The sequence below is a fragment of the Marmota flaviventris genome, chromosome 11, assembly GCF_047511675.1.
Source record: "Marmota flaviventris isolate mMarFla1 chromosome 11, mMarFla1.hap1, whole genome shotgun sequence".
Taxonomy (NCBI): domain Eukaryota; kingdom Metazoa; phylum Chordata; class Mammalia; order Rodentia; family Sciuridae; genus Marmota; species Marmota flaviventris.
In genome coordinates this window covers 118,545,213-118,617,301 of record NC_092508.1, presented here as the reverse complement: position 1 = coordinate 118,617,301, position 72,089 = coordinate 118,545,213, and the positions used below count along the sequence as shown (strand labels likewise).

At 37.1% G+C, this 72,089-nt stretch overlaps 2 pseudogenes; both read right to left on the bottom strand.

The window, feature by feature from the left end:
* Positions 1–20,480: 20,480 nt before the first annotated feature.
* On the bottom strand, positions 20,481–29,750 carry LOC114084639 (2-aminoethanethiol dioxygenase-like; annotated as a pseudogene).
* Positions 29,751–37,417: 7,667 nt separating this feature from the next.
* Positions 37,418–41,891, bottom strand: LOC114084640 (E3 SUMO-protein ligase ZBED1-like; annotated as a pseudogene).
* Between the last annotated feature and the right edge of the window lie 30,198 nt (positions 41,892–72,089).

Genomic DNA, 72,089 nt, shown 5'->3' with positions numbered 1-72,089 from the left:
GGCTGAGTAATATTCCATTGTGTATGTATACAACATAATTTCTTCATTTATTCATCTCTTAAAGGGTAGGTAGGTTGTTCCAACAATGTGAATTGTTAATATTATTCTATTACACACTTAAAATGTCTGAGATCTTATTTTAAAGGAATTATTATTTGATTTTTCTTAAATGTAATTTAAATTAATTCAATCTTACATGAAAATTATAGATTTAAAATGCCAGCATATTTTAATACAAAATAACTATGTACATATCTAACTTAAGAATGTTCAAATGGCATTACAAAATGGGGTATTTAACAGTGCTTGGGCTTGTAAAATAAAACATACAATAAACCTGTTATTCTTTTGTTTATTTTAAATTATAATTTGAACAAAATTAATCTGTGAGTTAAAAAAAATGGCCAAGATAGTAAAATCCAATAGGTTTATATCACACACAGTAAAGATGAGGGAATTAATGTTGCCCCTTAACCAATATGCTTGAAGGACTATATATAATAAGATAATAGGAAGGGAGGGACCTGTGAGAACAGAAGCAGATTGGAATGATGCAGCTGCAGGCTGACAAAAATAAGGAGGATTAAAGGTTATCACCAAAACTAGGAAGAGGAAAGGATGGATTTTATCCAGAGTCTCAGAAGGAGCACAGCCTTATTCACACCTTGATTTCCGATTCTGACTGCTAGAATTTTGAGAGAATAAATTTATGTTGTTAGCTACACAGTTTGTGGTATTTTGTTATGTAACTCCCAGGAAATTTACATAGCCCCATTCAGGGCTGCCCTATCACATATCACTTAACCACACGTGGGCAGAAATAATAAACAAACCATAAAGAGATTACAAATTGAAAACATAATTTTGGTAGTTAAAAACACTAACATTTACCTACTGTTACTATTACTACTACTACTAGAAAAACTTCTAGTCATTTCCAGGAGTTACCATGGAATAGGGATAGAATAGGTATGCAATTAGTTATTGTGGAGATTTGGTCTCTTAGGGTGTGGATTTAGATATTTTCATTGTTATTTTGGACTCATGTACAAAAATGAAAACAGCTCAAATATTTGAAAATATATACAGATTTGAATTTGTATTCTAATTTTAGGACTTCACTATCTTTTAACACAACAGGTAGTTGTTAAATTAATTTAAAAATCATAGTTTTCTTTATTTCTATTAGTTTATGTTGTATTGAGAGAAATATATCCATTCCAGCTAGCCAGTTTAGAATTTAGTGTAATGGAATCTGAAAGAATAATAAAAATATTCCAATTTTTATTATTCCAATACTTCTGTGCTAGAACATCAAAACACTGCATTATGTTGCATACATGTGCATATGTATATACAAAAATATTTACATATATGCTTAAATTTTTTAACGTGTACATACTTCACAGTGTTCTTAGAAAATTGTATAATATACATTGTAGCTAACCAAAAAGTAATTTTAATTACTATTCACAAAAATCCGCTTTTCTTATAGATGCACATCTGAAAATAAAACTGAAGTATCTATAAATATGCAATTTTTGTTTAAAATGCCATTTTTAGGAAAGAGTATAAACTAGACTGATCTCTATTAATAATGAATTAACATAATATTTATAATAAATATTTTAAGGACTATACTAAATTTATTAAAGTTTTCACTGTGATGAGACAGGAACCATATTTCTGCAAAATAGTTGAAATGCTAATATTATGTTTATTGTAGGCAAATTATATATTAATTACGTTTCTAAAGATGGTAGATAAAAAATTACATAAAAATTACTGGCAGCCTTCATTAATTGTGTATTGATTCTAAACTGTATTGAAATGCTTATGCAGTTCTATTAAAGATACAGGTGATAATGTCACTGAGAAGAATTTACCTACAACTTGTTCTTCTGCTGCAAAGTGCTTAATGTCATGCCTGTAAGTACTTGAACACACAATGTGTTCTACTGCTTAATTTATAATATATGTGCTCATTATAAAATGTCACACTTTTTTAATGTAATTTCAGGCAAGATTTCTAGAAATGAACTTAATACTAAAAAAAAATTTCAAGTTCTACAATTAATTTATCAAATTCATTTTCAAAAGAATTAGAAAATTTCTAGTTCTCCGTTGTTATTCTCATATAATAGATCTGCTAGCTTGTGTCCACACTATAATGGTTTTATACTATCATGATACAGTTAAATATTTGGTAGAACTACTCACTTTTATTTTCCAGATATCTCTATTAAGATTAGTTATGCTTGATCATACTTATGCATCCTATACAAATTTTTTCATTAAATTTAAACTATTTAAGTATATCCTTTATAGCTTAACCTTAAAAATTATTTTTAATTCACAATATCCTGATATTTTGATTTCCTCAAAAACAATAACAGTGCTATTTATTTCAGTGAAGTGTTATAGCTTTTTTTCAAATACCTTAGATCACTTTTTCAAATTATTTCCAGAAATATTGATGCAGATATTAAAAAGAATTTTTTTACCTTATATCAGTCTGCTGATACATAGGGTTTTTATTATACTATTACCTTAACAAAAATGTTTAACATGGCATTTTGTTTGTTTTTAGTATTTATTTTCAGTGCATAAAAGCATGTTAAGTTCTAAGTTTCAAGGAGCAGAAATCACTGATAGATTCTGCATTAAGTCTCAGTAAGAAAGAGAAGATGATGCTTTTAGAACATAACTCATCTTACTTCTGCCAGTCTCCTCAGCATTTAAAATTGGGAAAAACAATCACTTCTATTGAAGAATCACTGGAAGAACTAAATTAGGAAACTTCTATAGTATGTTTAGATATTGACTAACAAAAGAAATTCATTATATTTATGTTAGTTTCTTTTTTGTTTTTATTTTTATCTTAAAGGTACATCTGAAGTAATGTGACAATAGTAAATTTATTTTTAGAAGGAAATTTCTGATGTAACTGAAAATAATAGGAAAAGCTTCAGAAGATAGGTGTCATGAAGACAATTCGGGAGGCTATTAGTAATAACATTTAAAATAACTGCAGCTGAATGCATTCTAAGAATGTCACCCAACAGTGTACAGACAATGAATAAATTTTTTCAAACATCTGTTCAGGAAATGAACCATTCATCACCAACTGATTTATGACAAACCAAACCCAGAAAGATTAGCTGTCACAATTTAGATCACAGGGAGTCAATGACACTGTCAGGGACTAAATCTCCATGATCCTCCAGCACTGTTGTAATATGACAACAAAGGACCATGAGATGAATGACAGTGACAAGAGTCGCTGCTATTTTTCTTGGGCACTGTATACATATGTCTACAGCTGTCTCCACATCATTTATTTAAAACTATTGGAAAATATTATAAACAAGCTGCTATATTTATTGCTACCTTTCAGATAGAGAAATAGGAACAGAAAGAAAATAAGTAAATTCCCTCAGCTCCCAAATAGCAAATGGTTCAGATCTTGATGACATGACATGAAAGAAAACACATCTTCTGGTCCTTCATAGAGGACAAGGGGACTGTTTCTTCTCTTGTCATATAAAAACCAATAATATCAAGTTGACTTTTCAATATCCAATCAAACCTGTTTCTAAATAAATGGATAGACATATAGATAGATTCCCACATTAATCAGAGAAAGAGAGAGAAAAAATAAACATTTTCCAAAGTCCTTGTTCTTATTTTCATATTAAATATTTGTCACTAATACCACAGCCTCAGTGAGCCTCCTAAGATTAGTATTCTTAAGCCATATTTATGATTAAATAATTGATATTATCAAAGAATGGTTCAGAACCATGCTCACTATACAGTAGATATAATTAGCTGGAAACTAGTTATCATTATGATTAAATAATTGATATTATCAAAGAATGGTGGCACAACCATGCCCACTATACACTACATATAACTAGCTGGCAACTAGTTATTAACACACAGAAATATAAATAAAGTAATATTCCAATTTTTCAGTAATATAAAAATTATCAAAATAAGTCCTATGAGTTTTATAATATTATGATTAGGACAAAATAGCCTCATTCTTTTATTTGTTCCACCTAAATAAAAAAACAACCTTTAATAGGTTACCTTAGAAAATACAGGTTTATTTCATGAAACTGTTATCAACTAATTGGTTCTTTTTTCATTTATTCTTATTCATTTCTTCTCTAACACTGGACACTGAACCCAGGGGACCTATACCACTGGCTAGATCCACAACATTTTATTTCAGTGATACAGATGGAACAATTTTTGATAAAGGGTCTCACAAAATTTCTGAGGCTGCCCTTGAACTTGCAATCTTCCTGTGTAATTGTCATTATGTTCTATCTTTTCAAATTAATATTATTATTTGGTATGAATATATCTCTGTAATAAAACAAGTACTATGATTAAGACCTTTAAAATTTTCAACATTGAAATATTACCTCCCATTACATGTGTTCTAACTAAAAATGAAAAAAATCAAAGAAATGTAAATAACATAAAACAGTTGAAAACATTTTTCTCAAACGTTTAAGATCATGTAACCTATTGAAGAATACATTATGAATTTTCTAAACAAATTATTTAGGTAGCTATAGTAGATGAGAAAAGGAGGTTGTGATAGTTTATACTTTGCAAAGGGTGAAAAAAACTAAGATTAAAAGAATAAAGGAAAAACAAAAAGAAAAACATAACTGATAATCTGAACTTCTCAAATACATTTCATAGTGATGGTCTTGCCCACATCATCAGGCTCACTATTATTACTGATATTATCTGATCAATATTTGATATTCAAATTTCAGTTACAGAATAATGAGTGTAGCAGAAGACCACACATTCCCAACTTTCATTTTTTGGTTTATTGTCAGATATTTCATTTTTCTGTTTATTAACTATTTAATATCAGATACTTCATTTTTAAGTTCAAATTTTATAGCAAAAATACACCAGAGTACCCATACAAATACATATTAATTTACCTAATATAAAAATAGTCTTTCTGTCCTTCTCTCTCTCTCTAAATATTTATATATATACATAATGCATATATATATATATATATATATATATATATATATATATATACACACACACACACACATAGTCATACATTTGTACATATACAAACACACAAAGAGAGAAATATTCAGGAAATTCCGCTTTTACTGGAAAACATGACAAATGATGAAGTGAAAAAATAAAAAAAAAAACAACTTTTTCTGACTATAACTGGTTGTATGAACAAAAAATTGACATGAAATATGTGTTATTACAAAGACATGCTATTATAAATGCATGTCTCAACAGAGCAAAATGTCATCAGAAGACATCAGACAAATGCCTTAAAAACTTGACTATTTCAGCTACACAGTTTATTTTCCATTTTAAGACAAAACCAACTGACAATCAAGTTTCCATGAGGCATGAGTACAACACACTGGACAACATAAACCTCAAAGCATTTCACCAAGCTCCTATCCGACTCAGCTATGGTCCCCCAATGCCTGTCCAGTCAGGGCTTCACCCCCATAGGCCTCAGTACAAGCATCCACTCTAGGCATTGCCTCACAGGGAAAGGTACAGTGTGCGCCCTCCTCTTGCAGTACCCCCTCCAGCACCTGGTGCCGACACCTCTCCAGTGAGGGCTTTGCACCCCCAGGCCTTAGCAAGAGCATTCTCTCCAAGCATCTCCTCACAGGTACAAGCACAGTGAAGCCCCTTCCCACAAACTACCCTACCCAGCTCCTACCCCACCTTGAATCTCCAGTCCCCTGAAGCCTATTCAGCCAGGGCAGTGCCCCCACAGGCCTCAGTATGAGCACCCTCTCCAGGCACCACTTCACAGCAACTGGCAAAGTGTGCCCCCTCCTCACACACTACCTCACCTAGCACCTACCCCATCCAGTTCGGTTCCCCAACACATCTCCAACCAGGGCCATATGTCACATACCACTGAGGACACTGAAGCCCTCCCTACCTGAGGCTCTCCTCCTGGGTCCAGCAGGAAGGATCTCCAGGACTTGAAGGAACATGCTTCTTCATGGTCTGCTGGTCACTTCTGCATACCTGGAAACACATGGCGCAGAAGCAGTTTGCGATATGCTCACCCAAGGTTGTGTGAGTCATGCATGCACCTGTGCGTGAGGGCAGTGCTTTGCACAGAGATATTAGTAGGCAATGCTAAGCAGCAACAGGCACAGTGCACCTCCTTCTAAGGCACTACCCCACCCAGCTCAGGTCCCCTAATATCTCCAGCAAGGACCCTTCCCCCACAAGCCTCAGCATGGTCACCACTTTAGTCACTGCCTCCCAGGGACAGGCACAGTGTGTCCCCTCCCCTGCACTACCCTACCAAGCTCCTACCCCATGGGGTTCCTACCTCAATCACCTCCTTCCCCATGAGTTCCTACCCAACTCTTCTCCTGGTTCCCTAAGAACTCTTCAGCCAGGGTCCCACCCCCCACTGGCCTACGCAGGTCACCCCTCCATGAACGGCCTTACAGGGAGAGACACAGTGTGCCTCCTCCCCATGCACTACCCCACCCAGCTCTGGTCCCAGGATGCCACTCCAGCTGGGGTTGCACCCCACGAGCTGCTGAACACACTGGCACTCTCCTTACTTGAGGCTCTCCTCCTGGATCCATGATGGCCAACAGGAGTGCAGTGGTGAGCACCAGGATGCCCCTATGGGAGGCCCCACATCCTCATTAGGAACTGGGATGTAAAAAGGATGGCAGGGACATCTTCTCAGATGGCGACAAAGCTGCATGGCCAGGAGCAGAGCAGCCCAAGCATCCTTCAGCAGGAAGGACCTCACCAAATTGAAGACATGTGTTTCTCCACCATCTGCCAGACACTTCTAGGCCAGGGGAAACCCACTCTGCAGAAGCACTTTGTGGTGCATCTGTGCGTGTGTGGTTGTGTGCTTGTGTCTGTGTGTATGTGCTGCGTGCAACTGTGAGTCGAGGGTGGGGCTGTGCTCAGCGATATTGGGGCTGGGCCATGTAGTGGGTAGTGTGGCAGAGCAGAAAACAGAGCACCCTGGAGATGGAAGGATGGCTCGTGTTGCAGGAGCTGCTTCCACTGCAGGGAGGCGCCGCAGAACTTGCCCAGGTGGTGGTGCTGTTGGAAGCATTCCCTGTCTCGACCAGAGCGCAGGAGGCAGCCCTGGAGTCCCCTGGAGTTAGCGGTTGGGGTTGATGCACACCTTTTGCTGTTTGGAGCCTAGGGAGTGCTCACAGTCCTCCTTGCTTCAACTCGTGGGAGGACTGCAGTTCTGGCCAATGTGTTGCTGGGCACTAAATAACTCGTGCCAAACTTGGCAGGGGCAAAGCTGCAGGCTTTGTCTTTTTAACTAGTTGTCATTTCTTATTTAGTTCCCTTACCTATTACTGGCATGTTATATTTCTTCATACTAGAGTATTGGTAAGTTGTATGTTTTTAAAAATTTGACATTTTCTTCTAGGTCATCTGTTTTGTTGCATAATTTTCCATAATCTGGTTGTGGCGACGTGATCGTTTGGCTGCCCATGACTGATGAGGTCCCCTGCCATTTACAATTATACGAATGAACTTGGAAGATATTTTGCTAAGTGAAAGAAGCCAGGTCACCACTTAGCAATTAAGTCTATATATATATATATATATATATATATATATATATATATATATATATATATATATATATTATCCTTTCAACAAACTTGGAGTTCAGTTATAGTTTTGACTGTCAAATAATGTTTCTTGTGGTGAAAATAACCACTCTATCTGCTCTTGTGACAAGGTTTATACAACAAAATTCAAGAAACTTAATGAGGTATTAGTTTCAAGTTCGTTTCATTTCTTCCCATGCTTTAATTCTCACCCTGACCCTTAGAATATTGCAAGCCTGCACAAGTTAGCCTATGGAAGGATGAGAACATGTGAAGCTCAAGCAATCTAAATTGAAGTTATCCTCAAGAATATTCTAAAAATCTTAAGCAAAAAAAAAAATATCCTGGAGGAATCCCAATACTCATTTCAAATTACACTGAAGAGACATAAAACAACAACAACAATAAGAAGCATGGTAATCATGTAAAGTTTACACAGAAATCAATGTACTAGAATTCAAGACACAGAGAAAAACCAACATGTATATATTCATTTGATTCTTGACAAAGGGGCCAAAAGCATAGTTTGGAGAAAAAAGAGCTTGGCACATGTTTTTATTGAGTAGCTGTTATTCTTATTGTAGAATACTTAAATATATATTTTAGATGTTAATCCTTTATTGGGTATGTGTTTTGAAGTTATTTTCTTTAATTTTGTAATTGCATTTTCATTGTTTTGATTGTTTCCTCTGCTGTGTAGAAGCTTTTTAGTTTCACTTCTCCATTTTAGTTATTGTTGACTGTGGTTTTGGTTTTATAACCAAGAAATCATATCCAAGAAAAGTTACTGATAAAAAGCTCCTAATTTCTACAGTGGTTAATTTTTGGTGTCCTTCAGTGCAGGTATTATATTTAAGTCTTTAATATCTATTGATGTTGTTTTTTGGTATGATGTAATTCAAAAATTTACTTTTATTATTTTACTGGTGTATATTCAATTTCCTTATTAGCATTTGTTACAAATATTGTCCTTTCCCCATTGTGTCTCTTTGAAAACTTTGCTGAAGTTCACTTGGCATATATGTGTGTTTTATTTCTAAGTTCTCTGTTTCAATGTTCCATATTAATGCCACTATGTAAGAAAAATAACATTTTAATAAACTATGTAGTATATTTTGAAATCAAGAATTGTGATGCCTCCTTCAACATTACTCACAGTCAAAATTAAATTGGCTACTTGTAGCTTTTGTGGTTTCATATGGATTAATGTAAAAATAAATATTGTCTTTGCTTGCTATGTCTGTAGCAAAGGTCATTGGCGGAGGATACTATTGAATTTAAAAACTACTTTGGGTGTTAGAGATATTTTAACCATATCAACTCTTAACACATAATCACAGGATGTTTATTTTTTGTACCTGCTTTAATTTCTTTTATCTATATTTCATAGTTTTCAGTGTACAATTTTCACCTTTTAAGTAAGTTGTCTCTGAGTTATCTTACTGTTTTTGATGCTATTGTAAATGATATTTAATTTTTTTGCTTTTAAAGTTTATTGTTAGCATATGAAATGTAACTGAATTTTGTTTGTTGATTTCATATCTTGTAAACTTACTGGATTTACTTATTTTGACAAAATTATTTGTAGACTCTTTAGGAGGAATCTACATGTAAGATTAAGTCATATGAAAACAGAGATATTTTCAATTCTTTGCAATGCAGATATTTTTATTCCTTTTCATCCACTATTTCTCTGAATCATACTACCAGATTTATATGGAAGAAAAGTGATAAAGGTGGGCCTCATTGTCTTGCTCCTGATATTAAAATAAAAGGTTTATATTTTTTTATTGTTGATTATAATGTTAGCTGTGGGCTTTTCATATATTGATTTGATTATATTGAATTGAAATCCTGCTTACTAAGTTTATTATGAGATTTTTGCCATGAAAATATGCTAATTTTGTAAATTTTTTTCTCTACATTTATTTAGATTCTTTCTTAATCATGTATTTATTTAAATGTGATATATCATGTGAATTGATTTGAGCATTTGTGTGATCTTTTAATATACTATTAGATGACTTGCTGTTGTTATTCTTTGAGAGATTCACATCTATTTTAATCAGGGATATTAACCTGTAATTTAATATTGTTTTAATACAATTGTCTAATAATAGTATCAGGATAATGTTGTACTCATAAAATTAATTGTGATATCTTATTTCCACTTTTCAAGAAGAGTTTAAATTAAAGAATTGGCATATTTTAAGAAATCAGGAGAATTTACCTGTTAATCGGTCTGGTCTTGGGATTTGTGTTTATAACTGGTTGCCATTTCTTATTTAGATCCCTTACCTATTACAGCCGTGTTCTATTTCTTAATACTTCAATATTGGTAAGTTTTATGTTTTTAGAAGTTTATCATTTTCTTCTGGGTCATCTGTTTTGTTGCATATTTTCCATAACCTCATAGTAATCTCTGCTGCATGATTTTTCCCTTGTGGAATCAATTAGAATGTTTTCTTGTTCATTTCTGATTTAATTTGTTTGAGTATTCTCTTTTCTGATTTTTATTTTAATCTAAGTATTTTTATTAGTTTGGCTTAATTTTCTAAGAAAAAAAAATCTCACTGATTGTTGACTTTTTCTCTATTATTTTATAATTCTCCCTTTTATTTATTAGTGCTTGATTGTATTTATTCTGTATTTTAATGACTTTGTGCTTATTTTTCTGGTATGTTGCTCAGTATAGAGTGGTTTTCCAGAATATGTGAGGCTCTCGGGTCTATCACCAGCACTGCAAAAAAAAAAAAAAAAACAAACAAAACAAAACAAAACAAAAAGATCATAATAGTAACGTTAGGTAGGCTGTGTAAGCTCTCCTTTCTTTTTGTAAATTTATTGAATTTACTTATTCTGACAAAAATTGCTATAAACTTCCTGGTTTTTCTACTTCTCTTAAGTTTCTGAGTTGGGTTTTTATTTTCATTTCTCTCAAGATACATTCTACTACACATTCTGATTTCTTATTTGCTTCATTTTTTTGTTCAGGAGTATGTTGTTTAATTTCTACATACTTATAAATTTTCCCATTTTTCCTTTCTTTATTAATTTCTAGTTTCATTCATCTGTAGTCAAAAAACATACTCTATATACAGTGTCAATATTCTTAATTTTCTTTACATTTTGGGGGGAACCTAACACACAACCTGCCCTAAAAACATATTTTTGTACACTTGAGGGAAAATGTGATTTATTTCTTTGTTGATTGGGTATATTAGTGTATATATTTCTATAAATTTAATGTATTACTAATTGTTATAATATCTAATAATTTATATAATTTATTATATAATGATATGTTTTTTTGGACAGTACATGTACTTATTTCCTGTTATCCTAAAAACAATACAACTTTTTTTTTAATAATTTTTTATTGTTGGCTGTTCAAAACATTACATAGTTCTTGATATATCATATTTCACACTTTGATTCAAGTGGGTTATGAGCTCCCATTTTTACCCCATATACAGATTGCAGAATCACATCAGTTACACATCCATTGATTTACATATTGCCATACTAGTGTCTGTTGTGTTCTGCTGTCTTTCCTATCCTCTACTATCCCCCCTCCCCTCCCCTCCCCTCCCCTCTTCTCTCTCTGCCCCCTCTACTGACATTCATTTGTCCCCCTTGTATTATTTATCCCTTTCCCCTCACTTCCTCTTGTATGTACTTTTGTATAACTCTGAGGGTCTCCTTCCATTTCCATGCAATTTCCTTTCACTCTCCCTTTCCCTCCCACCTCTCATCCCTGTTTAATGTTAATCTTCTTCTCATGCTCTTCGACCCTACTCTGTTCTTAGTTACTCTCCTTATATCAAAGAAGACATTTGGCATTTGATTTTAGGGATTGGCTAGCTTCACTTAGCATAATCTGTTCTAATGCCATCCATTTCCCTGTAAATTCGATGATTTTGTCATTTTTTAATGCAGAGTAATACTCCATTGTGTATAAATGCCACATTTTTATTTTTATCCATTCGTCTATTGAAGGGCATCTAGGTTGGTTCCACAGTCTTGCTATTGTGAATTGTGCTGCTATGAACATCGATGTAGCAGTGTCCCTGTAGCATGCTCTTTTTAGGTCTTTAGGGAATAGACCGAGAAGGGGAATAGCTGGGTCAAATGGTGGCTCCATTCCCAGCTTTCCAAGAAATCTCCATACTGCTTTCCAAATTGGCTGCACCAATTTGCAGTCCCACCAGCAATGTTCAAGTGTACCCTTTTCCCCACATCCTCGCCAGCACTTGTTGTTGTTTGACTTCATAATGGCTGCCAATCTAACTGGAGTGAGATGGTATCTTAGGGTGGTTTTGATTTGCATTTCTCTGACTGCTAGAGATGGTGAGCATTTTTTCATGTACTTGTTGATTGATTGTATGTCCTCCTCTGAGAAGTGTCTGTTCAGGTCCTTGGCCCATTTGTTGATTGGGTTGTTTGTTCTCTTATTGTCTAATATTTTTAGTTCTTTGTATACTCTGGATATTAGGGCTCTATCTGAAGTGTGAGGAGTAAAGATTTGTTCCCAGGATGTAGGCTCTCTATTTACCTTTCTTATTGTTTCTTTTGCTGTGAAAAAATCTTTTTAGTTTGAGTAAGTCCCATTTGTTGATTCTAGTTATTAAATTTTGTGCTATGGGTGTCCTATTGAGGAATTTGGAGCCTGACCCCACAGTATGTAGATCGTAGCCAACTTTTTCTTCTATTGGACGGCGTGTCTCTGATTTGATATCAAGCTCCTTGATCCATTTTGAATTAACTTTTGTGCAATGTGAGAGAAAGGGATTCAGTTTCATTTTGTTGCATATGGATTTCTAGTTTTCCCAGGACCATTTGTTGAAGATGCTATCCTTCCTCCATTGCATGCTTTTAGCCCCTTTATCAAATATAAGAAAGTTGTAATTTTGTGGATTGGTCTCTGTGTCCTCTATTCTGTAACAAATGTCCACCCGCCTGTTTTGGTACCAGTACCATGCTGTTTTTGTTACTATTGCTCTGTAGTATAGTTTGAAGTCTGGTATCGCTATACCGCCTGATTCACACTTCCTGCTTAGCATTGTTTTTGCTATTCTGGGTCTTTTATTTTTCCATATGAATTTCATGATTGCTTTCTCTATTTCTACAAGAAATGCCGTTGGGATTTTGATTGGCATTGCATTAAACCTATAGAGAACTTTTGGTAATATCGCCATTTTGATGATGTTAGTTCTGCCTTTCCATGAACAGGGTATATTTTTCCATCTTCTAAGATCTTCTTCTATTTCTCTCTTTAGGTTTCTGTAGTTTTCATTGTATAAGTCTTTCACCTCTTTTGTTATGTTGATTCCCATGTATTTTATTATTTTTTTTGAGGATATTGTGAATGGAATGGTTGTCCTCATTTCCATTTCAGAGGATTTGTCACTGATATACAGGAATGCCTTTGATTTATGCATGTTGATTTTATATCCTGCCACTTTGCTGAAATCATTTATTAGCTCTAATAGATTCTTTGTAGACCCTTTTGGGTGTGCTAGGTATAGAATCATGTCAACTGCAAATAGTGATAGTGATAATTTAAGTTCTTCTTTTCCTATTTTTATGCCTTTGATTTATTTCATCTGGCCAGTGTTTCGAGAACTATGTTGAACAGAAGAGGTGATAGAGGGCATCCCTGTGTTGTTCCAGATTTTAGAGGGAATGCCTTCAAGTTTTCTCCATTCAAAATGATGCTAGCCTGAGGCTTAGCATAGAGTGCTTTTACAATATAGAGGTATGTTCCTGTTATCCCTAGTTTTTCTAGAGTTTTGAACATAAAGGGATGCTGTACTTTGTCGAATGCTTTTTCCGCATCTATCGAGATGATCATATGGTTCTTATTTTTAAGTCTATTGATGTGGTGAATAACATTTATTGATTTCCGTCTATTGAACCAGCCTTGCATCCTAGGGATGAATCCTACTTGATCATGGTGCACAATTTTTTTGATATGTTTTTGTATCCGATTCGCCAGAATTTTATTAAGGATTTTTGCATATAGGTTCATTAGAGATATTGGTCTGTAGTTTTCTTTCTTTGAAGTGTCTTTGTCTGGTTTAGGGATCAGGGTGATTTTGGCATCGTAGAATGAATTTGGAAGTTCTCCCTCTTTTTCTATTTCCTGAAATAGCTTGAAAAATATTGGTATTAGTTCCTCTTTAAAGGTTTTGTAAAACTCTGCTGTATACCCATCCGGTCCTGGGCTTTTCTTAGTTGGTAGTCTTTTGAAGGTTTCTTCTATTTCCTCCATTGATATTGGTCTGTTTAGGTTGTCTATATCCTCCTGACTCAATCTGGGCAGATCATATGACTTAAGAAATTTATCTATGCCTTCACTATCTTCTATTTTATTGGAGTATAAGGATTCAAAATAATTTCTGATTATCTTCTGTATTTCTGAGGTGTCTGTTGTGATATTGCCTTTTTCATCCTGTATGCTAGTAATTTGAGTTCTCTCTCTTCTTCTCTTCGTTAGCATGGCTAAGGGTCTGTTGATCTTATTTATTTTTTCAAAGAACCACCTTTTAGTTTTATCAATTTTTTCAATTGTTTCTTTTGTTTCAATTTCATTAATTTCAGCTCTGATTTTAATTATTTCTTGCCTTCTACTTCTTTTGCTGTTGTTTTGCTCTTCTTTTTCTAGGATTTTGAGACGAAGTTGTTGTTTTTTTTTTCTTTTTTTAAGGAATGAACTCCAAGCAATGAATTTTCCTCTTAGAACTGCTTTCAATGTGTCCCATAGATTCTGATATGTTGTGTCTGTGTTTTCATTTATCTCTAAGAATTTTTTAATTTCCTCCTTTATGTCTTCTATAACCTATTGATCATTCAGTAACCTATTGTTCATTCTCCAAGTGATGTATTCTTTTTCCTTCCTTCTTTTATCATTGATTTTCAGTTCCATTCCATTATGATCAGATAGGATGCATGGTATTATCTCTACTCCTTTATATTGTCTAAGAGTTTCCCTGTGACATAATATATGATCTATTTTTGAGAAGGATCCATGTGCTGCTGAGAAAAAAGTGTAACTGCTTGATGTTGGGTGGTATATTCTATATATGTCAATTAAGTCTAGGTTAGTAATTGTGTTATTGAGTTCTATAGTTTCCTTATTCAACTTTTGTTTGGAAGATCTGTCCAGTGGCGAGAGAGGTGTGTTGAAGTCTCCCGTGATTATTGTATGGTGGTCTATTAGACTCTTGAACTTGAGAAGAGTTTGTTTGATGAACATAGCTGCACCATTGTTTGGGGCATATATATTTATGATTGTTATGTCTTGTTGGTGTATGTTTCCCTTGAGCAGTATGTAGTGTCCCTCTTTATCCCTTTTGATTAACTTTGGCTTGAAATCTATTTTATTTGATATGAGTATGGACACTCCTGCTTGTTTCCGAAGTCCATATGAGTGATATGATTTTTCCCAACCTTTCACCTTCAGCCTATGTATGTCTTTTCCTATCAAATGCATCTCCTGTAGGCAGCATATTGTTGGGTCTTGTTTTGTGATCCATTCTACTAGCCTGTGTCTCTTGATTGGTGAGTTTAAGCCATTAACATTTAGGGTTATTATTGAGATATGTGTTGTTCTTCCAGCCATCTTTGTTTATTTCTGTTACTAAACATGGTTTGTTTTCCTCTTTGATTATTTTTCCCCCCTTTACTGTCCTACCTCCCACTGTTGGTTTTCATTGTTATTTTCCATTTCCTCTTCCTGTAATGTTTTGCCAAGGATGTTTTGAAGAGGTGGTTTTCTAGCTGCAAATTCTTTTAACTTTTGTTTATCATGGAAGGTTTTAATTTCATTTTGCATCCTGAAACTTAATTTCGCTGGAAACACAATTCTTGGTTGGAACCCATTTTCTTTCAGTGTTTGAAATATGTTATTCCAGGATCTTCTAGCTTTCAGAGTCTGTGTTGAAAGATCAGCTGTTATCCTGATTGGTTTACCCCTAAATGTGATCTGCTTCCTTTCTCTTGTAGCTTTTAAAATTCTCTCCTTATTCTGTATGTTGGGCATCTTCCTTATAATGTGTCTAGGTGTGGGTCTCTTATGATTTTGCACATTCGGCATCCTGTAGGCTTCTAGGATTTGGGATTCTGTCTCATTCTTCAAGTCTGGGAAGTTTTCTCGTATTATTTCATTGAATAGATTGCTCATTCCTTTGGTTTGAAACTCTGTCCCTTCCTGTATCCCAATGACTCTTAAATTTGGTCTCTTGATGTTATCCCATATTTCTTGGATGTTCTGCTCATGGTTTCTTAACAGTCTTGCTGAGCTGTCTATGTTCTTTTCAAGTTGAAATGCTTTATCTTCATTGTCTGATGTTCTATCTTCTAAGTGTTCTACTCTGCTGGTAGTATTCTCAATTGAGTTTTTAAGTTAGCTTATTGCTTCCTGCATATCTAGGATTTCTGTTTGTTTGTTTTTTATAACCTCTATCTCCCTCTGTAGTTGATCTTTTCCTTCTTGGATTTGGTTATGTAATTCATTGTTGAAGTGATCTTTCATTGTCTGATTTTGCTGTCTGATGTCTTCCTTGAGACTCCAGATCATCTGAAGCATGTATATCCTGAATTCTTTATCTGACATTCCATCTGCTGCAGCTATTACCTCTTCTAACGTTGAGTTGACCTGCATTGCTTGTGGACCTTTCTTTCCTTGTCTCTTCATACTGTTCGCATTCCTTTCTACTTGGTTAAACTGTTGTGCTATTGAATTTTCCCCCTATATATTTATATTGGTCTTGTATAGTTGCAAAGTCTCCCTTGCAGGCGCGGGCAGTGGCTCTGCCCCTCCTCCAATTGGGGCAATGTGCCTACCACGCCATCAGGCCGCTGGGCCTGCTCTGCCGGTCCGTAGCAGGTCCACCTACCTTGCAGGCATGGGCGGCGGCTCTGTCCCTCTGTGGGCCGCTAGGCTTGTTCTGTTGGTGGTCGCAGTTCTGCCTACTTTGCAGGTGCAGGCAGCGGCACTGCCCCTCTGCAGGCCTCTGGGGCTGTTCTGCCAGTGGGTCGCAGGTCCGCCTACCTTGCAGGCGTGGGGGGGGGGCAGCTCTACCCTTCCTCAGGCCACTGGGCCTGTTCTGTCTGTTGGTTGCAGGTCTGGCCTGTTCTGTTGGTGGTCACAGTTCTGTCTACCTTGCTGGCGCAGGGGGAGGGGGCGGCTCTGCCTCTCAGCAGGCCGCTGCTCCTCTTCTGCCATTTGGTCGCAGGCCCCCCTACCTTACAGGAGTGATTGGGAGCTCTGCCCCTCCGCGGGCCAGTGGGCCTTTTCTGTCGGTGGTCACAGTTCTGCCTACCTGGCAGGCGCGGGGGGTTGGGTGTGGCTCTGCCCCTCAGCAGGCCGCTGGGCCTGCTCTGTGGGTGGTCACAGTTCCCTCTACCTTGCCAGCACAGGGGGAGGGGGCGGCTCTGCCTCTCAGCAGGCCGCTGCTCCTCTTCTGCAGGTGGGTTGCAGGCCCGCCTACCTTACAGGAGTGATTGGAAGCTCTGCCCCTCCACAGGCCACTGGGCCTTTTCTGTCGGTGGTCACAGTTCTGCCTACCTGGCAGGCTTGGGGGGTGGGGGGCGGCTCTGCCCCTCAGCAGGCCGCTGGGCCTGCTCTGTGGGTGGTCACAGTTCCATCTACCTTGCTGGCACAGGGGGAGGGGGCGTCTCTGCCTCTCAGCAGGCCGCTGCTCCTCTTCTGCCGGTGGGTCGCAGGCCTGCCTACCTTACAGGAGTGATTGGAAGCTCTCTCCCTCTGGGGGCCACTGGGCCTTTTCTGTCGGTGGTCACAGTTCCACCTACCTGGCAGGCGCAGGAGGTGGGGGGCAGCTCTGCCCCTCAGCCAACAATACACCTTAATAGCAGTATTTCTTTTTTTTTTTTTTTTCTTTTTTTAGAGGGTTTAATTTGGTTCATGGTTATAAAATTCCAGCTCAAAGGCCCACATTTGTTTATGTCCTTTTTGATTGTAGAGTTAATGATGATGCAAGGCATCACATAGTGAGAGACATGGAATGCTCACTCCTGTTGATACAACATACTATCATTTCCATTAATTAAAAGCAGCAAGTGTAAATTCAACCCATCAAATCATAGTAAAAAAACCCTCAAAATCCTATGTAGGTACATAATATTCTGCATTCATATAACCAGTCAATGCCAAGATTAGGGAATTTTAAAACTTCAAAAGTATTTAGACACCTCTCATAGATAATAAGCAATTATTGCATTTACTATTCAAAAGAAAAAAAAGCAATTAATATTGTTTGCTCACTAGTCTTTCCTAGGGGAAAGATTATTTTTATACCACAGTTACTATAAAAATCAATCTATATTACAGAATTATATGGAAATACAGTAGCAGCACAACTAGTCAGTCTGGACTAACAGTTTATGCATAGAGGTGCAAGAATTTTTCTGCACCACATTTCCTTTGTAATGAGCATATTCTCTCTGTAATGTATCATTAAAATGTTACATTTTCCACCATTAATTTACTCAGAATTTATTAGTGAACCAAAAGTTTCCTTTTTCTCATTAAAATAAACCACATATAGATTATATTGCCATTTTGGACTGGAATAATTTATTCCTTTGAAAAGTATCTTAAGCTTTTTTCTTACAAATTTCTTATAGTTGAGAATGTTAATACTTTTTTGTAATTAAGTCTTTCATAATTCTTTATTGCTGTTCAATTTCCAGGATGTGTTTCTATAGGTTAATGTACTCCAGATTGCATTGTAACGCGTGCAACACTACAATACTATTAACAACCCTTGTATATTAATCAACTTTTTGCTACAAAGTAATTTACAAGAGTATGTGAAACTGATAATTACACACATTATTGTGCTATGAATAAATTTTATTTAGTGAAGTTTTCTAAGAAAATCAGTATTTGCATACCTAAAATTTATTTCAAACTGAAAGGCCTGAAGAGCTGCTTCAGATTGCCCTCAAGGCTTTTTAACCCACACTAACAGGAAAAATACAATAAGGTAATTTTTGCAGCCCTGGAGGAAATGCATGGTATTATGCCTGTGTCAGGATTTACAAAATGTTTTCAGTGGCATGTGGTGTAGCATCTTTTCTGTTTAAGGGGAAAAATCATTCTTCAAGAATTTGCTTTTTCATACTATTTTAAAAATTGTAAAAAAATACTTATTTACGCTGGGTCTCTGTAACCTAGTGTGCATCAAGAGGGAAAGGCACATATTGTTCCCTTAGAGTGGCAACACTTTTCAACAATAGTAGTAAATCACTTTATTATGTATATTATAACTCTACTGCCACATGACCAAGTCAATCAAGAGGGCTTAAATGACAGCTGGGCAAATTTTAATGTGTTCATTTCTACAGTTTTTTTTTATGAAAAGTTATGTGAAATAAAAGAATCCTATAAATAGTAAAAGGAGGCAAATAGTGCTCTATGGCTTAAGTAAATGGTGTTAATACATTTGTACATAGGTAAAGTTTCCTCTGCCTATAAAAAGGACAAAAAATGCTAGAGATAGCAAAACTGTTTATATCAAGAGTTGGGAGCAGGAAATACTTCATTCTAAGTTTTGGTGCCCTAAATAGCTAGTAATACAGCTATTTATTTTTTTTTTTCTTTAGGCTAGATCAACCATTCCTTCCATCTCTTCATTCTACTCCTTCCTACAGAAATCCACATCAAATGAAACAAATTTACAGCACACTATTATTTGAGGATAAAGCCTAAGGCAACACTTCTAGCAACCCAGCTAGAACCACAACCCTCTGAAACAGTAGAGTTCCTGGGAGAATGTGAAACAGCCATCCAAACAATATTTGCCTACTTTTACAGAAAGATACTGGAAATAAACAGGGGCATGGAATTCAACAGTTGGCTAGAGGTGTTTTACATTCAGTTGTTTGGAAGCATAACCAATTTAGGTTCTCTGAATCTTCTGGTTAGAAAACACAGGATTATATTATTAACTCTTAAAGTACATTGAGACAAGAAAAAAAGTCACTTGAGAATAACAAGGTCTTTGCATTTAAGGTGAATCTGCAATAAGAGACCTGCTCAACTCACAGATCTGGAGATTCTTGGGGGAAGATGAGCCCTAAGTGACCAGCTGTCACTGAGATATACAGGTGATTACTTAGTAGATGCCTGCCAAGGTAAACAAGATGTGGCTACTGGGCAAGCTTAAGAAAGAGAATAAATCTTGTCCTTGACATGCATAGTTGTTTTTACAGTGATACCCAAATTCTGAAAAGATGATTGACTTTTTACAGGGAATTAATTAGACAAGACAACTCACTTTCAAAGTAGCTCAACTCTTAGAATTTCCTCTGTAACAAGGAATTGAACTACAAACACTTCAAAACACTGGATCATGCTCAGTCAATAAGTTAAAACTATGAGGATCAAAAGGTTATAATGGCGGCAGTGAAAGACAAAACCTATTTACCAAAGGGTTGGAATTAAGATAATCATTTAGTATTTTCTGTACAGAATGGGTTACCAAGGAAGAATATTTTCATTATGGCTCTAGGGTGAAGGCCTTTCAAAGTCCCTTGCCCACTCCCACAAATCAAAGCCCCAGTGGCAATGAAAGTACCAGGAAACCTAGCCTCCCTCCTACCCTGCCCCCAAAACCATACCGGGTGTCTGTAGTCCAGTTGTCCCTGCTTCACAACCTGCAGAGGAATCAGCTGCTGCTCACTTCAGTAAATCCAATACTCAGGATAGGGGGGAGAGAGAGAGCTTTTGTGCAGGGCCACAGCCAGCCAGGCTGATAAGGGTATGGCATGTCTTCTGCCCAACGTTCCAGGGTGCCATTTGCTTCAAGGGAAGACCTGGAGACCTGAATAGGGCTCTCCCTAGCACTGGAAGTCTTCAGCCAGAGGGGTTACAGGAGCCACACCTCTCAGGGCAGGTCACTCTCAGAGCCAGAGGCCTCCTTGTGTCTGGTAATAGTGGCAGTCACAGCCATCCCTCCGGGTTGTAGGGTGGGGCCAGGATGTCCAGGAAGGCAGCACATCCGTCCACCACGTACATCTGTTGCAACTTGGCCCTGTGAGGCGTGAGGATGCAGAGGCCGCTGACTTCAGTATACTCAGCCATAAAGTGCCAGCACTCCTGGCCAACCGCCTCCCACTCTAGGGCCTGAAGCGGGGGCTTGAACTACTGCTCTGTCAGCAGGGCCTGTGCCCGCTCTCCGCCTCCAACTTGTCAGTACAGCTGATGTGCACGTGCAATAAAGGACCTTGAGCTTATCGTGCATGCCAGGGTGGTCGTGCAGCGGAATGGACGTGCAGCTCTCCAGCAGGAACATTCCAAGGCTGAAGCCATCTGTCTCCTAGACATGCATGTAGGTGACCGGCAGCAGATTGGGCAGCAGGTTGTGCGACAGCGATTGCGGCGTGGCCTTATGTGGGGCCATGTTGAGTCCTTGGCATGAACCTGGGTCAGCAGGCTTTTCAGCTTCCTCATGTTTTCCAGGAAGCCAGGCAGCATTGGCACTTCGGAGCCAAACGCTGAGCCAAGATTGGCAGTGCAGTGGCTGTCCCCGCTGCCCTGAAAGTGAGGCATGCCCAGTGGGCGATCAGTTAGGTCAGGGAAGACGTGTTGTCTTGGGTCTGCTTGGCTGTTCCTCCATGTGCCGGGCCGGCTCCCTCCTTTCCTCTGACCTTTGCGGTCCATGGCGGCCACGATGGCTAGCAGACCTGGACTAAGTGGAAGGCCCCTTGCAAGGATCTTCCTGTGGGGTTCATGGTACGCCAGCCACCGTCACTATTAATATACTTTAAAAATAGGGCCTAGCACCTAAGGAATGCTCATTAAATGTTTATTGGTGATGAATTCTATTTATTTGTAAACATATATCTTTAGCCCTACATATTGTTCATAGACCCATAGTGGCATTGCATAAATCATTCTTCTCTGTCTTGCTATGGGTTTGTTGGTGTGAGGCATCTGTTGGGGATGTTTCTGCTTTGAAGATCCAAAGTCTCCTTTAGGTGCAAAATCAAAATCCCAAGATCTAGACATCAGGTCAAGTATGAGGCTACAGATCTGGGCTATAGATTTTTGTTATTTCACTCAATTCTGCAAAGTATTTGGAAACTGTTGCTGCCCCACCTGGATCATAAGGTAACATGCTGACATGATGGGGATGGCAGGTGGGAAGATAGATGGCTCTTGGGTCCTTAACTGTTGAGAGCCACAGCCGAAGGGGCCCCAGCAAACTTCCAGCTGCCAGCAATCCAGCTGCCGGCTGATGATTGGCTCACAGCGGCCCCAGCAACATCTAGCTGATTGGCTCCTCGGCCCCAGCAACATCTAGCTGATTGGCTCCTCTGCGGTGATGCTCATTGGACTGTTTCCCTGCCCTTTCAGACCACGGAGCTGCTCATTGGGGGACTTTTTGGCTCTGCCCACGTGACCCAGCCAATCGGCCTCAAGAGCAGGAGGATTGTGGGAGGTGGAGAGAAGCTTGTGGGGGGAGAGACAGGCGTGTGGAAAGCCGGTGGTGGCAGTTGAGGCTCTGAGGGGTTTTTCCTGAGATGCTGTTTGTTTGGCGTGTTTGGTTCTAAAAATAAAGTTAGTTTCTTTTGACAAGTGGCTCCTGATTGTGCCCAGCCAGACTGCGGCATCTGGTGGCTCGCACGGGGAGCGACTGAGGGTAAGTGAACTGCTCGCCCCTGAGGGCAGGGCGAGAGGATGGGTAGCCATTTTAAGATTCTTCTTTTGTTATTTTGTTTCACTTTTGTTTTAAGTTGCCTGTCCCTGGAGATGAGTGAGACGGAAGAAAAACCGCTCACATCTGAGGAAAAACTATTTACGTCTGAGGAACAGATAGGGAGAAAGGACGGATGCACATGTCAGGAGGATAGAAAGGCTATAATGACTTTTTGTTGTTCCCTTTTTATTTCATTCTGTCTCGGTTTTGTTTGGCGTCATCTTGTTGGGTTGTATTATAGTAGAAATACGGGATCAGAAATTAGTAAAAAACAAACTGAAAGAGTGTTAAGTAAATTGTTAGAGGAAGGAGGCATCCCAGTAAAATCAATAGCAGTCAGGGCATACGTTGATACAATACAAAAATGTAGCCCATGGCTTTTTAAGGAGGAGTTGTTAAATATATCACAATGGAACCATCATGGTGAAGATTTAAAAAGAATAGAAAAGAAAAGCCCAGGGACTCTGCCAGTTGGCACATTGCCATTGTGGACATTCGTATCTTGTTTGCTTAGTCCAAAGCCTTCAGTTCAGACAATGGTAGAGGAAGGAGAAGACATAATGATTCAAGTAAAAGAGAAGGTCTCTCAAGTTAGTCAGACAGAGGAAAAGATTCAAGTAAAAAAGAAGGTCTCTCAAGTTAGTCAGACAGAGGAAAAGATTCAAGTAAAAGAGAAGGCCTCTCAAGTTAGTCAGACAGAGAAAGAAAGTGTAAAACAGAAAAAGCCATCAGGGGGAAAGTTACAACAGGAGATTGCTACTAACACCTTTCTATCACCAGAGGGTGTAAGTGTCCAACCAACAGCACCACCTCTACAGGAGACTGCTACTAACACCTTTCTATCACCAGAGGACGTAAGTGTCCAACTAACAAGGCCACCTCCATATGCTGGGAGGTCCCCAACCCCCGCAGTTGATAGTTGGGATCCTGAGACAAGATCTCAAATATTAACATGCCCTGTATTTGAGGCAGGAGGGCAGCGATTTTACCAAGTTTTAAATTTCAAAACAGTGAAGCAGCTAAAAGAGGCTGTAACAACCTATGGTCCTCAAGCACCCTTCACTGTAAGCTTGGTCGAATCCATTAACAACTTGAACATGACGCCAGCAGATTGGGCTAATATGTGTAAAGCTGTGCTAAATGGAGGACAATACCTGTTATGGAAGGCTGCCAATGAGGAATTTTGCAAGGAGACGGCTAGGCGAAATGCAGCAGCTGGTTATCCTCAGAGAAATCTAGATATGTTGTTAGGAAAGGGACCTTATGAGGATCAGCAGCAACAAATTGCATATGATCCTGGCGTATACGCACAAATTGCTGCAGATGCAATTAAGGCATGGAAGACTTTACAAGGACATGGAGGTTTACAAGGTCAATTATCTAAGGTAATACAAGGAGCTAATGAACCTTATGCTGAATTTGTAGATAGGCTTATTCAAACAGCTACCAGAGTTTTTGGGAATACAGAACAAGCAATGCCATTACTAAAACACCTGGCTTATGAGCAAGCGAATCGTTGGTGCAGAGATATCATTAGACCATGGAAACATGAAGATTTAAACACATATATTAAATTATGTAGAGACATTAATGAACAAGAGCAAGTCGTGGCAGCTGCAGTAAAACAGGCTTTAGATGCCAGGCCAAGAACATGCTACAATTGTGAACAAACAGGACATTTTAAAAGGAATTGTCCCATTGGAGGAGGGTTTAACAAAACTAGGTATCCAAGGAGTAGAATACCAGGTATTTGCCCACGATGCCGTAGAGGGAGACATTGGGCTAATGAATGCCGTTCTCAAACCACCATAGAGGGTACTCCATTATCAAAAAACGAACAAGGACCAGGTGTTTATCCACGATATCGTGGAGAAAGGCATCAGGCTCCATTGCCAAAAAATGGACAAGGGGGCCCAATGCTCCGGGGCCCAAAACCACAAATATACGGAGCACTGGAGGAACCCAGCAACCCCATCAGGGTAGTGCCCAGGACACATTGTCCATCAGATCCCTCATCAGACAAACCAGAGGGAGCGCAGGGTTGGACATCTGCGCTTCCGCCAGAGCAGTACTAACTCCAGAGATGGGAGTTCAAATCATTCCCACAGGGGTGAAAGGACCTCTTCCCAAAGGAACAGTAGGCTTATTATTGGGACGCAGCTCTTCTACTCTAAAAGGACTTATGATAAGTCCTGGGGTAATTGATCCCGATTATGAAGGTGAAATGAAAATTATAGCCAGTTCTCCAAAGGGTATATCAGTAATTTCACCAGGAGATAGAATAGCACAGTTACTAATAATACCCAGCCTACATGATAAATTTTCCAGTCGTACTGTAGAAAGAGGTTCCAAGGGATTAGGTTCCACAGGTGTAGATTGGGCTATGCTTTCTTTAAATTTAGATTCTCGCCCCATGCTAAAACTAAATATTCAAGGACATGAATTTAATGGGCTACTGGATACAGGTGCAGACCTTAGCATCATCTCTCATCAAGAATGGCCAAAACATTGGCCATTCCAACAAGCCACTCAAACGCTTCGAGGCCTAGGAGTGGCGACTAATCCCCATAGAAGTGCAATGGTATTAGATTGGAAGGATCCTGAAGGATGTGAAGGAACTATACAGCCATATGTATTGGATCATCTTCCCGTAAATTTATGGGGACGAGATGTCCTAGATCAATTAGGTTTGACATTAACAAATAACATCAACCAAAATGCACCCACTATTATGACTAGACAAGGTTTTAGGAAAGGAAAAAGATTAGAAAAACAATAACAAGGTATAGCAGCACCAATACAAATAGATCAAGGAACAGACAGACATGGGTTGGATTTTCAGAAAGGGCCACTGAGACAATAAAAATTACTTGGAAATCAGAAAGACCAGTGTGGGTTCCTCAGTGGCCCCTGACTAAAGAAAAGATACAAGCAGCCCATGACCTGGTCAAACAACAATTAGCAGAAGGACATATACAACCTTCTGTATCTCCCCATAATACTCCCATTTTTGTCATCAAAAAGAAATCTGGTAAATGGAGATTATTGCAAGATTTAAGAGCCATTAATAATGAGATGGTTATTATGGGACCTGCTCAATCAGGGATTCCTCAGTTGTCTGCTTTGCCAAAAACCTGGTATGTTTTAGTTATAGATATTAAAGATTGTTTTTTTTCAATTCCAATTCATCCTGAGGATAGTCCACGTTTTGCATTTACTATCCCTGCACTGAATCATGAAGGTCCTGATCAGAGATATGAATGGAAAGTACTCCCTCAAGGGATGGCTAACAGCCCAACTATGTGTCAAATTTATGTTAACAAAGCAATCCAGCCACTTAGAAATCAAAATTCTGAACTACAAATATTTCACTATATGGATGATGTATTATTAGCACACAAAGATAAAAACACATTGCTAGAATGTTATGCCACACTTACAAACTTATTAAAAAATTATAATCTAGAGATAGCAATAGATAAAGTACAATTAAATTTTCCAATTAATTATTTAGGAGTTCTATTATCCTCAACCATGGTCCGTCCACCAAAAATTCAAATACGAGTAGATCAACTCAAATCACTTAATGACTTTCAAAAGTTATTAGGAGACATAAATTGGATAAGGCCTTATTTAGGTATACCAACAGGAGAGTTGGGACCTTTATTTGATATCCTAAAAGGTCCATCAGATCCAAATTCACCCCGAATGTTAACGCCTGAAGCAAGAAAGGCATTAAAAATCATTGAGACATATATGGAAAATATACATTTGGATAGAATTGATATAAGTTTGCCTTTATTATTTATTGTACTACCAACAAAAAATATTCCTACAGGAGTATTTTGGCAAGAAGGTCCATTATTATGGATACATTTATCTTATTCTCCTAACACTATTCTTACTAGGTATCCTGAGGCTGTAGGACAATTAATACTCAAAGGAATAAAAGCAGCAAAGGGAGTGTTTGGAATTTCTCCCAATAAAATTATTACTCCATATACTATGAATCAAATTGATGAGTTAGCTAATGAGTTAAATACTTGGGCAATAATCATGTGCAAATCTAATGTTTCATTTGATAACCACTTACCATCTAATCCTTTATTGTCTTTTTGGTCATTGCATCCTGTAATTTTTCCAAAAATGACAAGAAAAACACCTATCATGAATGCTCCAAATATATTCACTGATGGGTCAAATAATGGTACAGCAGCAGTAGTTACCCCTGATCAAACTTTTACATTTTTAGTACCCAAACAATCAGCTCAAAAGGTAGAGCTTAATGCAGTTTTACAAGCTTTTGTGATGTTTAAAGATTCTGTATTTAATTTATTTTCTGATAGTCAGTATGTAGTTAATGCTATAGTATCTCTTGAAGATGCTGGTAGGATTTCCCCTTCTTCTACTGTTTTCTCTTTGCTTTCCACTATACAAAGTCTAATCTGGGACAGAAAAGATCCATTCTTTATAGGACATATCAGGGCACATACAGGATTGCCTGGAGCCCTTAGTTTGGGCAATGATTTAGCAGATAAAACTACACATGACATACATATTTTCTCTACACTAGAAGAAGCTATAAATTTTCATAAAAAGTTCCATGTCAATGCTAATACTTTACAAAAGTGTTTTAAAATAACTAAGGAACAAGCTAGACAAATAATAAAACAATGTCAAAATTGTGTGACCTTTTTACCACAAGTTAATCTTGGAGTCAATCCTAGAGGATTGATACCTAACCATATTTGGCAGATGGACGTCACACACTTGCCAGAATTTGGAAAATTAAAATATTTGCATGTTACAGTTGATACTTCTTCTGGATTTTTGATGGGCTCCCTTCATGCCGGAGAAAAAACTAAAGATGTTATAGCTCATTGCTTACAAAATTTTGCCACTGTGGGTGTTCCAAAACAGTTAAAAACAGATAATGCCCCTGGTTATACTTCTACCTCTTTTAAACAATTTTGCTCAACATTTGGCATTACTCATATAACAGGAATCCCATACAATCCACAGGGACAAGGCATAGTTGAAAGAGCTCATCAAACTATTAAAATGTACTTATTAAAGCAAAAAGAAGGAATTGGGAAGGGGTATATATTCCCCAAAGATAAACTTAAAATAACCCTTTTTACTCTAAACTTTTTAAATTTGGATTCATCAGGACTTAGTGCTGCGGAAAGGCATATGTGTCCAAAAAATGTACATAAGCCCAAGGTACTTTGGAAGGATATTCTAACAGGACAATGGAAAGGTCCTGACCCAGTAATTGTCTGGAGTCGGGGGTCTGTTTGTGTGTTTCCACAGGGAGAACAGCAGCCGATTTGGATTCCAGAGAGATTAACCAAAGTCCTGACCCAGTGATTGTCTGGAGTCGGGGGTCTGTTTATGTGTTTCCACAGGGAGAACAGCAGCCGATTTGGATTCCAGAAAGATTAACTAAAGCGATTTCTACAGACCAAAAAGAAGATGATTTGGCTCAAATCCATAACAACTGATATCCAAAACTCCAGTTTGGCTCTTCTTACATCTGCAACAGAACCAGGATGCTTTTTTCAATATCTATTTTATTATTGCCCTTTGCCATATCATGAAGTTCTATTTTGCTTTTTGAGCTCATACAGACCTAGGTTAATGTTTTGCTGATCAGTTCTATTTTTTGACTATAGAGTTTTTAAACATTGCAATGGAGATTTCACCTGTAAAAAGTTATAAGGCCTTTACTATAATGTTATGTGTTGTATGTATTATGTTATGTGTGCACACTTGTGTTTTGTGTTATATGTTTGAATGTCCATATATCATATATGATGAGCGCTCATGATAAAATGGATCCAAATATTTTTTTTTTCACGTGATTTATATGGTTTAATTTAAATTGGGTAAACAACTGTTGAGGATTGTTTTAATATGTAAACAAAAAAGAAGGTTAACAGATCTGTTTGTTTACTTTCACCTTTCCTTTTCATTATATTTAATAATTCTCTTAAAGACAATGTAAATTGTTAAGAAAATTGTTTTCTTTTAGTGCCTTCTGTAATGTTACATAATTTTTTCTTTAGTCATTATTGCCAGAATTCCTATCTTCATCCCAGTGCCGGTGAAGACAATGTAAATTGTTAAGAAAATTGTTTTCTTTTAGTGCCTTCTGTAATGTTACATAATTTTTTCTTTAGCCATTATTGCCAGAATTCCTATCTTCATCCCAGTGCTGGTGAAGTCAAAGATAAAACCAATCTACACCTTCTACAATAGCCATCACTGAACTGCTTGCAGAACTTGCCTGGACACATTGTGAGCTCACCTGTATGCATTTTGAACTATCTGTTGGTGCAGCGACTTGTGGTAGTGTTGGGGTATTTTTGCTGATGATGTCACCGGTGGTACAATTTTTCAAAGGAGCCCTCAATTGGATTAATGTCATGGCATTTTGCATCCTCCTCTACTAGTGATGGTCTAAAATTTGGGGGCCAACAGAGGTGAGGCAAAGAACCTCACCCCCCCACTGGTGCAAAGGCCTATCCACAAGTATAGCTGTATGCTGGACCGGTAGTCAGTGACGGGTATGATCCAATTGCAGTGGTACCAACCTAAGACAGGAGGCTGACGCCTAGAGGTCAGTTCATCCGATGACGGGTAAGGACCATATGTTGAATTGGACTGCCTAACAGGCACGGTCCCTAAGCCACATGCTTGTTGTTTAAACAGAGAGGGGGAGATGTTGAGAGCCACAGCCGAAGGGGCCCCAGCAAACTTCCAGCTGCCAGCAATCCAGCTGCCGGCTGATGATTGGCTCACAGCGGCCCCAGCAACATCTAGCTGATTGGCTCCTCGGCCCCAGGAACATCTAGCTGATTGGCTCCTCTGCGGTGATGCTCATTGGACTGTTTCCCTGCCCTTTCAGACCACGGAGCTGCTCATTGGGGGACTTTTTGGCTCTGCCCACGTGACCCAGCCAATCGGCCTCAAGAGCAGGAGGATTGTGGGAGGTGGAGAGAAGCTTGTGGGGGGAGAGACAGGCGTGTGGAAAGCCGGTGGTGGCAGTTGAGGCTCTGAGGGGTTTTTCCTGAGATGCTGTTTGTTTGGCGTGTTTGGTTCTAAAAATAAAGTTAGTTTCTTTTGACAAGTGGCTCCTGATTGTGCCCAGCCAGACTGCGGCACTTAACCACATGCATCATCACAGCACAGAATTATCCAACTCTGGACTAGCCCTGTTTCTGAGCAACTCCCTATGTTGAAATCTCTCTTAGTTGGGGCTTCTGCTACTGGGAGTTGAATGCATGCTAAGCAATCCTGATTCCCAACTGCTTACAGGATATAGTAGGTGTTTCTTATAAATTGTATTGGAAGACCTGAACTGCCCCATGTTGCCAGCTTCACTTCAGCAGTTTTCTCCATTTTTGTACTATCTACCATTCCTCTGTGCGCTCCAGGCTCTATGTCAGGTTTGAAGTTTTGTAAATATGCTCTCCCTCATTCTCACCTACTGCCTTGTCTGCTAGATGTTCATCGAACCCCACCCCTACCCATTTTTAAGGTTGCTAAGAATGCAACTTGAGGTGCACTCTCTTAACAGTTTTTTTTTTTTTTATTTATATAAAAGCTGGTTAACTCTAGACACAATGTTGTAGAGGAGATCTCTAGAACTTATTCAGTTGAAACCTTATACCTATTTAAATCAGCTCCCTACTTACCTCTCCCTGCAGATCCTAAAAATCACTATTCTACTCTGTACTTTTGTAAATTTGACTGTTTCAGTTGTGTCATATAAGTGAATCATGTAGTATCTCTCCTTTTGTAACTGGCTTATTTCACTTAATATATTGTTTTCAAGGTTTATACATGTTTTCAGATATTTTAGGATTCCTTTCTTTTTGAAGGTGGCATAATATTCTAAATTGTATGTATACACATTTTTTTATCCATTCAGCCACTGATTGACATTTAGTTTATTTGACATCTTGGCTATTGTGAGTAGTGCTAGTCTTTTGATTTTTTGATAACTGTCATCCTGTCAGGTTTAATGAAGGATAAAAGTCATGTGGTCCTATCAATAGCTACAGAAAAATCAGTTCATATTCTTTCATGATAAGAATTTTCAACAAACTAGGATCAGAACATAATTAGAGGTTATATATGACAAGTCCACAGCTAATATCATATTCAATTGTGAAAACTGGAAAGGTTTTCTTCTAATATCAGAAACAGTATGCAAATGATGCCCACTCTTATCGTTTCTATTCATGTTCAGCACAATACTAGAAGTCCTTGTGGGAGCAAATGGGGGTTGGGGGAAGAAAAGACACTTGATTAGGAGATAAAATTGTTCCTGTTTGTGGATGATATAACCTGAAAGAAAACCCTTGGGGACTGGGGCTGTAGCTTAGTGGCAGAGCACTTGCCTAGCATTTGTAAGGCACTGGGTTCGATCCTCAGCACCACATAAAAGTAAACAAATAAAATAAAGGAATTTTGTTCACTACAACTACAAAAAAAATATTTAAAAAGAAAGGAACAAAAAACCTTTGGGCTGGGGATGTGGCTCAGAGGTAGAGCACTCACTTAGCATGCATGAGGCATGGTGTTTTATCCTCAGCACCACATTAAAAATAAACAAATAAAATAAAGATATTGTGTCCACCTATAACTAAAAAATAAATATATTAAAAAAACTCACATACACCACAAAAATCTGGTAGAATTAATACATGAATTTAGAAAAGTTGTAGGATTAAAAACAAAGAAACAAAGAGCAGTCACATTTCTATGTACTAATAATGAATTATCTGAAAGGAAAATAATACCATTTACAATAGCATCAAAAAGAATAAATTATCTAGGAATAAACTAAGGAGTCAAGAGACTTGTACACTGATTCTGCAATATGTTGATGAAAGAAATTGAAGAAGACACAAACAATTAGACATGCCTCATTCATGGATTGGAAGACTTAATGTACAATATGTATACTACTCCAAACAACCTACAAGTTAAACACAATCTTTATCAAAATTCCATTTGAATTTTTACACAATGAAAAAATGTTTTAAATTCAACTAGAACAACAACTGACTGTGACCAGCCAAATAAGTCCTGAGTAAGCAGGACAAAGCTTGAAGCATCACATTACCTGGCCTCAAAATATGCTACAAAGTACTACAAAGCACAACAGTATAAAACTGGCATAAAACAAACAATGAAACAGAGTAGAAAGCTCACATATTTACAGTCTTTTTTTTGACAAAGGTACCAAGAACCCAGAGGGGAGAAGGACTATCTATTCAATAAATGCTGTTAGGAAAATTATGTATCTACACACAAAAGGGTGAATTGGGTCCTCATCAACAATTACATTTATTGATCAACTCAAAGGTGATGTATATATGAATATGCCACAAGGAAACCCATTATGCTATATAATGAATATGCACTAGTCAAGATAGACTCACATAGCCAAAAATTTGGGAAATTCTGCAAAATATATCTCCTTTTGAAATTTCAAATAAGGATATATTACAGTTTCATATTACAAATATTATGGTAAAACAATCAACTCCAGAGAGACTAAAGATAAATGTACCAGAAACTATAAAACCACAGGGAGACAATATAAGAGGAAAAGTTCTATAACACTGATCAGGGCAATGATTCTTTCAGATATAATTCCAAAGAAAAAGAGACACATGGAATGTCATCAAATGGAAAAAAAAAAAAAAAAACTTCACAGCAAAGAAAATGATTAACAAAGTGAAGAGAGAAGCCACAGATTGGGGGAAAGTATTTGCCAACCATATATCTGACAAGTGTATTACCCAAAATATATTAAGAACTCAATAGCAAGAAAACATGACTTGATATTTTTTTTTAAAAATGGGCAAAAGATTGAAATGGACATTTCTCAAAAGAAGACCTATAAATGTTGAATAGGTACATGTCGAATGAAAAAAGATGCTCAATGTCACTAATCATCAGAGAATGCAAACGGAAACCACAATGGGCCATCACCTCACTGTAGTTAGAATGGTCACTGCCCAAAAGTTGAAAAATAAGAGGTGCTGGGGAGGGAGCAGAGAAAAGGGAATCTTTGTGTATTGTTGGTGATTGCTTCATTGTGTCTGTCTTTTCTTTCGCAACTTTTTCCATTTTTTAGTAACTATGTTATCTTGAACTGTATTTAGATGTTCTAATTACTCATAAATTTTCTTCTAAGGTCTGCAGGAGTGTACTTTCAAAAGAATGCTGTGCCCAAGTGTCCAGGGTCTGGATATTGTTAGTTTTCTCTTGCTCTGCAGTATGATTTCCTGAACCTCATGGTTTTTCCAAACTTGTGCTTTAATAAACCCAGATCTGATACACCAGTGATTGTAGACATGAGCAGATCCACTCTTTGTTAGCACTGAGATAAAATCCAGTACCTGTAGTTTGAACTGATGTGTGGGTGACCATCCTATCAATTTCACCTTAGTTTTTTTGGGGAAAAAAACTATGGTTTTATTTTCCCTTAAGGTTATTCACTGCTTTAGGATCTGATGAAACATGTAAAAATACTTGTTGGTAAGGGCAGGATGTTCTTTTACTTTCTGAATACACTTCCATCCTGCTCCTACTTTGTGTTTTACTCATATAACTAAATGATGTGCTCCAGAATAAGCTGTCCTCTAACCTGATTGCTTTGTCTTTTGTAGTCCTGGATTTTATTTCCCTGATTCTAAATGTATGACTGAGGCAGAAGAAGCACTGCTAGGAGGACTTGGCTCTTGTAGGTTCAGCTCTGGTTCTCTAAGTCAAGAAGCAGGTTGCAGGAGTTACAGAGCAGAGCTTACACATTTTCAGAAGCAGCTGCAGTTTAATTAACACGATTTGGTTGTTTATATACTGAAATCAATATATTTTTGGTATGTTTTTGTATTATTTACTTATTGACAATCATTTTCAAATTCTTTTTAAGATGCACGTTGTCTTAAATTTTGAGACTGCAGAGTTTTCTGAATATCTTCATAAATATTTAATGAGCTGTTAGCAAAGGTCCCATTAAAACTGTGTGGTAAGTAAACATGAATTTGAACTGGAAATTAATAATTGTTATTGAAAGACTAAAGAGATGGATATGAAATGTCAAAAAGAAGACTTTTTTTAAAAAGTACTGCATTTAAATTTCAAGCAACACTGAATAGTTTTGAGTTATATTGTTTTCTCCTCTCTCTTTTTTTAAAGGAAGTATAAAAAGTTACTCCTTTCTGAATTGAAAACAGTTATGATTGATTCCAACTACTGCATGAAGATACTAGGTCATTCCAAAGATTATTCTGTGAATATTAAGAAAAGAAGGAAAAATGAAGGAGAATCTGTAAGACAAATGGGGCCTAAAACTTATGAAATTATTTTAGCAGTTGATAGAGATTTATAGCAATAATTCCTTTAAAATGTATTGTTTAGAGATTCTTTATCTCATTTCTGGATGCCTAATACTGGAATTTGTCTCCCCTCCCCTTTACTAAAGATTTTTCTTCAAAAAACAATAATTAAGCATAAAAGCATTCATGTCTCTCTTTCTCTCTTTTTTAAGGAATCACCCTCATGGGAAGCTGAATATCTCAAGGGCTATCATTCAGGAGCCACCTAGAATAAAGTGGCTGTGATCCCAAGGTAATTTTCAGGTATGAGTTTCTAACAGTAAGAATAGCCAGTGTAATGCTTCTATTCAGCTTTTATTTTCCAATGAATAAAATAGTTTAATAAATCTTACCAGATAGTTGAAAGTGAGTTACTGATTACAGATGGTTTATTTGGTTATTTTTCTGATTAATAACATTTATTTTTCCTCTATGAATATTTTAGATATTTTAGCTTTTTTTGGTCAGCTTTAGTGAAAGCTTTAGTGTTTCAAGTGCAGGGATTTTTGTGTGACCCTGTGTGTGTGTACAGTTTTTGGACTGTACAGCTTTTTGGGGGAATACATCACATACCATGCAATTCACCCACTTGAAGTGCACAATTCATCAATTAACTGTTATTGTTCTGGTAAAATCCACATAACATAAAAGTAATCATTTGCTCATTTTAAGTGTGCAGTTTAAGTGGTATTGAGTACACTTACACTATTGTGCATCTGTCACCAATATCCATCTCCAGGACACTTTCATCTTAAGAAACTGAAGCTCCACACCCACTAGACACTCTCTCCCATTCTTCCCTCCTCCATGCTCCCAGCAACCAACCATCCTACTTGGGCTTCATGAACTTGACTACTCAAGGTGCCTGGTATAATTGCCTGAATGCAGCCTTTGGCCTTTTGCAACTGTCTTATTTTACTTAACTCAGTGACTTCAACATTTATCAATTTTAGTCTGTGGCCAGCGCAGACGGTGTGAAAGGTTCAGTCATGCAGCAAAATCCTCAGGGAGTTTAAATTAAAGACACAGACACCATTTTACTTTTAAACCAGCTCCTGGATGGCTCCTCAAACCCTCAGTCTCAAGCTCCCCAAGGGGGGCAGCCAGGTTTTACTGAAGATGTGAGAGAGAGAGAGAGAGAGAGAGAGAGAGAGAGAGAGAGAGAGAGAGAGAGAGAGCCTGCTAAGGAGAGGGCTTTTATTGGAGAACAAAGGATTCCAGGGAAAATCCCATCCAATGAAGGTCAAGGGGGGCAGTGTGGCAATGTCAGGTGCGATGATTGAATCTTTGGGGCAGTGGTGAGACACGCCTCCACATGGACAAGCTTTCGAACCCAAGAAGGGTGGGGAATGCTCTGCCACATTAAAAGTGACTGAGCACCTCACACCCAGCTGGGGAGGAATCTCAGTCATGTGCAAGGATGATCTCCCACAGTCGATGTTTTAGAGTGGGACTTGGTTTTTTTGTAAGGCCAAGTAGTATTTCAATGTATGTGTTCACAGATCATGTGGTGCATGTGCAGATCAGTTTATTGATCCATCCATCCATCTATCCATCCAAGGGCTTGGGTTGCTTTCATCTTTGGGCTGTTGTGAACATACTGGGGCCATGAACATAGGTGCATATCTTTCAATTGATTTTTTGAAGGCTTTCAGCTATACACCCAGTAGTAGAATTGCTAGTAGTTAAAGTTTTAAATAACTGCTGTACTATTTTCTAAAGTGGCTGCACCAAATAACAGTACCCATAATATCTCTATAATTTTAAACACAGAGAATCCTAAAGACCTCAGCCAATATTAAAGTTCCAGTGACTTCTAAATGAAATGTCTTCTGAAAGCATCATATAATGAGTATTCCAAGTCCAAGTAGCCTCTGGTCTACCAACTCTGTGACAGTGGGAATTTTACCCCAGCATGTACTTCACACCATGCCCCAGTGAAGCCTTGCATGTGGAAGAGGTCAAGGTGTATCTGTTAGATAATTGTTTCTATGGACAATGAGCTTAGAGCTTAATCATGTAGCACTTGTCAGAATAGCTGGCGACCAGTACCTGAGGTAGCATTGTGGAAACCGGGGTATCATGGGACCCACTTGTCTGTCTTTATAGCATGTGTTTAAGGCAAATGGCAGCTCTACTTGTTGGTTTGCATCAGTTCACTTTAGCCCTCAATGAATAGTAAAGTATTGACATTCCCTGTGCTTCTAGAATGCAGAGTGGTTTTTAATTTAGAGAGCCTAATGATAGTGTTGATCTTACCCTTCATTCCTAAACCCAGCCCCTTTCCTGCCCTGCATCCTGTACAGTCTGGCTTCTCTTAACCTGCACAAGGAGCTGTGAAGCCTGGGAACCACAGAGCTCAACGTTCAGCTGCTTAAAGAAGGGAACATCATTCTTCCAACCTGAAAAACAGTCCTACAATTTAAAAGCAGAATTCCATTTTCCTCAAGGACACTTCCAGTAAACCAATGCCCCCCTTTAATATATATATATATATATATATATATATATATATATATATATATATATATATATATATATCAGTTTATTGATCTATCTATCTATCTATCTATCTATCTATCTATATCCCTCTATATATGTGTGTGTGTGTGTATATATATATATATATATATATATATATATATATATATTGCAAATTAAATGCCCCCCATGAGCTTGAGTTTTAAAAGACTTCAAAGGAATTCAAATGTCTTCTCCAATCCAGAAATTTCAAATTCCAGTCTTCATACTGGGAAGTTGGCCTCAAGTAGGTTTTTAAAAAAAAAAGAGAGGAAAAATAGGAACCTTTTATTCTCCCCAAGAAAAATAAAAACATTTCACTTCCGTTCATGCATCACAAATAAAACACAGAACTGCAATATGCATGAACTACCTAGATTGGAAGGGACTTTAAAAGTGGATTTTTTTTTTTTTTTGCTAGGGAATGTTTGTAATTCCAGCAGCTTGGGAGGCTGAGGCAAGAGGTTCAGGATTTCAAAGCCAGCCTCAGCAACAGCAAGGCATGAAGCAACTCAGGGATACCCTGTCTCTAAATAAAATGCAATATAGGGCTGGGGATGGGGCTCAGTGCTCAAACCCCTCTAGGTTCAATCTGTGGTTCATAAAAAGGACTTTGTTGTATTATATGCATGTATCAGGATAGCCTCAGGAATTTCGTGTACCAACAAGAAAAGAGAAAGCAAAGAGAAATTTGGCAGGATTGTAGGAGACACATTGCAATGTGATAGGTGCAACCTGAAAGCCAGAGAGCAACACCCCTGTTTTTTTTTTTTTTTTGTTTGTTTGTTTTTTTAATCTTTTCCATTTACTTTTCCAAGTGTCTGAAACTGATAATCATTTTCCCATACTTTCCACCCCCCTCTCCGAGATAAAACCCATCCCTTTTCAGGCAGAGTATGGTGGCTAAATAATTTTACCAGGGTCCCCAAGGGGAGACCTTTGCTTCACCTGAAATAGGAAAAAACCCAGAGCTTTGATGGACAGGTGATGTGCTGCTTGGCAGGAATCTGTCTTCCACCCAGACCTGGTTGGAATTTTCCAGATTGTTTCAGAATCCTCTCTGGAGACACCTATAGTCAGTCCTTGGAAAGGAAGAGGGGGAAAGGAAGGGGAAAGAATTTCATCTGAAAACCGAGGCCTGCCCGTTCCTCTTGGTGCTGACCATGCTGGCTGAGGAGCCGAAGAGGCGCTCAGGAAAGATGCAGGTGGCGGCCACTCACCAGTACTTCTGGAGCACCTTGGGTAGCACCGGGAAGAGCTCCAGGCTGTCGGACCCCCACATGAGTGGGTTCCCGTGGAGGCTGAGGACCTTCTGCGACTTGAAGTTGCTCAGCTCCTCCAGCAGCTGCTCGTGCAACTCCTCCTGTTTCTCGGCGCTGCCTATCTGGCAGAAGGTCTCGGCCAGCATGCTGTTGATGATGCTTCTGGGCTTCTTGGCCACAGGCCCCTTGGACACTGAGTAGAGCTTGTCCTCCGCAGGCGGCAGCAGCGGGAAGCTGCTGTCCTTGGCCTTCTCCAGGAGGCCTTTGGCTTCCTCCACCACTAGGTTTTCCAATTGCTGCCTCTCAAAGGCCGACAGGAATGGGAATCTCTTATAGCGAGAGTCCACGAAGGTGGCCACATTGAGGAACAAACATGTCTATCTCAGTCGTCTCCTGGGAGGTCTTTTAAGAGCTCTTGGGCAATGATCTCCTTGGCCATGCTCATCTCCTTGCAGTTGATCTCTTTGATGTTGAGCTTTGTGTTCAGCAGCAGCGGCTTCACCATGTTGATGGTTGGGTGCTTGGATGAGGACAGCATCTTGGCCACCTGCTTAAAAGTCTGCAGCAGGTCCACCACACTGCCAATGGTGGCTCACTTGGTGGCCTCCAGCATGAGATGGTGGTTGTTGCTGTCCTCCACCAGGATTCCCACGATGGCGAACTGCTGCTCCTTGAGCCACTGTAGATGGCCAGGGTGCTGCCCCACCAGGCCACCTGGTTGCTGATCAGCATACTGTTCTCTGTACCATGCTGCTTCTGCTTCTTGTGGAGCATGTACATGGCCACCAAGGACTGCTGGATGTTCGCCACCAGCCTGAGACAGCACGCCAGCGGCAAGCCCAGCTTGGGCAGCTGGAAGGCCTGCTGGATGCCCGCTTTGAAGATCCACTCCCCAGACACAGCATCTGCATGAGGATATCCAGCAGGGAGCAGGCCTTGGCGATGTCCTTCCCGCAGTCCTTTGTGGTCCTGAAGACCTTGGTCCTGATGCCCCACTCAATGAACATCTCCTAGAGCACGTGCGTGATGGTCTCCGCCACATTCTCCTGGACACCTCGAAGGTCTTTAGGTACCTGGAGGCCACCGACAGGCAGTTAGAGGACGCAAGGCCCAGAATGTGCATGGCCAGCGTCACATAGGCGTGGTTCTGGTTGTTGCTGTGCCACAGATTGGTGGAGGTGCCGCACTATGCGGTGTCCGCCAGCTTCTTGAGCACAGCCTCCCACATGACACTGTAGCGCTCTGGCAGAACCTTGCTGTAGAAGAACTTCCTACTGGGCAGCTCGTAACTGGGCTCTGTGGTCCTGAGCAGCACGCAGAACATGGGATCGTCTACAATGGAAACGATGCACAGCCTCTCGCAGATGAGTGACCGAACCGTGCCCATCAGCTCCTGCTGCCTTGTGCCCTAGAAGCCATGGCCAGGTTTCAGGCCAGTGCGTTCTGTGCAGGTGGCAGCAGCTGCTGCTTCTGCGACGATGAGGACGACTCAGGATTGAGTTTGGAGAAGGTCAGAGCCTGAGGTATCTAGTGGGAGTTGAGAGGAAATGTCACACACTCATGCACACACATGAAGAGAATTGTTAAAAATTTCCAAGAGTAAATTTTACAAGACCAATGCTCTAATTCTTGAGCTATGGAACCAACTCCAATAGTAAATTTTCATAGTAGTCTTTCCTGGGAAAGAGAGAATACAATTATAGTCTTCAGGGTTCTTAGGTCCTGAAATACTCTCATTCCCACACCTTAAGTACCTCCTGTATTTTAATCTAAATATTTGAGTACCTCTCTGCTGTCCTGCACTTTCCACCCTGATCCTCTCTGGGAGATTCAGTTTTCAATACTTTTGTTAACCTTTTTTTTAAAGCAAGTAAATTTCAACATACAGGTTTTAACATATAAAGTCATCAGTGCCCAGAAAATGTGGAATTTTCCAGCACTCCTCACAGCGTGTACTTCAAACCTGTCTTTCAGGGCTTTTGGCTGAGGCCATGTGTTAGTTTTGAAGACAGAATTTCAATATGTTGGTGACTGGACTCATGTCCATCAGTCCTGCCTTTTCACAGTTCCTTTTAAAGCAAAGAATCTTCATCTTGGAATTTAGAAAGAAGCACAAGTCTTTTGTTTTATTTTTACACCAGTTCTGCTAATGATGGGCTCCTTTTCTTCTATCATCTGCGGCCTCCTGGGCTAAGCTGGGCAGGCAAGCGGACTAAGCTGCTCACTGGTCTTGTTGACAAATACAGAAGTATCTGTGAATCCATTCCAAGGGGCTTATTAGATTTTCTGATGGAGAAGCAGATAAACCAACAAAATTATATATTATCATGTACACAATGACCTCAAACTTCTAAGAATATGTAGTTTAAAATATAATTTTGTTTTCCAGCAATTTCATGAAAAAAAAAACATGCTTTCCTAGAACTTTCTTTTTTTGGGGGGGGTGGAAATGTTCACTGGGGATTGAACTCAGATGCACTCCACCACTGAGCCACATCCCCAGCCCTGTTTTATTTAGAGACAGGGTCTTACTGAGTTGCTTAGAGCCTCGCTTTTGCTGAAGCTGGCTTTAAACTCATAATCCTCCTGCTTCAGCCTCCCAAGCTGGTGAGATTACAGTCATGTACCACCATGTCAAACCTAGAACTTTTAATATTTTGCTTGGATGATCTTGATCAACTTCTAAATAAAAAAGGGAAATTTTGTGATATACAATGATCTCTTATAAAGATATCTTAATTACTTTCAACATAAACCACTCAAGTTAAACATATTAGAAAGTATATATATATATATATATATATATATATATATATATATATATATAAAGTATATATATATATATATATATATATATATATATATATATGAATAAGATGGAGTATTACAAAAAACCCTAATTGAATCATAAATACTTCAAGGTAAAAGCAGGGCTGGGCCGACTTTGGCCACAGACCAACTCTGGCTGATGGTCTGTGTTTTTAGAGCCTATAAGATAAGAATTATTTTTTTACATTTTTACTGAATTGATGGAGGAGGTAGAGAAGGGGGAATTGTGTTTCCCTTAAAGCCTAAAATATTTAATAGCTAGTTCCTACAGAAGAAAGTTTGCTGACTACTGATATAAAGGGTAATGTGACTGAAGCAGCAAATATCTACTAAAGCAAATATTAATGTGATATTTAAAATTTATCTTTATGTCATCTCCTCACATACAAAAAGTTATCAAATTTATCAACATAACTTCTAATAACTCTGTTCTCAGTTCACATATCTCTAACTTTGATGACCACTTTATCCAAACCCATCACCTCTTACCTGAACTTCTGTATCATCTTCTCTATTTCACAATATTCTTCTTTCTTCAATGAATTCCTAACTCCTTGTTGGAAGGTGTTTTAAAATATAAGATTTTATGTAATTCACTTGGTTAAATTCCTTTAGTAGCTTTTAACTCACCTTAAGATAAACATTTTTGAAAGTTCTTCATGATATCATACCTTCAAATCTCTAGAGTCCAAAATTATAACCAACATTGCTTATCTTTTCTGTATTTTCTGACCCCACCAGCCAAAACCATATTCTAATCCAGACTTGGAGTCTTTTGAGTCTGAGTTTCCATTTGTCTGTAATATTCTCCCACCCTCACCTTTTCTCTTACCTAGTTCTTACTTATCTTTCAGAAGCTCCATTAAATACCAGTTTCATAAGGAATCCTACTTCAAACCCATAAAATAAATCACATATTTATAACATATACTCCCATAACATTGTCTATATTTCCATCTTAGTATTTACTATGATTGTACTCTATTAATCATGGAAGACATATTTTTGGTTTCTTTACATTTTACAGAGGTAGGGCCCATTTTACAGAGGTAGGGCTGTCTATCAATCACACAGTGTGGAGTACTTCTTAGGTACTTAACTCTCAGTTGAATAAACAAATAAATAAGGAATAAAGAAGCAAGTCAATGAATAAGACAATAAATATAGAAAACACATCCAATTTTGTAAACCAACTCAACTTACAGTGTTGTGTTTTAGAAATATAATTATATGGGCATCTCAGAACTCTTGAAAACTTAAATTTTATTACTCATATATAGACATCCACCTTTGTAAGGAATTAAACTTTCTGAATCAGCTGGAACTTTCTTCCCATTTTGACTCTTCACCTTTCATTTTAACATCTCTCCCTGACATATATTCACTCACAGTGTGTTCACATATGTGTGCACACACATGCACCATGCCTCCTGTCATCAAGATTGCAGGGGTTCCTGAGAACTCTGCATTCTCTTTCTTCACATTGTCATTCACCATCTCCATTGCTTCCTGACACTGACATCTTGGGTTTGAGTTTTCTCTGCTACTTTCTATTTTTTTGCTGCTATTGTCAATCTCTTGTCTATATTCTCTTCACAGTAGTAAGGTTTATGTACAGAATAAAGGCAAAGAGAGGCCCCTCCATCTAACTGTCTACACTGTAGGAATTTCTAGTCTCCTGGTTAAAATTCCTACAACAATATAAAAAATCTGTGGGTAGGCCTAACAATCTTGTAAGCAGGGATTAGTTACACAAAGAAGCAAGGGATGGTTGGAAGAAAATTTTGAATGCATTGATAATGGAAATTTTACACTGTATTTGGATGTTCATAGTAGCACAGGTTCACTTCTTTAAAAGACCTTATAACTGGAGAAACCAATCAAACTGTTCCCTGTGTAAAAAAAATTGATGAATATGCTATTGTGCTGTATATTTGAAAATTGCAGAGAGTGTAGAATTTAAGTGTTCTTATCATATTTTATGATTTAGATATTAAGTGCCTCATTCTCTCACTAAAGCTCATGTGTGAGAGAATGCAAGAACATTCAGAGAAGAAATGATTGGGTTATGAGAGCCTTAACTCAACTGGTAAATTAATCCCTTGATGGGATCACCTGAGTGGTAACTGAAGGCAGGTAGAATGTGGCTAGAGGAAGTGGTACTGGGGGTCATGCCTTTAGGGTATATATTCTGTACCTAATGAGTATAGTCTCTCTCTGCTTCCTGATCATGTGAGATACTTCCCTCTGCCACCACTCTTCTGCCATAATGTTCTGCCTTACCTCTGAGACTCCTGAAACCATGAGCCCCCAAATAAACTTTTCTCCTCTAAAATTGTTTTTGTCAAGTCTTTTGGTCATATCAGTGAATAGATGACTAAAACAGCATACAAAATGATCTTCTGAAATACATATACATTGTAAATGGAATGACTAAATTGAGCTAATTGACATGTGTATTGCTCCCACATTCTTGTTATCTTTTATGATAAGAACACTTATGTACAATTTATGTTTGTTAATTAAAACTTAAAAATTATATTTATGAAATATATGGGTAGGTCTTTCACCAATTCTGGGCTTCTCCATTCTTTTGGGACATCAAATAAAATTCTCTCCAAGTCTTATGAAAATCCTAAGAATAAGGAACTCCTTACCCCATATATGCTGTATTTCTTTTGTCTGTGGCACCTTTTTTAGCACAGCCACAGACATTGCTCAGTTTTTTTCTTATTTATAGTTGTAGTCAACCATACATATCACTCTTTCCCTTCTCTTCCTAATCATCAGAAAGATAACCTCAAGTCCCCATGAAACAAGGGAATTTTGTAAAAAATGATGACAGTAAGTTCATCTAAATCAAATGTGCAAGAAACTCCATTGTTCAACATAGTTTTCACAGCCATATTCTCAAAATTAGAGTGAGAAATATTCCTATTTATTGGATTTTAGCTACTTCTTATTTCTTCAGGACTTTATATACTCTAAAACCACCAAAATAAATTTTAGAACACTTTCATAAACCCCATCCATATCCATGAACCTCATTGTTCATTTCTCCACAACTTACTGGTCCTGAGTACTTGTCATTTTCTGTCTTTGTGAATTTAAAAAAAATCAAATCCATGTACTTATATATGGAATGGAGCATTATATATGAGAAGAGGATAACAGTGTCCTTTCTTTTGCTTCTAGCTTCTTTATTTTGCCACAATGCGTGTTTGGGGATATGGGCACATTGGTTCTAATCTTGTTCAACAGATCAGAGTAGACCACCAAGAAGATCAGCACCTACTCAGACTGCTTTCACATTCATGATTCCAACCTCAAAATGACAATGTTTGGAGTATAGCTCCTAGAAAGCAGTGGCCCCGGGAATCAAGGTCCCCTACAGGATAAAGACCCAGTGCTGACTCCTGTGTCTCTCCAACCTAGGCCTGTCACAATGGCTTCCTAAGGATTTGGATTTCCCGATCCACCACTTCTTTCTAATCTACCTTTTTACTTTTGCTTATTTATCTGTACTACTCTGCCTTTTCTCTGGAGTATATGATATATAAAACACAATGATGCAAAATCCACATGAGGCCTGGGGATGTGGCTCAAGCGGTAGCGTGCTGGCCTGGCATGCATGTGGCCTGGGTTCAATCCTCAGCACCACATACAAAAAAAATGTTGTGTCTGCCAAAAACTAAAAATAAATAAATAAATATTAAAAATTCTCTCTCTCTCTCTCTCTCTCTCTCTCTCTCTCTCTCTCTCTCTCTCTCTCTCTCTCTCTCAAGAAAATCCACATGAAAAATATCCCTAGCTGAGGAATTTCTGTATGGAAAGAATTGGCTAACACTTTAGAAACACTTTGGATAGCAAATTGTGAGGGAGGCACAGATTCCACTACTACTTAAAGGTAGTTTTGGCTGTGACAAGTAGAAAATAGTTAGTGTTTGGGTCATCACCATAGGATTTACCAACATTCCTCCGTCCTCCATTGCCATAAAAGTTGTAGGTGCAGGGTAAATTAGTTATGCTTTGTTCCTGTAGACCGTGAACCCTTTGAGACTATAATCCATTCTTTCTCTATCTTTGTATCTCCAGATCATAGCCTAATGTCAATGACAAAGTACTTACTCAAAGCATGTTTCATAAACAAGTAGATGAATTAATGAGTGAACAAATAAGTCAATTACCCAATGAATATTCACTTAGTGATCATTTGTGAGGGAAGTGCAGTGGGCAGGTCAGAACCACAAGGAAAGCATGAAGTTACCACCCACAAACATGGTTATGATTGGCAGGCAGCTAGTGAAAAGTGTCAAAGGACCAGGACCAAGATGCACTTTATTTGCAAGCATGATCTGCCTTGAGTTTAACAGTTGTTGAATTTAAACTTATCTCACTAACTGCTTCCTTGCAGTCTCATAGAATAATTCTGCTTAAATTTTACTTAATTGTATCAGAAAGATGCTTGCCTGTAAACCTGTATATCTTCCCTTTTTTCTACCATTGGTTTATACTTGAAATAGAACTGAGTCAATGGAACTCTTTACAAAGTATTTCCACTTCTTGCTCTTTCCTTGGGCACCTCACCTGAAGTTAGGGATGATCATGTGACCTTCTTGGGACAATAGCAGGTGTTACTTGTAGTCATAACCCTTCATATCCACAGAGCACAAGTCTTTATCCTCTGGCACAATGACCTGCAATTTTGATATTTTGTCTGGTACCTAGAATGGGCACATTGTCAAGTAGAGCTCTCAATCAACCCTCAATAGGCTCAAAAGTGAAAAATAAAATTTTATTTTAAATTGTTAAGATTCTTGCCCTTCTTTGATATGATAGCATGGCCTAAATTCTCTCAAGGAAATAATAGATACAAAATAACAAAGAATCTATATAAATATTCTCTTTTCTGATTAAGTAAACATCTTTGAGACCACTCACCCTTGCTGGAATCAAGGTATTACATTCTAGCGTACTGACCCTGGATGAGTTAGGTAAACAATCTGGGACTACAAGATTTCTAGAATAATTATAGCTAACTTCAAGACTTGTGAGGACTAAATGAGGTTAACATCTAAGAAACAGAGCAATGCTTTGAACAGCCTAGGAACCATATACATGAAAGTTATTGTTTATACTTTTAGTCTTATTGGACTTGACTTTCACCTTGGTTACCCCTTGTGTTTAATTTCAGAGCTGTCTAGTCAAAGACCACATCTCAGAAGAGTTTTGTTAATAATTCTGTGATTAAGAGCTACAGAAATGAAAGTAAAACAAACAAACAAACAACAATAACAGCAATGACAAACTTTGGGGAAGTAAAACTGAAGAAATTACTTTTAGATTTATTGATCTTATGGTGTACTGAGCCTAACATTTAATTATCACTTGGCAATGTGGCCCCTTCTATAGCTAATCATAACTTAATATTTCCTATAGGGAAAGAGAATGACTTTCTAGTAAATAGTTTTATAACAGCCTCTGAGTTCAATTGGAGGTTGTAGAACCACAGATCCACACTGGGATATGAAGGGAACTCTTTAGAGTTTAAGACAGGAGTATAACCAGCATGAATAATCCCCAAAGTCTGGGTTTCATATTTTTTTGTGTGTGTGACTATGACATGCCAATAAGAGATCTGGAAGGAAAAGAAAGGTGGACACCCAACTGGGCACAATGAGGATGATTAAGATCATAAGTGACATGAGAATTAAAAATCAACTTATAACTTGGGGCTGGGGTTGTAGCTCAGTGGTAGAACGTTTGCCTAGCCCATGTGAGGGTCTGAGATCAATACTCAGCACAACATAAAGATAAATAAATAAAACGAATGCATTATGTCCATCTATAACTACAAAAAAAATTTAAAACATATTTTAGCTGTAGATGGATATAATAACTTTATTTTGTATTATTATTATTATTATTATTATTATTATTATTATTTGAATTCCAGTACTTAGTGAAACTCTAGGGCAGCAAATAATGTGTAAGGGTAACCAGTACTGCACAATAGTTCTTGTTTTGATACATTCCCTCTGTAGTGATTTATTAAGGGAGACTGAAAAAGCCTGATAAAATGCATAAACAGTGCTGAACAGTAAACAACTATGTCTAAGGATGAAAAAAATGGGACCCACATGCTGTGCATGGAAATTACCCTTAACAATATGGCCTATTGTTGAACAGATTAGGAAGCCAAAGGTTGATTGTAATCAAATTTGAAGTTTCCCATCCCTTATAAAAGCAACACTTCCTTGTGCAAATGTTTCAATTTGTTGTAGTTAAAAACTTCTTCCTGATATAATCCTTGAAGAAACCAGTTCTTTTGACTGTCAAGTGAATGGAAAAATTTAGACAGGGAACACACTGGACTTCATAAAATGAAACAGAGATTGTATGTTGAAAAAGAAATAAAATCTAAAGAATTAACAGGAGCAAATTAAACCAGCTAGAGAGCTCCAGATAGGGATTTCTTTTGTAGTTCATTTAAGCTGGGGGAGAAGTTTTGTGGGTTGGCTAGGTGCTGAAATCTCTTTTTATTAAAATATATATATTTTTACATAATGCCCTATTAGTAACTGTTGTATTCTGCTACCTTTCCTATGTAAATATGTAAAAATGTAGATGTGTAACCGACGTGATTCTGCAATCTGTATTTGGGGTAAAATTGGGAGTTCAAAACCCACCTGAATCAAATGTATGAAATATGATATGTCAAGAGCTTTGTAATGTTTTGAACAACCAATAAAAAAATAAAGTAAAATAAAATAAAATATATATATTTTTTATTTTTATTTTTTAAAATGTATTTATTTATTAATTTGCATAATGATTCTTTTTTTTTAAAGAGAGAGAGAGAGAGAGAATTCTTTTAATATTTATTTTTCAGTTTTTGGTGGACACAACATCTTTATTTTATATTATGTGGTGCTGAGCATCGAACCCAGTGCCCCGCATATGCCAGGTGAGCATGTTACTGCTTGAGCCATATCCTCAGCCCTGCATTACAATTCTTAATACACCATTATATAATAATTTATCATTTAATTATATATTATATATAAGGCATGTTGACACCAAATTCACATCTTCATACATGTATTTTGTATAATGATGGGGATCTCCTTTCATCATCCATGCTATTCCCCTTCTTTCTCCTTTTTCCTCCCACCCCTATTCCCTATCTAAAGGTAATATTTCTCCCTTGCTCTCCCTTCCAACCCATTTTGAGTCACCCCCCTTATATCAGAGAAGACATTTGGAATTTAATTTTTGTGGACTGGCTAACTTCACTTAGCATAATCTTCTCTAATGCCATCCATTTCCCTGCAAATTCCATTAACTTATTCTTTTTTATTGCTGAGTAATATTCCATTGTGAATAAATGCCATATTTTTTTAATCCACTCATCCACTGAAGGACATCTAGGTTGCTCTAGAGTTAATAAATTGTGAATTGTGCTGCTATAAACATTGATGTGGCTGTGTCCCTGTAATATGCTATTTTTAGGTTTTAGTCTGAGAAGAGGAATAGCTGGGTCAAATGGTGGTTCCATTCCAAGTTTTCCAAGGAATCTCCATACTGCTTTCCAAATTGGCTACATCAATTTGCAGTCCCACCAGCAGTGTATGAGTGTACCTTTTTCCCTGCATCTCTCCAGCACTTCTTGTTTGTCTTCATAATGGCTGCCACTCTTACTGGAGTGAAATGGTATCTTAGAGAAGTTTTAATTTGCATTTTATGATTGCTAGAGATGATGAGCATTTTTTTCATATATTTGTTGATTGATTGTATATCCTCTTCTGAGAAGTGTCTGTTCAGGTCCTTGGCCCATTCATTTATTGGATTATTTGTTTTTTTTTTTTTTTTTTGATACTTATCTTGTTCAGCAATTTATATACCCTAGAGATTAGAGCTCTATCTGATGTGTTAGGGGTAAAAATTTGTTTGCAAGATGTAGGCTCCCTATTAACCTCACATATTATTTCTTTTGCTGAGAAAAAAAACTTTTTAGTTTGAATCCATCCCATTTGTTGATTCTTGGTTTTAATTCTTGTGCTATAGGCATCTTATAAAGGAAATTGAGGCCTAGCCCCACGTGATCGAAATTAGGGCCTACGTTTTCTTATACTAGATGCAGAGTTTCTGATTTAATCCATAGATCCTTGCTCCATTTTGAGTTAACTTTTGTGCATGGTCAGAGATATGGATTTAATTTCATTTTGTTGCATATGGATTTCCAGTTTTCCCAGCACCATTTGTTGAAAATGCTATCCTTTCTTCAGTGAATGCTTTTGGCAACTTTGTCTAATATAAGGTAGTTCTTATTTTGTGAATTATGTTCTGTGTCCTCTGTTCTATACCTTTGGTGTACTAGCCTGTTTTGGTGCCAGTACCATGATGTTTTTGTTACTATTGGTCTGTAGTATAGTTTAAGGTCTGGTATAATGATACCAACTGTTTCACTCCTCCTGCTTAGAATTGCTTTAGCTATTCTGGGTCTCTTATTTTTCCAGATAAATTTCATGATTGCTTTTTCTATTTCTATGAGGAATGCTATTGGGATTTTGATTGGAATTGCATTGAACCTGTATAGTGCTTTTGGTAGTATGGTCATTTTAATAATTTTAATTCTGCCTATCCATGAGCAAGGTAGATATTTCCATCTTCTAGGGTCGCTTCTATTTCTCTCTTTAGGGTTCTATAGTTTTCATTGTAAAAGTCTTTCACCTCTTTTGTTAGGTTGATTCCCAAGTATTTTTTTTTTTTTGAGGATATTGTGAATGGAATAGTTTTCCTCATTTCTTTTTCAGAGGATTTGTTACTGATACACAGAAATGCTTTTGATTTATGGGTGTTGATTTTATATCCTGTCACATTGCTAAATTCATTTACTAATTCTACAAGTTTCTTGGTAGAGTTTTTTGGGTCTTCTAGGTATAGAATCATATCATCAGCAAATAGTGCTAATTTCTTTCATCTGTCTAATTGCTCTGGCCAGTGTTTCAAGAACTATGCTAAATAGAAGTGGTGAGAGAGGGTAATCCTGTCTTGTTCCAGATTATAGAGGGAATAACTTCATTTTTTCTCTGTTTAGAATGATTCTGGCCTGAGGCTTAGTGTAGATAGCTTTTACAATGTTGAGGTAAGTTCCTGTTATTCCCTACTTTTTCTTGTATTTTGAACATAAAGGGATGCTGTTGCCATATTTTGTCAAATGCTTTTTCTGCATCTATCGAGATGATCATGTGGTTCTCATCTTTAAGTCTATTGATGCGATGGATTATGTTTATTGATTTCCTTATGTTGAACAAACCTTGCATCCTGGGGATGAATCCCACTTGATCATGGGGCACAATATTTTTGATATGTTTTTGTATCCAATTTGCCAGAATTCTATTGATGATTTTTTTTCATCTATATTCATTACAGATATTGGTCTGAAGTTTCCTTTCTTTGAGGTGTCTTTGTCTGGTTTTGGAATCAGGGTGATATTGGCCTCGAGGAATGAATTTGGAAGTACTCCCTCTTTTTCTATTTCCTGAAATATATTGAAGAGTATTGGAATTAGTTCTTCTTGAAAGGTCTTGTAAAACTCGGCTGTATATCCATCTGGTCCTGGGCTTTTCTAGGTTGGTAATCTTTTGATGGCCTCTTCTATTTCCTCGCTTGATATCGGTCTGTTTAAGTTGTGTATATCTTCCTGACTCAATCTAGGCAGATCATATAACTTAAGGATTTATTGATGCCTTCACTATCTTCTATTTATTAGAGTATAAGGTTTCAAAATAATTTCTAATTGTCTTCTATATTTCTGTAGTGTCTGTTGTGATATTGCCTTTTTCATCCCATATACTAGTAATTTGAGTTCTCTCTCTTCTTCTCTTCATTAGCATGGCTAAGGGTCTGCCAATCTTATTTATTTTTTCAAAGAACCAACTTTTAGTTTTGTCAATTTTTTCAATTGTTTCTTTTGTTTCAATTTCATTGATATCAGCTCTGATTTTAATTATTTATTGCCTTCTACTGCATTTGCTGCTGATTTGTTCTTCTTTTTATAGGGCTTTGAGATGTAGTTTGAGATCATTTATTTGTTGGCTTTTTCTTCTTTTAAGAAATGAACTCTATGCAATAAATGTTCCTCTTAGTATTGCTTTCATAGTGTCCCAGAGATATCAATATGTTGTGTCTGAGTTTTCATTTACCTCTAAGAATTTTTTAAATTTCCTTCTTGATGTCTTATGTAACCCATTGTTTATTCAGTAGCATATTGTTCATTCCCCATGTGTTGCAGGAATTTTTCTTCCTTATTTTATTGTTGGTTTCAAATTTCATTCCATTATGATCAGATAAAATGCATGATAGTATCTCTACTTCTTTGTATTTGCTAAGAGTTGCCCTGTGACATAATATATGGTCTATTTTTGAGATGGATCCATGTGCTTCTTAGAAAAATGTGTATCTTCTTGATGTTGGTTGATATATTCTATATATGTCAATTAAGTATAAGTTATTAATTGTCTTGTTGAGTTCTATAGTTTCTTTATTCAACTTTTGTTTGGAAGATCTGTTCAGTGGTGAGACACTTGTGTTGGATTATTGTGTTGTGTTTTATTTGACTCTTGAACTTGAGAAAGGTTTCTTTGAGAACATAGCTGCACCATTGTTTGGGGGATATATATATATATATATATATATATATATATATATATATATATATAAAAATGATTGTTATGTATTGTTGGTGTATGGTTCCCTAGATCTGTATGTAGTGTCCTTCTTTATCCCTATTTTATTTGATATGAGTATGGACATCCTTGCTTGCTTCTGAGGTCCATGTGAGTGGTATGATTTTTCCCAACCTTTCACCTTCAGTCTGTATATATCTTTTACTATCAAATGAGTCTCCTGTAGGCAGCATATTGTTGGATCTTTTTTTTTAATCCAGTCTACAAACTTATGTCTTTTGATTGGTGAGTTTAAGCCAATAACATTTAGGGTTACTATTGAGATATGGTTTGTATTTCTAGCCATATTTGTTTATTTTTGTTATTTAACTTGATATGTTTTTCCTCTTTGATTAGTTTTTCCTTTACTGTACTACTTCCCACTGTTGCTTTTCATTGTTATTTTTCATTTCCTCTTAATGAAATATTTTGCCAAGGATGTTTTGTAGTGCTGGTTTTCTACCTGCAAATTCTTTTAACTTTTGTTTATCATGGAAGGTTTTTATTTCATCTTCAAACCTGAAGCTTAATTTTGCTGGATACAAGATTCTTTGTTGGAACCCATTATCTTTCAGCATTTGAAATATGTTGGTCCAGGATCTTCTAGGTTTCAGAGTCTATGTTGAAAGATCATCCATTAACCTAGTTGGTTTACCTCTAAATGTAATCTGCTTCCTTTCCTTATGACTTTTAAAATTCTCTATTGTTGTGTATGTTGGGCATCTCCATTACAATGTGTCTTGGTGTGGATCTCTTGTGATTTTGCACATTTGGCATCCTGTAGGCTTCTAGGATTTGGATTTCTGTTTCATTCTTTATGTCTGGGAAGTTTTCTAATATTATTTCAGTGAACAGATTGCTCAATCCTTTGGTTTGGTCCTATATATCTTGCTGTATCCCATTAACTATTAAATTTGGTCTCTTTATGCTATCCCACATTTCTTGGATGTTCTGCTCATCGTTTCTTACTAGTCTCGCTGTGCTGTCTACACTCTTTGTGATGATATACTTTGTCTTTGTTGTCTGATGTTCTATCTTCTAAGTGTTCTACTCTGCTGGTGATACTCTCATTTGAGTTTTTAATTTGGTTTATTTTTTCCTTCATTTCCAGGATTTCTGTGTTTTTTTTTTTTGTTTTGTTTTGTTTTGTTTTTGTATAACCTCTATCTCCCTGTACAGTTGATCTTTTGCTTCTTGGATTTATTTATATAAATCCACTGTCAAAGTGATCTTTCATTGTATTCATTTGCTGTCTAAAGTCTTTCTTGAGACTTTAGAACATCTGAACCATGTATATCCTGCAATATTTATCTAACATTCCTTCTGCTGCAGATATTACCTCTTCTAATGTTGAATGGCTCTGCATCATTTATGTTCCTTTCTTTCCTTGTCTTTTTATACTGCTCATGTTTCTTACCCAGCTCTGTGTGACTGTCGTTTTAATGTTTTTCCCCTATGTATTTATATTGCTCTTGTATAGTTCCAAAATCTCTCTGGTCAGCCACAGAACTGCACTGGTAGCCACACCCACTGATAGATGATGAGTAAGGTTTTCCAAGATGGATTCCGTCTGTTTCCTGCGTAGGGTGTTTGGTGAGGTGGGGGGTGCTGGGGTGACCTTGTGCTGTGTTCAGAGCTCAACTGGTGACCCACAAGCAAAGCCTCTGCATTCTGTGCCACCTTCCATCTGTACCAACCACACAGCAAGTGGGACGGCCTTCTATGTGTGCCAACCGCGCCGCCCTTTATTTTATTTTTATGTGGTTTCGGAGATTAAACCTAGTGCCTCACACATGCTAGGCAAGTGCCGTACCACTGAGATACAATCCTGGCCCCACAAAAAAACTTTTTTAAATGAACACATAATTATTGCAAGGAATTTTCTTTCTTTTGATTCATTACTTTTGGAAACAAAGTGACCCTCCTAGGTTAGACAACCAATAGCTAGTTTCATTAAAATTGCTATCAAATTGAGAACTCCAGCATTCAAACTGTATTTCTCAACACATTCCAGTACTTTAGAAATTTTAATGGAAATCATACATTTTTTCATGATAAGAGTCATATCTGAGCAAGACAAGCCACACTCTTACTCAGATTTGGAATTATTTAAGATGCTTGAAAACTGAGTAGCTTAAGTGTCTGGAACCAGACACTTAACTGTGTAGCTTAAGTGTCTGGAACCAGAACTGGGTTCAGAACTCAGTTCCACAATTTCTGGGTGAGCTTAGATAAAATAGATATTTTTCCCTATACTAGGTAGGTAAAATAGAAATTACCTAATAAGGTTTTTGGGAAGATTAAAGCAGATAATATGTAAAGCATCTGGTATAGATAATTCATTTTGATGACATAATAGGAAGTTTTAGAAGCTTTGGAAGAAAAATAATAACACAGAATCCTGGATGGTGAAAGGATTGTGAATCTTTCAGCTAATAACAAGATGTTTATCTGGACTGTGCAGAGCCTTGAGTACCTGGAGTTGGCTTAGGAGCTCTGAGAATTTGAGGCCCTGCCCAACACAACCAGGGAACTTCTTTCATCTGTGTTTGTAGTTATAGCAGTGCACTTACTATCAATAGAAGTATCCACTGCTATTGAAAAATAGGTTCATAACCATTGATTCAGAGAGGTTAAAATGTGTATCTGATGTAACCTGAATAGAGTTTGTCTATTGATGTCTTTTCACTCTTTTCTTATTCTCTGGGTGGAGATATTTACTTAGGGACCCTATAATCTTTCATTAAAAAGTGAAAAGGCAAAGGTTCCATCATAAATGGCATTTTTATGAATTCATAATACATTTGCATTACATTAAACATTTGTCCATATTAGTTACTGAGTTCTCACTCTGTCCCATTGAAGTTAACCAAATGACAACTAGCTTTGAAAAAGAATCCTGCATAATATGGTGATGGGAAGACAAAAAAAAAATTACCTATGCCTCTGACTTGCCATACTGTGATAGGAGGAATTACTGTCACCTGTGAGGCACTAGACTTATTCTCAGAAAACATTTTCTGGAATCAATACTGAGGTCTTTAGCATAAACCAATTAATTTTGTTGTTATTGCTCACTCACCCAAGTTAGATATCAGACTTCACCAAGGGCAGGTCTGTATTTAGGCATTTACTTATTCTCCAAGGGGGTAGAAAACAGCTACACTGGCTATGGTTTCTAGAATTGGGGTAAGCAAGAGGATATGCATGATACTGTGTAACACACAACACTGTTGTCCCATTTGATCCACCTTTTTTCTTTCCTTCCATCTTTCCTTCTGTTCTTCCTTTGTTCCTTTCTTTCTTCCTACCTCTTTCCTCCTTCCTTACTTCCTCTTTTCTCCTTCCTTCCTACCTCTTTTCTCCTTCATTTCTATTTCTTTCCTCCTTCCTTCCTTCCAACCATTTTCTTCCTTCCTTTCTTCCTTCCTTCCTTCCTCCCTCCCTCCCTCCCTCCCTCCCTTCCTTCCTTCCTTCCTTCCTTCCTTCCTTCCTTCCTTCCTTCTTTCCTTCCTTCCTTCCTTCCTTCCCCTTGATGACTTCATCTGGCTTATACTCTAATAAGAACTTCTTAGGTTGGGGATGTAGCTTAGTAGTAGAATTCTTGCTTAGTTTTTGCAATGTTCTAGGTTCAATCCCTACCATTGCAAAAGTTCCCAAACTCAATGTTTATAATAACTTTTATTCTTTATCTTCCCCCACAGTTTTAGTGGCTGAAGCAAGGGCCTTATGTATGCTTATGTATGCTAGGTAAATACCCCTATCTCCAACATTATTCCTTTAAGTGACAGAATTCAAACCTAAGCAATCCACCTTCAGAATCCACCAGCCTAACCATGACTCTTTACTGCATTAAGTGTCATTTTGTAGAGAGAGAAAAAAAGTTGATTATAAGCCACAGGCTCGTGACTAGCCTAAACCAAAGGCTTTGTTGTATTATGCAGACAACCCTAAGGGAGTCACACAGGACTGGGGGTTCAGTCTCTGAAAATGAAGCACCTGTATCTCAGACAAAGCTCTATTTGTAAATATTTCATTCAAGAACCTTGAGGAAAAGATGACTATTATAGACATAAATGCTTTCCTTTCCCTCCTAGCCACAAAGCATCTTTTATAAAAAAATGTTTTATTTGGAAATAATTTTAATCTTATACAAATGAATTGAAAAATAGCATAAAGCACACATAGATGGAGATTCTACTCAACACAATCTACAGCTAACATCTTACTCAATTTTCTTGATCATTTATAAACCCTTTCTTTCTCTCTCCCTGCATATGCAAACACATAATTTCTATGTAACATATGCACATATGCATGTATAATGTGTATGCAGTATGAAATATTTATAGCACATATACATAACCATGCATAACTATGTATATGCATAATAGTGTGTTTTTACTAAAGTGGTTGAGAACAAATTTTCTACATGGCCAAATGACATATTAAATGCATGGTATTTATTCACTTAAGAGATCTTGAGAAACAAAATATGAAAGTGAGTATTTTAAAATATGGATCTAAAATATGCCTGACACATTTTAGTAATAATAATAATAATAATAATAATAATAATAATAATAATAATAATAATAATTCACAGGTATTGATACAATGATCAGCATCTCTAATGCTGAAAGGATGATGTTGAACTCCAAGAGTTCAAGTAGCTGCCCCACAGGACAAGCTCATCCTTGCCTTCTATTTGACTGACTTCAAAATACATGCTGCTCTCACTAAACCCAGTTGCCTCTCAATAAATGTGTGCAAACCCATGAATTTTAAATGAGTTAATAAGCAAACACAATGCAATTTTTAGTAGCCTAACTGACCCATGTGCCTGAGTATGTGCATGTGTGCTTATATGTGTGGGGGTGGTGTCTGTGTATTTTTTTGCTTTCAATTTAATATTCCAAACTTGGATATGTTTAATCATAAAAATTGGAAAGAATAGTACAATGCATATCTGTGAGTCACCACTTAGATCCAAAAGCTATTAATATTATATTATTTCTGGTGACATTAATTTAATAATATTATTTAATATACATGTTATGTGTAATATGCTTGATATTTTCTGATTTTTCACTGGGTTATTTGGGAAGAAATAAAACCTGAGTTTCTCATCTTGTTTTCTTGGACTTATATTCAAGAGTGACTGCCAGCTAACAGGTGTTTCTAAACTACGCAATACTATTATGGTAACAAAAAAGCTATAAGAGCATCTTAGTAAAAAGGAAAAGAATCACTGCAGCTAAATCCTGTTCAGGAAATGTTGCAAGTAGCATGGGCATTTGAATGATGGACATGACATTCAAATCATCCATTGGTAGGGGCCTAAGACTGGGACCACTTGAGGGAAGATTAACTTTGCCAACTTTGTTTCTGCTCTGAGGATTTGTTAGTTCATTTGTTCTGCAACATAAACAAGATTATAGATGTTGTATATAATCAACATCTATTGATTGTATACAACATAATATATAATATATTATGCATGATTATATAAATTTATAGTACAATTCCAATCCTTGAGAACCTGAGACTACTGATGAAACATGTCAGTAAATAATGAAAGAAACAGTCCTCTGGTGATCCAACCAGTTGAATCAATCTAAAAGGAATAAACTGATAACATCCAGGAGACAGTGGGCATTTGCAGTAATTTTAATAAATGCCATATATGTGTATATCAACACTGCATGTAAATTAATATAATGATTACATTACATATGATATGAGATTTAATGTATTCTTCCTCACCTAATATTCTGTCAACACTTTCTCATGTAATTGAAATTCATTGGATATTTTATTTTTACTGACTGTGTAGTATTTCTTAGTATGAATTTATAATACTGATTTAATTGTTTCCCTTTCATGTATTTTACACCAAATTTGTCAGTGTCATACTCAGTTCATGAATGTAGCCAATTCCAAATTTGGCTGAAAATTCTTATATTGACAGCCAATGCATCAAATCAACATGTCCTGAGAAGAACAGAAAGCATGTAAAATTTCTCATAGTGACATGCAATGACTGTAACTGACACATGGAACTTGTATCTCATCTCCCATGGTAGCTATGGAAATTGAGGGTCAAACTAAGAAAGGCAAATGTCTAAGATTATGCAACTTGTCAATGGAATAAATGTGATTTACACCAAAGACTGTTGTACAACAATATCCACAGGGTGCCTTGTGTGTGTGTTTGTGTGTGTGTGTGTGTTTCTTGTTCTCACTGAGGAGATTTTAATGGGTAACTTGGTGTCATGATTGTTGTGGGAAAACCCACAATTCAGTCTTAGATTTCTTACCCCTGATATTTCAGTCCCACTGACTCCCACATGCAGGCAACACATGTATTCGCATATGCACATGCACATGAGAAGGGTGTGAGAATCTCATGGCTTATCTTTGGAAATGTCAGTGACTTTGAAGGGAAGCAACCAAAGTCTACTGTCTTGTGCTGTCCCTGTTGCTGTTGCCACAGCATGGTACTGTTGAAGCACAGGCAGACTGGCTGCCCAGTGCTGTCTCCTTTGTCCTCATAACTGGACACTCACCTGCCAACCTCAATATCCTCTCCCTAAGTGCCCTGTTGGCCTGGAAGTATGATATGATCCCTGATCCCTGATTGCTCTCTGGCTTAGCTCCTCCATTCAAATAGCTCTGTTCATGGGGCAGAGTCTCCAATATTCATTACACATGCAAGACACATAGGTCCTTGAGCTGCCTGACTCAAGTGTGCAGTCTATTGGGCTTTACATACCTGTGGTCTAAGCTTACCTCTCCTTGCTGGTAATGCAGCTTCTTGAGTTTACACTACTGGTGGGGTGACCTGCTAAAGATAGCTCTATCTACATTTTTACTCCTTCAGTCAAAGACAAAAAGGTGTCTTTTTTGCTCTTGGCTGTGTGGAGGAGCTGGTTTACTAATCCAAAAGGAAGGGACGATGGAGATTACTCCTTCTAACACCACTCTCGGAAAAGGGATAAAGGGCTTTGTTTTTAAAGTCTGAGTCTTTTTTGTTGTTGTTTTTTCTCTCTCAGACAGGAGACAATTTTTTTCTTTGTGTCTCAAAATTCCAGGGCCTTCTTATAGGAAATAATATTTTGTTTTGGAGAGAAGGAAATGCTTTTCAGAGGTTAAAGAGAAAAGCAACTGATTCTCCAGTTATTTCTAACTGTAGAAGGAAGATGGAAGGTGAGGGTATTGTTACAGGCAGGTAGCATGTGAGTTCTAGCACAGTATTATGCCAGTACTCTGGCACGGAACACTGGTGCAGAGGCCTAAATGCTGTAGCTGGGGTGCTTGGTGCACGGACTCTTAAGCAGAGGAGGTGGCTTTCAAAGAAACTGGCTGACCTGAGGATATAGCTGGAAATGGTTCTGTTTGGTTGGGATTAGAAGGGCAGGTTGAAAGAATAGACTAAGAAGGAGCAGTAACACCCATGGGAGCTGTTACCCAGGTCTTCCTTTGTTAGAAATGGATCTTTGTAGAAAACCACTTTTGGGATTATGGAAGATACTCTGTTTCTTTGACTATGTAAGGGAGCATGGAAGAATCCCTGAGAGTTTAAGAACGGATTTAGTGCCAATCTGGCATTTGGATGCCAAATCAGATTAAACTTAATGGGGAGACATTAAGCCATGTGAGACTGCACCCAGATGTTGAGGAATACTCTATAGAATTACCCAAATACCTAGAGTTGTCCATCCAGCTTCACACTTTCCACTATGTGGTTCAGGTTCCACAGTTTTATAGAACCAAGTCTAATCTTTTCAACCTCAGGATCTCTGAGTCTCAGAGCTATACAGAAACCCTTTCCTGACTCAGGTCAGCTTCTTCTTCCATCTCCTTTGTAGGAGATATTTGTTCAAAAGAAATGTGTGCCTGGTTTTGTACACTAATCAAGTTTCATCCAGGTTTTACTATATGTATGTGTCATGTTTTGGCTATTGTATTGCAGGAACACAATTAGTCTTGTGGAATAGCAGCTCCATTCCTGATCTTCAATTTATAAATACCTTTTCCTTGACCATTGGTAGAATACTAGCAGCACTGATGTAAGGAATCATTTGGAAATAGCCTGCTACTCTATGCTCATGTGGAAATGCCAGGTCCTTTCCTATCTTCTCAACTCAACCTCTTCCACTCTACTCTGCCTTCTAAACCTAGCAGGAATATGTCTTGCTCGTTTATCCTAGGCTTCTTGGGAGTTGTTGTTGTTCTTTTTCTTCTTCTTCTCCTCCCCCCTCCTCCTCCTCCTCACCCTCCTTTTTCTTTGCAGATGGGATATTGCGGTTTTTCCCAGGTGGTCTTGAACTCTTGATCCACCTTCCTTAGCTTCCCAAGTAGCTGGGACTGCAGTCTTGCACCATAGTGCTTGGCTGGGGAGTTTCTTTTTATCTTTCATGGTGCATGATTCTTGTAGATACGATGGAGTCATGTTTTCTGGTCCTTTTACCATTTAAGTTTTATTTCTTATTTTATAACATAATCCCTCATTTATTTCATTGTCCTTCTCCTGTACAATATTTCTCAGTCCACATTCCCTCTGACTTGTACACTCTCTGTTTTGGAGCTTAGACATGGGGATGAAATCTGCCTAGATATATTTATTTATTTATTTATTTTGCTGGGTCTCTGGTTTTCAATTACTTTAGGAGAATAACAGCACTCCCAATTCATTTTGTTTGGCCTTATGATCTTTTGGACTTTTGATTTTGACTTCCTGTCTTTGTTCTTGCATGCTACCTGGATAATGCTTTAGTGGAGGCTAGTGTAATTAGTAGCCTCCCTTGTCAATGGTGCTCAGGGAAATAAAATCATATTCTATAAGAAGCATAATGGTATGGTGTTTGGACTCAAGCATTTAAGGACCTCTCTCATAGGGAGCTTTTAGCTCCTTGGCATCATCACAACATGGAGAGTTGTTCTCCAAGACTGAAAAGAGGCTGAGTAGAGCCCTGATTTTTTACCTTGAGTGTTCAGATTATTGGCAAGATTTGCAGTCTTGTACACCTCTGTTGTACCTTTCAAAATTGTCCAGAGGAAAGAAGTAAAAATCCCCGGGCATATCAAATGATGAACAAGAAATATACCAAAGAAAATACAGAACTGTCCAGCACAAATCATTGTTACTTCAGGGCATCATCACTAACTCATTGTTTTATTAGTATTTATAGAAGGCTACAATCATTCACTGCCTAAAATGTAGATTCAGTCATTCTCAATAGATCCTGAGGCATCTTAGTAGAATACTTCTTCTTGTCAGAATGGAATAATCCAAACCTATCAACCATGCTCAGTATCCCATCCTATCCCCTCCCTTGGAGAAGACTTGTTATTGATTACTTTCTCCCTTCTGTATCTTTGACCCTGTTTTTCCTGAGCTCTTTCCTGACAGCATTAAACATGTTACAGCCTCTTACAATATCTTAAAATCTATTATTTGCCAAATAATTTTCATAATCTTTTCTTATAACTAGACCACTGACCAGTGGCCTTCTGAGTGAAAAAAAAAACTGCTTATAACCTCAGAAATATTAACAAATTGAAGTGTAAAGATCATAATGCAATTCTGCAACCAAAGCTCATCTGCTCTTAAAACAAAATTAGGACTACTCCTCATATGCCTCAATAGCCTTTACTCCCATCATTCACAGAAGTCCAGACCTCTTCATGCATTTACTACCATCTAAAATCCTCTTACTGTTATTCTCTGTGAACCAGATATGTTTCAATTCTACAACTTTCCCCTATGTTTCTTTTACTATACCTTCTGGAATTTCTGCTTTATGATTGGCCAATAGCCTGATGTATTTGTCAACTTGGATTGCTATAAAAATACCATAGATTGGGTGGTATGAACAATGCACTTATATTTCTTACAGTTCTGGAGTCTGTGAATTCCAAGATAAAGGTGCTGATAGGTTGTTTTTTTATGTTTGTAGTGAGGTCTCTCTTCCTGGTATATCAATGGTGACTTCTTACTGTGTCTTCACACAATAGAGACAAAGTGAGCTCCAATCTCTTTCTCTTCTTACAATTACACTAGTTCCATCATGGAGTCTTACCCTTGTGATCCTATCTAAACCCAATTACTTCCCAAAAGACCCATTTGAAAATATTATAACATTAGGGGTTAGGCTTCAACCTAGGAATTTTAGGATTAGAAAATATTCAGTGTATAACATTGTGTTCTGCCCCCCATAACTGGGACTCTTGTATACAAAACTCATTCATTCCATCTAAATAGCCCTCAACTTCTTAATGCTCCAGAATTGACTCTAAAACATAATACTCAAAGTCTTATTGAAATATCAAAATCAGACATGGGTAATAATTGAGTTATAATAAAATCCATTGTTCCAACTGTAAAACTGTGAATCTAGATAAGATACATGATTCCAAATTACAATAGTGAGACAGCTAGAGGATAAACATTCCCATTTTAAAAGAGAAATAGGGAGTAGGTGTAGACTAGTCTCAAACAAGTCTCAAACTTAGCAAGGCAAATGCCATTACCTCTTAAGACTGGAGAATAATCCTCTTTGGTTTTATGTGCTGCCTTCTGGACCCAAGGGCACAGTGTTCTTTTCTTTTTTTATTTGTTCATTTTAGATATATATGACAGTAGAATATATTCTAACATATTCTACATACCTGGAATATAACTTCCCATTCTTGTGGTTGTACATGATATGGAATTACACTAGTTGTGTATTCATATTTGAATATAGGAAGGTTATGCCCAATTCATCCTACTGTCTTTCTAATTCCCATCTCCTCTCCATTCACTTCATTTCCCTTTGTCTAATCCAATGAATTTCTATTTTGGCACAGTGTTCTTATCTTTGGGACCCATGGGAACTGTTGTCTGGACTCTATAGCCATGCTAAATGAGGGTTGTGTTGCCATGACTTCTGGTGATCATGGTCTGGACTATTGAAAGTGGAACCTGCATTGTTCCCTCTTTTCTGCCACCCTTTTAAACCAAGGATTAAGTAGCCCTGGTGATTTTTATTTTCAGGCTCATTGTTCCCATGTTCGAGGAATAGTGTGTCAGTAGCCAGATAGCAATTGTGGCCTGGTCCTGGAGAACTTAAGAAGTTGACAGCCCTCCTTTGTTTCTTTCCATTGTTCCTGCATCCTCAACTCTCCTTTTGCCATTTTTTATTTACTTAGGACCTTTAACAGAAACATGGTGATCCTTAATGACACTGATTCCTCTGAAGCCTTCATTCCCTATCATCTGCCACATATTTGAAAGCAAGGTGGCGAAGTAGGTGTCTCCTTAATTCTCACCATCATACCAACACTTATGAACCAGTAGCTCACCACCTTCTTTTTCAAGATTTCATGCTCACAGTATCTGATTCCCCATCATGATATGATGAATCCCAGTAAGGGAAACAGATAGCAAATTCACAGGAGGAAAAATCAAATAATGTTTTAAAAAGAGAGTATTTGCAAAAATACATAAAGAGAAGGACATAAAGAGACCAGTAGGAATAGTGGAGAAAACTGGACTAGTTACAGTGATCCCCTCAAGGGAGCACTAGGGGATGAGTTGACATCAGATACCAGAACAAGAGACTCATAGTGAATTTGCTGCTTTAAAGTGATCAGTGACCTTCAGCCAAGGGACACAGCTTCATGCCGTCTGAGGAGTAAGTATGCAGACACTCCTCCTCCAATCTACTGAGAAGCTTACTACTGACTGGATCCTGCCAGAAACTACAGAATAAGGGATTCCCTTGAAGTATTCCAGAAGGAAGTCTTTGGGTGCCAGAGGATGCACAGAGCTGATTTGAGGGACACATAGACATGGTCCAGAACAATCATTCTCTTCTCTCCCTTACCACTGCAGTTGGCTGATCTCTTGTTCTCTTATTCTGTGAAAGCATTTTTTTGTCATAGCCTTAATCTTGTCCACACCTTGTAAATCCTTCTTAATAACCTCAGAATCTAGGTATGTATCCTACCCAATATGCTGGCCTCTTGGTTCTTTGACCATTATCTCTTTAATGGTCCCTTTCTTCACTCCCCACAAGGCTTACACACCCACAGTCCACCCTGGAACTTGTTACTGAAGGCAGCAATGGCTTCCATCTTTTTTTCCTAGCAGCTCATGGACTCAAATAATCTTACTGAAAAACATTTCTTCTTCGCACCATTAATCTTCTAAATAATCTACCTCAATGCATTTTCACTAACAGCCCCTTTTTTTGCTGACTTTTTGATAGCACAATTCAGAACCTAAGGCTGCTTATTATTATTTATCTCTTGAAGTTCGTATACCTTGTATTCTCCTTCTGTTTTTTTTTTTTCATGGTGATATCTGATTCAGTAATGATTCAACCATCCAGCCACATGTTGTGAGCCTGCATGCAGATAGCAGAACACAGCAAAGGGCACAGCTGAACATAGCAAGGGGTATGTAATGCAGCCAGGCAGGCTGGTTTCACTTTAAGGACATTGTCTAATACTCAAAGGAGCTATCCAGTTCTGCCTGGCCACTAGTCTGAATTTCTCTTATGAGTTGCCTTCCTCACTCTCTAAATTAACTGTTTTGTATATTTTTGGTTTCCCCCAAACTTTTCATTCCCCCTTCCTGTACTTTCATCCCTACTAACATTTCACTTAAACATTGACATGATCAGTTTGAAATTTCTTCAGCCTTTCACTTCTAAATCCAGAAACCTACTTACGGCTAATCTCTTGTCTTTCTCTCCAGAAGAAAGTACATAATTTTCATAAAATTTACTGTCTCCACCCCTTCATTTGGCCTTCAGATCCCATCTCTTTTGGCCTTTTCCTGTCCTTTGATTAAATCTCCATCCTCCAGTTTTGCTTCTCTCTCTTTCAATTGGGACCATGCCTGCATATATATTTCTCTTTCAAACTCCAACTGAAGGTCCAAGAATCATTCTTTTGACTCCATCCTTCCTTCCAACATCACTTTCTTTCTTATATTACTTCTTTTGTCTTGGGTTATTATATTCTAGACTCTTATTTTCTCCCACCTTACTGGCAGTTTTTCCAAAAGCTTTTTTTCTGGAATCTTCTGCTCTATCCAATCCTCCCCTATTCAGGTATGAATTCCAGAACTTTCTTTTTCCTTCAGAGTTCTCATCCACTTTTTAAAATACCAACTATTTGCAATAAATTATCTTACCCCTACGATTATGCTCTTGCATGAGGATAAGAAGAAACAGAGACACATGGGAAGTCACATCTATGAGTCTGGCCTTCTGTCAACTTTCTAATATTCAGCCCTTTTCTATCTCCAAAACAGACCTTATGCATCATAATACTTCAATCAATTACCTTCCTAGAAAGTAGAATCTGCAGACTAACTGTTATGGCCCAGGGCAAAGACAGGTATCCCCTGCACAGCTCATTCCTCCTATTCTGCAGGCACTTGGTCATACTCTTTCTAGTAATCAGAAAACCACAAAAACAACATCATAAGCCCTCTCCAAACAGATATCAAGTCATCCACTTCCAATTTACATGATCTGGCACAGAAGATTAACTTGATTTGCTACCCTTGATATAGACAACTTCCCAAATTTAATAATGTTTTTACTAAACAATCTCCCTTAACTCCTTGATTTGGGGATCCCATTAAAATGATAAAACTCTTTTAAAAGTGAATCATTCCATGAAGCAGTTCTAATATCTGTATCTACAAAACACTCTTATATTTAGTTTTATGTTATAATTTTTCTCTGTATCTTTTCCTTCCTGAAGGCTTAAATGCCCAGCTTATTTATAAGAATCCATAGGCCTTTCCATCACATAAGTGGTATTAGTTGAGATATACTAGCCTTGCTCATCTTCCCCTAAACATTATAAATAATGGATCTATAAAACCTGAACTCTCTCTCTTGCTTTGTAGCATTCCTGGGAGAATTGTGATTCTCAAACTTCATGCAGAATAAGAGGAGTTGGAAGCAAAAGGTCCAATTGCTGGTTTTCTTTTAGGTTATCAAAACATTTCTCTAAATGGATTCTAGAAAACAACTTTATTTTTATTTCTCAGCCTGTGATCTTTACAAACACACAAGAAAACATTCTTGACAGCAATACTACTTCATGAGCTCATCAACTTCAGTACGAAGTCTAGGGACCAATTATGGAGCTCTGTTTCATACAGTAAATTCTTAATTCTCTCCATCTTGATTCAATTCCTCTTCACTCATATCATGGTCATGTTTTAAACATCTTGTTTTTCTAAATTATATATACCTGGATTGTTTGTATGCTTGATTTTTTAATCATTGGCCTCCTGTACTCTAAGCTCTTTATTTCTGAGAGTAAAAATGTTTGGAAATCCATGTGTTAGGATATTAGGGGCAATAAATCTCCCAGGAATAAATATGGTTTTTATTTTACATCATCTTTCTCTGAAGCCATGCCATGGAGATACCTATTTTCAAGTCTATTTTTTTTATCTAGTTTAAAAATAATTCCTTTAGTATCTTAATATAAAATTTGTATTGGCAATATGAAATTTCCTAAAACAATAAAAACGTAAACTATTCATGAATATTCTATTTTATATGATGTCTTGTTTAATAAATTAGAATTTATTTTTATTCCCTGTTTTTTTACTCAGCCTGCAAAAAAAGAAATACAGGGCTCACATTTTTCCTATGAAAAACAGTTGTGAAAGGTTCATTTGTCAAACATCTTTGGTATGAAAAAAGTTGGGAGATTTCTTTAGAAAGCATATGAAAGTGAAGGTATTAAGGATATGTAGGAAGAAGAGAATGCTATTAAGAGTACAGTATCATGGGCTGAAATGTAGCTCAGTGGTAGAGGAGGTACTCTGCTTATGCAAGTCCCTGGGTTTGATTCCTAGTACTGTGGGAAAAAAAGATTATGACAAAATATTTTATTTTTGTGTGATTTTGGTTCACTTTAATTTTTTTTTTCTTTTTAAACAATTTAAGATAGTTGTACATATTTATGTGATTTAGTGTTGATAATCAGCACATATTTACAGTGTGCAATGATCAAATGAGAGTAATTAACTTTTTATCTACTTACATATGTATAATTTCTTTATAGTCTGAAACTTCAATCTCTTTTAATCCTTCAAAAATATTTGATAGATAGTTATAAACTAGTCTCACTAAATTAATATGATATCTTAGAACGTACCTATCTGTTCTTTGGTACTGGTTTCTGAGGCCCCTCTAGCTCTCCCCACCTTTTCTAAGCTCTACTAATATTATTCCATTCTCTTCTCTGAGATCAACATTTTTGGGTTCCACATGAGAGAACATGCAGCATTTGTCTTCATATGATTGAATTAGACTTAATATAATTTCCTTTACTTCTACCCATTTTGCTACAAATGACAAAAATGTCTTTCTTTTAGGGTCTAATAGTAGTATACATATACCACTGTTTTAGTCAGGTTTTTCATCACTGTCACCTGACAAGAACAATTATAGAAGAGGAAAAGTTTGTTTGGAACTCAGAGTTTCAGAGGTCTCAGTCCATAGATGGCTGGCTGTATTGCTTTGAGTCCAAGGTGAGGGAGAACATCATGGTAGAAGAGTGTGGTGAGGGAAGCAGCTTAGGACATGATCACCACAACTCAGGGATAAGGACAAAATAGAAACCTCACAGGCATACCCCTAGAGACTACCTTTTTCAATCCACCCTGTACCTGCCTGCAGTTACCACCCAGTTAATCCATTCACATTGATTAATGCACTCATTATGTCAAAACCCAATTATTTCACCCCTATACTTTCTTTCACTGTTTCACACATGAGCTTTTGGGGTACACCTCATATTTAAACCAAAATAATCACATTTTCTTTATCTATTATCTGTTGATGGATACTTTGTTTGATTCCATACCTTGGCTACTTGTGAATACTGCAGCAATAAACACCAGAGTGCAGATACATTTTGATTGCTGATTTCATGTTCTTTGGATGTACAATCAGAAGTAGGATAGTTGGATCACATAGTGTTTTCTTAATAACCTCCACACTGTTCTCCATGGTGGCTGTACTAATTTACAGTCCCAATAACAGTGCATGAGAGTTTCTTTTCTTCATAACCTCAACAGTATTTATTTTTATTGTATTCATAATAGCCATTTTAAGTGCAGTGAGACGTATCTCATTGCAGTTTTGATTTGCATTTCCTTGATGGCTAGTAATGTTGAACATTTCATCAGAAACTTGTTAGTTGCTTGTATATAGGCCATCTCTTTATTATGCTGATTATTTTTCATACTCAAGATTTTTATTTTGGTATAATTCCATTGTTTATTTTTGCTTTTTTCGCCTCTTCTTTGGGGGTCTAACAAAAAAACCATTGCCTATATGTCTCAAAGTGTTCTCTTTTAGTAGACTCATACTTTCCTACATTTAGGTATTTGATCCATTATGTGTATGTTTTTGCATATGATGTAGACAGAGGTCTACTTTCAATCTTCTATATATGGATATTGAGTTTTTCAATAATCTTTTATTGAAAGGCTGTCTTTTCTTCAATATGTGTTTTTGGTGCTTTGTTAACAATCCATTGGCAATAGAAAGTGGATTTTTTCCTGAGTTTTCTATTCTGCTCCATTCCTCTGTGTGGTTTTAAAGGCAGTACCATGATGTTTCTGTTACTCCAGTCCTCTAATGTGTGTTGAGAACAGGTATTGTGCTGCTTCCAGATTTCTTCTTTTTGCTCAAGATTGCCTGAACTATTTGGGAGGTTTTGTGGATCCATATACATTTTAGGATACTGTAGCAATAAACACCAGAGTGCAGATACATTTTGATTGCTTTTTGTTTGTTTGTGTGTTTCTTTGTTTGTTTGTAGTTCTTGTTTCTGTGAAGAATTCCATTGGTGTTTTGATGAGAAATGCCATTAAGAAATATTAATTTGGGGCTGGGGATGTGGCTCAAGCAGTAGCATGCTCACCTGGCATGCATGAAGCAGTGGGTTTGATCCTCAGCACCACATAAAAATAAAATAAAGATGTTGTTTCCACCAAAAACTAAAAAATAAATATTAAAATTTCTCTCTCTCTCTTAAAAAAAAAAGAAATATTCATTTGTGTTTTTTACGTGGGTATCATCATTTTTCTTATTGGACTAAATAAACTATACCTTTGAGATTTTACACAGGGAAAAATAATCTTGGATTTTATACAGGTAAGGCTTTGGTATTTAATAACAGAAGAAATTTATATATGATTTTGGAAACAAATTAACTGTTTTCATTTTTAAGATATGACAAAAATATTTAATCTTTTCTATTTAAAAAATACTGAAATAAACAGTTGTTTATGAAATTATGCTTTCTGTGAATTACTTTCTTGACTGAAATTTCAATTTAGAGTAAAAAATAATTCCAAAGTAAAGAAAAAGTCAAGATTATGGTGGAGAAGAATAAGAAAAAAAGAAAGAAAGAAGGAAAGAAAGAAAGAAAGTAAAGAAAAGAAAAATTCAAGGTACTTTTTAAATATTCACTTATATATTTATTTATATATGCATTTATTTGTATGTAAAACTGAGACTCAAACCCAGTACCTCACACATGTGAAGCAAGTTCTCTCTCACTGAGCCAAAACCTCATCCCCCTCTTTTTTTAAAGTATTACATGAGGACAGAAGAAGAGAAATTTCTCTGAGCTTGAAAAATTTTAATAAAGGTAAATAGTCAATCCTCTTGCTAAAAGTTAGAGAATGAAATTCACATAAAACTGCAAGAAAATGTTTTGATTAATCCAAGGTTATAAGAAGAAAACAAGAAGCATTATAATATTTGAGTTGACAATGAATATGTGCTGGAAAGCTATGGTCAGGAAAGATGGTATAAACATATGAGTGTGTCTGTACAAACACACATACACAAATATATACATATATGTATATATATAAGTGTATATATATATATATATATATATATATATATATATATATATATATAATTTATTTATTTATAATTTCTAATCCTATTTCTTAAGGGGTCAAGAAACAATGACCAACATAGCATTAACAAACGTTCATAGATCCCAGATTGTGATCTTAAAGACAATTTACAATTTTAACAAAGAGATTCTTGGAAAATTGACTGAGTATGGGAAATGCATATAATAACCCTGGATATTTTGATATTCTACATAACAAGAAAGCTATCAAAGACTTTTAGATTCATGTTAAAAAAGTTCAAAAGGCAAATAAAAAAGGTTTATACTGACAAAAGCTGGAAGAACTTGAGCTGTAATGAAGACAAAAATTACATTTGGAAACCTACCAAATGCATTTAAATCCATGAATTTCTATTTTCAATATTTTTTATCTCTCTGGATCAAATGAGAGAATATCAATAATTTATCCTCCTAGTCTACTTAACCTCTGTCCCTGGGTGATTAAATTGTAGATGAGGGAAAGTGTTTCCTTAAAAATTATTTCAGTTAATAAATAAAAACAAATTAATAGAATTGAAATATCATCATTTTGCAAGCCCCAGTGAATTAAAGGATCTAGGCATTGACTATCAAAGACTGTTTACATGAATAAAGAATAAAAAGATATAATGTGCCTCTTGATGAACAAATATACCACCCCTATAACTTTGCCAAAGTTGTTAATCTTGAGTTTAAACCAGCTGCCATTTTGAAAGAAAAGTAGAGGGACATTTTATCCTGAAGCACAAGTATGCCCTCAGCAAAATTCAGACTGACTGTGGGAAATAACAAGTCAAAAGTTTAGTTTCCTCAAATGAAGTAGTTATAAGAACAGAAAAAAAAAAGATTTAAAGAAATTTAAAGATGTCGCTTTTGAGAAATGGGAAGCTTAGACTGCTGTGTCTAGGGATAAAAACTAGTTTAAAAATACTATAGGGATAATGCAAGGAAGAGAGCCCTAAAAGCCATGAGGGTTTTTCTTTTGGAAGGAGAGAACTGTGGTTGGTATTGGATAACTTGGGGGCAACTGGAAAGGCTGGATGGAACTTTTGCTTGATTTGTGAAGTGTGTCATGGGATCATGAAAGGGAAAAGATCAGAAAAAAACTTGGCCAATTTGCAAGCAAGAATGAAAAAAGAGTTTATCAATTAAGAAACATAAGGGTTAAAAACAGAACAGCTTCTCAAATCTAGGATTGAAAGAGGAATTCTTTAAATATAACCTAACTTTATATCTCAAGGGACTAGGAAATAAAGAACAAAAAAAATTAGCATTAAAAAGTAAATAATAAGGATCAAAAGAGAAAATAGAGTCAAGAAAAACTATAGAAGAAAAATCAACAAAATGAAGAGATGGGTTTTTGAAAATGTAAAAAAAAATAGACAAACATTTAGCTAAACTAAGGGGGGAAAAGAAGTCTCAAATAAATAAGATCAGAAATGAATGTCAAAGACTAATAAAATGGCCATAATTTAAGGATCAAATAAAGAGTATTGTACAGATAACAAGAATGCTGTCAAAGACTATTAGATTCATGTTAAAAGTGTGCAAAAGCCCATTAAAAAAGGTTTATGCTGGCAAAATCTGGAAGAACTTGAGCTGTAATGAAGACAGATAATATTGTCACAATGATTGTTAAATTTTCTGGAAAGATTAAGATTTTTTTCCTGGTAAAATCTTTCAGTTGGACAAAGTGGCTCAAGGAAATCAGACTACATGTGTGGTTCTTCTGACAGTATGTGATGAACATGAGGTCCTTGCATTTATATTAGATGTGAGGTGTAAAACAAGAAAACTCAAAACAAAAGGGATTATAAGAGGCCAACATTTATGAGAGAATTTTGTCATACACAGAACTACTAGCTTAGAAAAAAGAGACTGTAATTGATCTGTAAATAACCATGTAAGCTCTCAGAGTTCTACCAGAAAGAAGCTGCCTGAGAAAGCTCCTTAGTCCTCCTTGAGGGCATATTCTCCAGTGCTCTGTCATGTCATCATCATCTGTGACAGTGGAGAAGACAGGACTTCTTAGGGCATTGAAACAAGTGGGTAGGAGAGCAGTGATACAAAGAATCTCTATATTAGGTTCAGACATGGCTCTTGATCTGAAGACTTGGAAACTAGAAATAAGTTACCTGCTCTTCATGCTCCCAAAGGACAGTGGGGAAGAGCAAATCAGAACTCTGTTTTATGAAAGAACAAAATATGAGGCAAACAAAAGCCACTTAACAATAGCAATCCCAAAGTCCTTCTGAGTATGTCATATGGTCTCATGTTCCTGGATGCGATGTGCTCTCTCCTCTGGGTGGACCTTCATAGGACACTGCTCTTCTTAATAAAACAGAGTTCTGAGGTGCTCTTCCCCACTGTCTTTTGGGAGCATGAAGAGCAGATAATTTGTTTCTATTTTCCAAGTCTTCAGATCAAGAGCCATGTCTGAACCTAATGTAGAGACTCTTTGTATTACTGTGGTCCTAGACTTGTATCACTGATCATTTAATGGATAGATGTGCTGGCCCTCTCCTCAGCACTATAGGGGAGAGGCTGGGTACACTCTGTGCTGAGAATAGAAAGTTTCTGACTATTAGACTTAGAGGTGGTCATGAGATTTTCATAAGTTAATGAAATGTGAGCAAAAGTGGTGTGTGATACTTCTAGCAAGAAAATTTAAAAGTGGTTTGTGCTTTTCTAAAGTTAGTGGAAATGTTTCAATACTCTGCAACAATATGTCCTCAATTGAAGACACAAGAAAAGAAATTATTTATAAAAAGATGTTGAAGGGCAATATAACATCATGAGCATCTAGAGAGAGTCTCCTAACCCTTTGGGGGCACTAGAAACATGGATTTCTTTAATCTGACCTAAGACTTGAGATAATCTGTCCACCCAATTGATCTGAAGCTTGGCTCAGTCATGCTGTTCTTAGAGAAGTCATTCAAAGTCCCATCCTTGGCTTTCTGGGGACTCTCTTATTGTTGCCCCATAGCTCTGGGATATTGTTGCTCAGCCTTTCAGATGCCAC